This window comes from Petromyzon marinus, chromosome 23, assembly GCF_048934315.1.
Source record: "Petromyzon marinus isolate PM22_M1 ecotype Great Lakes invasive population chromosome 23, UKy_Petmar_22M1.pri1.0, whole genome shotgun sequence".
NCBI lineage: Eukaryota > Metazoa > Chordata > Hyperoartia > Petromyzontiformes > Petromyzontidae > Petromyzon > Petromyzon marinus.
Window position 1 is genome coordinate 27,050,443 of NC_133689.1, and position 72,089 is coordinate 27,122,531.

Below are 72,089 nucleotides of genomic sequence, written 5' to 3' on the forward strand. Positions count from 1 at the left end.
GAATGAGCGACAACATTTTGACCCCAAACCGAGAGGATTCTGGGATGTTTGTGGTTTTTTGGTAACAACTCTGGAAGGAAACGTCGCAGACCCATCAAGTTGGTACTCATACTGCTCCCCTCATCGAGTGGAATCCATAGATATGAGTTGTTAAGCTATGGGATATGAAATGGACGAGCGACCAATAAAACAACATGTATTATGGGGTTGAATGCGTTTTGCTATTCACAAAATAAAACAAAAGCAGTCATGCAAATATCTGTTTTAACACAGCACAGCAAAATCAGTTGCACCATTCAATCCCGCTCGTCCAGACGGGGAGAATTAAATCACATTTATTCGATGCGACGTTTCTTATGGGATTTAATGAGCGACAACATTTTGACCCCAAACCGAGAGGATTCTGGGATGTTTGTGGTTTTTTTGTAATAACTATGGAAGGAAACGTCGCAGACCCATCAAGGTGGTACTCGTACTGCTCGCCTCATCGAGAGGAATCCAAAGATATGAGTGCTTAAGCTATGGGATATGAAATGGACGAGCGACCAATAAAACAACATGTATTATGGGGTTGAATGCTTTTTGCTATTCACAAAATAAAACCAAAGTAGTAATGCAAATATCTGATTTAACACAGCACAGCAAAATCAGTTGCACCATTCAATTCTGCTCGTCCAGACGGGGAGAATTCAATCACATTTTTTCGATGCGACGTTTCTTATGGGATTGAATGAGCGACAACATTTTGACCCCAAACCGAGAGGATTCTGGGATGTTTGTGGTTTTTTTGTAATAACTCTGGAAGGAAACGTCGCAGACCCATCAAGGTGGTACGCGTACTGCTCGCCTCATCGAGAGGAATCCAAAGATATGAGTGGTTAAGCTATGGGATATGAAATGGACGAGCGACCAATAAAACAACTTTTATTATGGGGTTGAATGCTTTTTGATATTCACAAAATAAAACAAATGCAGTCATGCAAATATCTGTTTTAACACAGCACAGCAAAAATCAGTTACACCATTCAATTCCGCTCGTCCAGACGGGGAGAATTCAATCACATTTATTCGATGCGACGTTTCTTATGGGATTTAATGAGCGACAACATTTTGACCCCAAACCGAGAGGATTCTGGGATGTTTGTGGTGTTTTTGTAATAACTCTGGAAGGAAACGTCGCAGACCCATCAAGGTGGTACTCGTACTGCTCGCCTCATCGAGAGGAATCCAAAGATATGAGTGCTTAAGCTATGGCATATGAAATGGACGAGCGACCAATAAAACAACATGTATTATGGGGTTGAATGCTTTTTGCTATTCACAAAATTAAACCAAAGCAGTAATGTAAATATCTGATTTAACACAGCACAGCAAAATCAGTTGCACCATTCAATTCTGCTCGTCCAGACGGGGAGAATTCAATCACATTTTTTCGATGCGACGTTTCTTATGGGATTGAATGAGCGACAACATTTTGACCCCAAACCGAGAGGATTCTGGGATGTTTGTGGTTTTTTGGTAACAACTCTGGAAGGAAACGTCGCAGACCCATCAAGTTGGTACTCATACTGCTCCCCTCATCGAGTGGAATCCATAGATATGAGTTGTTAAGCTATGGGATATGAAATGGACGAGCGACCAATAAAACAACATGTATTATGGGGTTGAATGCGTTTTGCTATTCACAAAATAAAACAAAAGCAGTCATGCAAATATCTGTTTTAACACAGCACAGCAAAATCAGTTGCACCATTCAATCCCGCTCGTCCAGACGGGGAGAATTAAATCACATTTATTCGATGCGACGTTTCTTATGGGATTTAATGAGCGACAACATTTTGACCCCAAACCGAGAGGATTCTGGGATGTTTGTGGTTTTTTTGTAATAACTATGGAAGGAAACGTCGCAGACCCATCAAGGTGGTACTCGTACTGCTCGCCTCATCGAGAGGAATCCAAAGATATGAGTGCTTAAGCTATGGGATATGAAATGGACGAGCGACCAATAAAACAACATGTATTATGGGGTTGAATGCTTTTTGCTATTCACAAAATAAAACCAAAGTAGTAATGCAAATATCTGATTTAACACAGCACAGCAAAAATCAGTTACACCATTCAATTCTGCTCGTCCAGACGGGGAGAATTCAATCACATTTTTTCGATGCGACGTTTCTTATGGGATTGAATGAGCGACAACATTTTGACCCCAAACCGAGAGGATTCTGGGATGTTTGTGGTTTTTTGGTAACAACTCTGGAAGGAAACGTCGCAGACCCATCAAGTTGGTACTCATACTGCTCCCCTCATCGAGTGGAATCCATAGATATGAGTTGTTAAGCTATGGGATATGAAATGGACGAGCGACCAATAAAACAACATGTATTATGGGGTTGAATGCGTTTTGCTATTCACAAAATAAAACAAAAGCAGTCATGCAAATATCTGTTTTAACACAGCACAGCAAAATCAGTTGCACCATTCAATCCCGCTCGTCCAGACGGGGAGAATTAAATCACATTTATTCGATGCGACGTTTCTTATGGGATTTAATGAGCGACAACATTTTGACCCCAAACCGAGAGGATTCTGGGATGTTTGTGGTTTTTTTGTAATAACTATGGAAGGAAACGTCGCAGACCCATCAAGGTGGTACTCGTACTGCTCGCCTCATCGAGAGGAATCCAAAGATATGAGTGCTTAAGCTATGGGATATGAAATGGACGAGCGACCAATAAAACAACATGTATTATGGGGTTGAATGCTTTTTGCTATTCACAAAATAAAACCAAAGTAGTAATGCAAATATCTGATTTAACACAGCACAGCAAAATCAGTTGCACCATTCAATTCTGCTCGTCCAGACGGGGAGAATTCAATCACATTTTTTCGATGCGACGTTTCTTATGGGATTGAATGAGCGACAACATTTTGACCCCAAACCGAGAGGATTCTGGGATGTTTGTGGTTTTTTTGTAATAACTCTGGAAGGAAACGTCGCAGACCCATCAAGGTGGTACTCGTACTGCTCGCCTCATCGAGAGGAATCCAAAGATATGAGTGTTTAAGCTATGGGATATGAAATGGACGAGCGACCAATAAAACAACATGTATTATGGGGTTGAATGCTTTTTGCTATTCACAAAATAAAACCAAATCAGTAATGCAAATATCTGATTTAACATAGCACAGCAAAATCAGTTGCACCATTCAATTCTGCTCGTCCAGACGGGGAGAATTCAATCACATTTATTCGATGCGACGTTTCTTATGGGATTGAATGAGCGACAACATTTTGACCCCAAACCGAGAGGATTCTGGGATGTTTGTGGTTTTTTTGTAATAACTATGGAAGGAAACGTCGCAGACCCATCAAGGTGGTACTCGTACTGCTCGCCTCATCGAGAGGAATCCAAAGATATGAGTGCTTAAGCTATGGGATATGAAATGGACGAGCGACCAATAAAACAACATGTATTATGGGGTTGAATGCTTTTTGCTATTCACAAAATAAAACCAAAGTAGTAATGCAAATATCTGATTTAACACAGCACAGCAAAAATCAGTTACACCATTCAATTCTGCTCGTCCAGACGGGGAGAATTCAATCACATTTTTTCGATGCGACGTTTCTTATGGGATTGAATGAGCGACAACATTTTGACCCCAAACCGAGAGGATTCTGGGATGTTTGTGGTTTTTTGGTAACAACTCTGGAAGGAAACGTCGCAGACCCATCAAGTTGGTACTCATACTGCTCCCCTCATCGAGTGGAATCCATAGATATGAGTTGTTAAGCTATGGGATATGAAATGGACGAGCGACCAATAAAACAACATGTATTATGGGGTTGAATGCGTTTTGCTATTCACAAAATAAAACAAAAGCAGTCATGCAAATATCTGTTTTAACACAGCACAGCAAAATCAGTTGCACCATTCAATCCCGCTCGTCCAGACGGGGAGAATTAAATCACATTTATTCGATGCGACGTTTCTTATGGGATTTAATGAGCGACAACATTTTGACCCCAAACCGAGAGGATTCTGGGATGTTTGTGGTTTTTTTGTAATAACTATGGAAGGAAACGTCGCAGACCCATCAAGGTGGTACTCGTACTGCTCGCCTCATCGAGAGGAATCCAAAGATATGAGTGCTTAAGCTATGGGATATGAAATGGACGAGCGACCAATAAAACAACATGTATTATGGGGTTGAATGCTTTTTGCTATTCACAAAATAAAACCAAAGTAGTAATGCAAATATCTGATTTAACACAGCACAGCAAAATCAGTTGCACCATTCAATTCTGCTCGTCCAGACGGGGAGAATTCAATCACATTTTTTCGATGCGACGTTTCTTATGGGATTGAATGAGCGACAACATTTTGACCCCAAACCGAGAGGATTCTGGGATGTTTGTGGTTTTTTTGTAATAACTCTGGAAGGAAACGTCGCAGACCCATCAAGGTGGTACTCGTACTGCTCGCCTCATGGAGAGGAATCCAAAGATATGAGTGTTTAAGCTATGGGATATGAAATGGACGAGCGACCAATAAAACAACATGTATTATGGGGTTGAATGCTTTTTGCTATTCACAAAATAAAACCAAATCAGTAATGCAAATATCTGATTTAACATAGCACAGCAAAATCAGTTGCACCATTCAATTCTGCTCGTCCAGACGGGGAGAATTCAATCACATTTATTCGATGCGACGTTTCTTATGGGATTGAATGAGCGACAACATTTTGACCCCAAACCGAGAGGATTCTGGGATGTTTGTGGTTTTTTGGTAACAACTCTGGAAGGAAACGTCGCAGACCCATCAAGGTGTTACTCGTACTGCTCGCCTCATCGAGTGGAATCCAAAGATATGAGTGGTTAAGCTATGCGATATGAAATGGACGAGCGACCAATAAAACAACATGTATTATGGGGTTGAATGCGTTTTGCTATTCACAAAATAAAACAAAAGCAGTCATGCAAATATCTGCTTTAACACAGCACAGCAAAATCAGTTGCACCATTCAATCCCGCTCGTCCAGACGGGGAGAATTCAATCACATTTATTCGATGCGACGTTTCTTATGGGATTTAATGAGCGACAACATTTTGACCCCAAACCGAGAGGATTCTGGGATGTTTGTGGTTTTTTGGTAACAACTCTGGAAGGAAACGTCGCAGACCCATCAAGTTGGTACTCATACTGCTCCCCTCATCGAGTGGAATCCATAGATATGAGTTGTTAAGCTATGGGATATGAAATGGACGAGCGACCAATAAAACAACATGTATTATGGGGTTGAATGCTTTTTGCTATTCACAAAATAAAACCAAATCAGTAATGCAAATATCTGATTTAACATAGCACAGCAAAATCAGTTGCACCATTCAATTCTGCTCGTCCAGACGGGGAGAATTCAATCACATTTATTCGATGCGACGTTTCTTATGGGATTGAATGAGCGACAACATTTTGACCCCAAACCGAGAGGATTCTGGGATGTTTGTGGTTTTTTGGTAACAACTCTGGAAGGAAACGTCGCAGACCCATCAAGGTGTTACTCGTACTGCTCGCCTCATCGAGTGGAATCCAAAGATATGAGTGGTTAAGCTATGCGATATGAAATGGACGAGCGACCAATAAAACAACATGTATTATGGGGTTGAATGCGTTTTGCTATTCACAAAATAAAACAAAAGCAGTCATGCAAATATCTGCTTTAACACAGCACAGCAAAATCAGTTGCACCATTCAATCCCGCTCGTCCAGACGGGGAGAATTCAATCACATTTATTCGATGCGACGTTTCTTATGGGAATTAATGAGCGACAACATTTTGACCCCAAACCGAGAGGATTCTGGGATGTTTGTGGTTTTTTGGTAACAACTCTGGAAGGAAACGTCGCAGACCCATCAAGTTGGTACTCATACTGCTCCCCTCATCGAGTGGAATCCATAGATATGAGTTGTTAAGCTATGGGATATGAAATGGACGAGCGACCAATAAAACAACATGTATTATGGGGTTGAATGCGTTTTGCTATTCACAAAATAAAACAAAAGCAGTCATGCAAATATCTGTTTTAACACAGCACAGCAAAATCAGTTGCACCATTCAATCCCGCTCGTCCAGACGGGGAGAATTAAATCACATTTATTCGATGCGACGTTTCTTATGGGATTTAATGAGCGACAACATTTTGACCCCAAACCGAGAGGATTCTGGGATGTTTGTGGTTTTTTTGTAATAACTATGGAAGGAAACGTCGCAGACCCATCAAGGTGGTACTCGTACTGCTCGCCTCATCGAGAGGAATCCAAAGATATGAGTGCTTAAGCTATGGGATATGAAATGGACGAGCGACCAATAAAACAACATGTATTATGGGGTTGAATGCTTTTTGCTATTCACAAAATAAAACCAAAGTAGTAATGCAAATATCTGATTTAACACAGCACAGCAAAATCAGTTGCACCATTCAATTCTGCTCGTCCAGACGGGGAGAAATCAATCACATTTTTTCGATGCGACGTTTCTTATGGGATTGAATGAGCGACAACATTTTGACCCCAAACCGAGAGGATTCTGGGATGTTTGTGGTTTTTTTGTAATAACTCTGGAAGGAAACGTCGCAGACCCATCAAGGTGGTACTCGTACTGCTCGCCTCATCGAGTGGAATCCAAAGATATGAGTGGTTAAGCTATGCGATATGAAATGGACGAGCGACCAATAAAACAACATGTATTATGGGGTTGAATGCGTTTTGCTATTCACAAAATAAAACAAAAGCAGTCATGCAAATATCTGCTTTAACACAGCACAGCAAAATCAGTTGCACCATTCAATCCCGCTCGTCCAGACGGGGAGAATTCAATCACATTTATTCGATGCGACGTTTCTTATGGGATTTAATGAGCGACAACATTTTGACCCCAAACCGAGAGGATTCTGGGATGTTTGTGGTGTTTTTGTAATAACTCTGGAAGGAAACGTCGCAGACCCATCAAGGTGGTACTCGTACTGCTCGCCTCATCGAGAGGAATCCAAAGATATGAGTGCTTAAGCTATGGGATATGAAATGGACGAGCGACCAATAAAACAACATGTATTATGGGGTTGAATGCTTTTTGCTATTCACAAAATTAAACCAAAGCAGTAATGTAAATATCTGATTTAACACAGCACAGCAAAATCAGTTGCACCATTCAATTCTGCTCGTCCAGACGGGGAGAATTCAATCACATTTTTTCGATGCGACGTTTCTTATGGGATTGAATGAGCGACAACATTTTGACCCCAAACCGAGAGGATTCTGGGATGTTTGTGGTTTTTTGGTAACAACTCTGGAAGGAAACGTCGCAGACCCATCAAGTTGGTACTCATACTGCTCCCCTCATCGAGTGGAATCCATAGATATGAGTTGTTAAGCTATGGGATATGAAATGGACGAGCGACCAATAAAACGACATGTATTATGGGGTTGAATGCGTTTTGCTATTCACAAAATAAAACAAAAGCAGTCATGCAAATATCTGTTTTAACACAGCACAGCAAAATCAGTTGCACCATTCAATCCCGCTCGTCCAGACGGGGAGAATTAAATCACATTCATTCGATGCGACGTTTCTTATGGGATTTAATGAGCGACAACATTTTGACCCCAAACCGAGAGGATTCTGGGATGTTTGTGGTTTTTTTGTAATAACTATGGAAGGAAACGTCGCAGACCCATCAAGGTGGTACTCGTACTGCTCGCCTCATCGAGAGGAATCCAAAGATATGAGTGCTTAAGCTATGGGATATGAAATGGACGAGCGACCAATAAAACAACATGTATTATGGGGTTGAATGCTTTTTGCTATTCACAAAATAAAACCAAAGTAGTAATGCAAATATCTGATTTAACACAGCACAGCAAAATCAGTTGCACCATTCAATTCTGCTCGTCCAGACGGGGAGAATTCAATCACATTTTTTCGATGCGACGTTTCTTATGGGATTGAATGAGCGACAACATTTTGACCCCAAACCGAGAGGATTCTGGGATGTTTGTGGTTTTTTTGTAATAACTCTGGAAGGAAACGTCGCAGACCCATCAAGGTGGTACTCGTACTGCTCGCCTCATCGAGAGGAATCCAAAGATATGAGTGGTTAAGCTATGGGATATGAAATGGACGAGCGACCAATAAAAAAACATGTATTTTGGGGTTGAATGCTTTTTGCTATTCACAAAATAAAACCAAATCAGTAATGCAAATATCTGATTTAACATAGCACAGCAAAATCAGTTGCACCATTCAATTCTGCTCGTCCAGACGGGGAGAATTCAATCACATTTATTCGATGCGACGTGTCTTATGGGATTGAATGAGCGACAACATTTTGACCCCAAACCGAGAGGATTCTGGGATGTTTGTGGTTTTTTGGTAACAACTCTGGAAGGAAACGTCGCAGACCCATCAAGGTGTTATTCGTACTGCTCGCCTCATCGAGTGGAATCCAAAGATATGAGTGGTTAAGCTATGCGATATGAAATGGACGAGCGACCAATAAAACAACATGTATTATGGGGTTGAATGCGTTTTGCTATTCACAAAATAAAACAAAAGCAGTCATGCAAATATCTGCTTTAACACAGCACAGCAAAATCAGTTGCACCATTCAATCCCGCTCGTCCAGACGGGGAGAATTCAATCACATTTATTCGATGCGACGTTTCTTATGGGATTTAATGAGCGACAACATTTTGACCCCAAACCGAGAGGATTCTGGGATGTTTGTGGTGTTTTTGTAATAACTCTGGAAGGAAACGTCGCAGACCCATCAAGGTGGTACTCGTACTGCTCGCCTCATCGAGAGGAATCCAAAGATATGAGTGCTTAAGCTATGGGATATGAAATGGACGAGCGACCAATAAAACAACATGTATTATGGGGTTGAATGCTTTTTGCTATTCACAAAATTAAACCAAAGCAGTAATGTAAATATCTGATTTAACACAGCAGAGCAAAATCAGTTGCACCATTCAATTCTGCTCGTCCAGACGGGGAGAATTCAATCACATTTTTTCGATGCGACGTTTCTTATGGGATTGAATGAGCGACAACATTTTGACCCCAAACCGAGAGGATTCTGGGATGTTTGTGGTTTTTTGGTAATAACTCTGGAAGGAAACGTCGCAGACCCATCAAGTTGGTACTCATACTGCTCCCCTCATCGAGTGGAATCCATAGATATGAGTTGTTAAGCTATGGGATATGAAATGGACGAGCGACCAATAAAACGACATGTATTATGGGGTTGAATGCGTTTTGCTATTCACAAAATAAAACAAAAGCAGTCATGCAAATATCTGTTTTAACACAGCACAGCAAAATCAGTTGCGCCATTCAATCCCGCTCGTCCAGACGGGGAGAATTAAATCACATTTATTCGATGCGACGTTTCTTATGGGATTTAATGAGCGACAACATTTTGACCCCAAACCGAGAGGATTCTGGGATGTTTGTGGTTTTTTTGTAATAACTATGGAAGGAAACGTCGCAGACCCATCAAGGTGGTACTCGTACTGCTCGCCTCATCGAGAGGAATCCAAAGATATGAGTGCTTAAGCTATGGGATATGAAATGGACGAGCGACCAATAAAACAACATGTATTATGGGGTTGAATGCTTTTTGCTATTCACAAAATTAAACCAAAGCAATAATGTAAATATCTGATTTAACACAGCACAGCAAAATCAGTTGCACCATTCAATTCTGCTCGTCCAGACGGGGAGAATTCAATCACATTTTTTCGATGCGACGTTTCTTATGGGATTGAATGAGCGACAACATTTTGACCCCAAACCGAGAGGATTCTGGGATGTTTGTGGTTTTTTGGTAACAACTCTGGAAGGAAACGTCGCAGACCCATCAAGTTGGTACTCATACTGCTCCCCTCATCGAGTGGAATCCATAGATATGAGTTGTTAAGCTATGGGATATGAAATGGACGAGCGACCAATAAAACGACATGTATTATGGGGTTGAATGCGTTTTGCTATTCACAAAATAAAACACAAGCAGTCATGCAAATATCTGTTTTAACACAGCACAGCAAAATCAGTTGCACCATTCAATCCCGCTCGTCCAGACGGGGAGAATTAAATCACATTTATTCGATGCGACGTTTCTTATGGGATTTAATGAGCGACAACATTTTGACCCCAAACCGAGAGGATTCTGGGATGTTTGTGGTTTTTTTGTAATAACTATGGAAGGAAACGTCGCAGACCCATCAAGGTGGTACTCGTACTGCTCGCCTCATCGAGAGGAATCCAAAGATATGAGTGCTTAAGCTATGGGATATGAAATGGACGAGCGACCAATAAAACAACATGTATTATGGGGTTGAATGCTTTTTGCTATTCACAAAATAAAACCAAAGTAGTAATGCAAATATCTGATTTAACACAGCACAGCAAAATCAGTTGCACCATTCAATTCTGCTCGTCCAGACGGGGAGAATTCAATCACATTTTTTCGATGCGACGTTTCTTATGGGATTGAATGAGCGACAACATTTTGACCCCAAACCGAGAGGATTCTGGGATGTTTGTGGTTTTTTGGTAATAACTCTGGAAGGAAACGTCGCAGACCCATCAAGGTGGTACTCGTACTGCTCGCCTCATCGAGAGGAATCCAAAGATATGAGTGGTTAAGCTATGGGATATGAAATGGACGAGCGACCAATAAAAAAACATGTATTTTGGGGTTGAATGCTTTTTGCTATTCACAAAATAAAACAAATGCAGTCATGCAAATATCTGTTTTAACACAGCACAGCAAAAATCAGTTACACCATTCAATTCCGCTCGTCCAGACGGGGAGAATTCAATCACATTTATTCGATGCGACGTTTCTTATGGGATTTAATGAGCGACAACATTTTGACCCCAAACCGAGAGGATTCTGGGATGTTTGTGGTTTATTTGTAATAACTCTGGAAGGAAACGTCGCAGACCCATCAAGGTGATACTCGTACTGCTCGCCTCATCGAGAGGAATCCAAAGATATGAGTGTTTAAGCTATGGGATATGAAATGGACGAGCGACCAATAAAACAACATGTATTATGGGGTTGAATGCTTTTTGCTATTCACAAAATAAAACCAAATCAGTAATGCAAATATCTGATTTAACATAGCACAGCAAAATCAGTTGCACCATTCAATTCTGCTCGTCCAGACGGGGAGAATTCAATCACATTTATTCGATGCGACGTTTCTTATGGGATTGAATGAGCGACAACATTTTGACCCCAAACCGAGAGGATTCTGGGATGTTTGTGGTTTTTTTGTAATAACTCTGGAAGGAAACGTCGCAGACCCATCAAGGTGGTACGCGTACTGCTCGCCTCATCGAGAGGAATCCAAACATATGAGTGCTTAAGCTATGGGATATGAATTGGACGAGCGACCAATAAAACAACATGTATTATGGGGTTGAATGCTTTTTGCTATTCACAAAATAAAACCAAAGCAGTAATGCAAATATCTGATTTAACACAGCACAGCAAAATCAGTTGCACCATTCAATTCTGCTCGTCCAGACGGGGAGAATTCAATCACATTTTTTCGATGCGACGTTTCTTATGGGATTGAATGAGCGACAACATTTTGACCCCAAACCGAGAGGATTCTGGGATGTTTGTGGTTTTTTGGTAACAACTCTGGAAGGAAACGTCGCAGACCCATCAAGGTGTTACTCGTACTGCTCGCCTCATCGAGTGGAATCCAAAGATATGAGTGGTTAAGCTATGCGATATGAAATGGACGAGCGACCAATAAAACAACATGTATTATGGGGTTGAATGCGTTTTGCTATTCACAAAATAAAACAAAAGCAGTCATGCAAATATCTGCTTTAACACAGCACAGCAAAATCAGTTGCACCATTCAATCCTGCTCGTCCAGACGGGGAGAATTCAATCACATTTATTCGATGCGACGTTTCTTATGGGATTTAATGAGCGACAACATTTTGACCCCAAACCGAGAGGATTCTGGGATGTTTGTGGTTTTTTTGTAATAACTCTGGAAGGAAACGTCGCAGATCCATCAAGGTGGTACGCGTACTGCTCGCCTCATCGAGAGGAATCCAAAGATATGAGTGGTTAAGCTATGGGATATGAAATGGTCGAGCGACCAATAAAACAACTTTTATTATGGGGTTGAATGCTTTTTGCTATTCACAAAATAAAACAAATGCAGTCATGCAAATATCTGTTTTAACACAGCACAGCAAAAATCAGTTACACCATTCAATTCCGCTCGTCCAGACGGGGAGAATTCAATCACATTTATTCGATGCGACGTTTCTTATGGGATTTAATGAGCGACAACATTTTGACCCCAAACCGAGAGGATTCTGGGATGTTTGTGGTGTTTTTGTAATAACTCTGGAAGGAAACGTCGCAGACCCATCAAGGTGGTACTCGTACTGCTCGCCTCATCGAGAGGAATCCAAAGATATGAGTGCTTAAGCTATGGGATATGAAATGGACGAGCGACCAATAAAACAACATGTATTATGGGGTTGAATGCTTTTTGCTATTCACAAAATAAAACCAAAGCAGTAATGTAAATATCTGATTTAACACAGCACAGCAAAATCAGTTGCACCATTCAATTCTGCTCGTCCAGACGGGGAGAATTCAATCACATTTTTTCGATGCGACGTTTCTTATGGGATTTAATGAGCGACAACATTTTGACCCCAAACCGAGAGGATTCTGGGATGTTTGTGGTTTTTTGGTAACAACTCTGGAAGGAAACGTCGCAGACCCATCAAGTTGGTACTCATACTGCTCGCCTCATCGAGTGGAATCCACAGATATGAGTGGTTAAGCTATGGGATATGAAATGGACGAGCGACCAATAAAACAACATGTATTATGGGGTTGAATGCGTTTTGCTATTCACAAAATAAAACAAAAGCAGTCATGCAAATATCTGTTTTAACACAGCACAGCAAAATCAGTTGCACCATTCAATCCCGCTCGTCCAGACGGGGAGAATTCAATCACATTTATTCGATGCGACGTTTCTTATGGGATTTAATGAGCGACAACATTTTGACCCCAAACCGAGAGGATTCTGGGATGTTTGTGGTTTTTTGTAATAACTATGGAAGGAAACGTCGCAGACCCATCAAGGTGGTACTCGTACTGCTCGCCTCATCGAGAGGAATCCAAAGATATGAGTGCTTAAGCTATGGGATATGAAATGGACGAGCGACCAATAAAACAACATGTATTATGGGGTTGAATGCTTTTTGCTATTCACAAAATAAAACCAAATCAGTAATGCAAATATCTGATTTAACATAGCACAGCAAAATCAGTTGCACCATTCAATTCTGCTCGTCCAGACGGGGAGAATTCAATCACATTTATTCGATGCGACGTTTCTTATGGGATTGAATGAGCGACAACATTTTGACCCCAAACCGAGAGGATTCTGGGATGTTTGTGGTTTTTTTGTAATAACTCTGGAAGGAAACGTCGCAGACCCATCAAGGTGGTACGCGTACTGCTCGCCTCATCGAGAGGAATCCAAACATATGAGTGCTTAAGCTATGGGATATGAATTGGACGAGCGACCAATAAAACAACATGTATTATGGGGTTGAATGCTTTTTGCTATTCACAAAATAAAACCAAAGCAGTAATGCAAATATCTGATTTAACACAGCACAGCAAAATCAGTTGCACCATTCAATTCTGCTCGTCCAGACGGGGAGAATTCAATCACATTTTTTCGATGCGACGTTTCTTATGGGATTGAATGAGCGACAACATTTTGACCCCAAACCGAGAGGATTCTGGGATGTTTGTGGTTTTTTGGTAACAACTCTGGAAGGAAACGTCGCAGACCCATCAAGGTGTTACTCGTACTGCTCGCCTCATCGAGTGGAATCCAAAGATATGAGTGGTTAAGCTATGCGATATGAAATGGACGAGCGACCAATAAAACAACATGTATTATGGGGTTGAATGCGTTTTGCTATTCACAAAATAAAACAAAAGCAGTCATGCAAATATCTGCTTTAACACAGCACAGCAAAATCAGTTGCACCATTCAATCCTGCTCGTCCAGACGGGGAGAATTCAATCACATTTATTCGATGCGACGTTTCTTATGGGATTTAATGAGCGACAACATTTTGACCCCAAACCGAGAGGATTCTGGGATGTTTGTGGTTTTTTTGTAATAACTCTGGAAGGAAACGTCGCAGATCCATCAAGGTGGTACGCGTACTGCTCGCCTCATCGAGAGGAATCCAAAGATATGAGTGGTTAAGCTATGGGATATGAAATGGTCGAGCGACCAATAAAACAACTTTTATTATGGGGTTGAATGCTTTTTGCTATTCACAAAATAAAACAAATGCAGTCATGCAAATATCTGTTTTAACACAGCACAGCAAAAATCAGTTACACCATTCAATTCCGCTCGTCCAGACGGGGAGAATTCAATCACATTTATTCGATGCGACGTTTCTTATGGGATTTAATGAGCGACAACATTTTGACCCCAAACCGAGAGGATTCTGGGATGTTTGTGGTGTTTTTGTAATAACTCTGGAAGGAAACGTCGCAGACCCATCAAGGTGGTACTCGTACTGCTCGCCTCATCGAGAGGAATCCAAAGATATGAGTGCTTAAGCTATGGGATATGAAATGGACGAGCGACCAATAAAACAACATGTATTATGGGGTTGAATGCTTTTTGCTATTCACAAAATAAAACCAAAGCAGTAATGTAAATATCTGATTTAACACAGCACAGCAAAATCAGTTGCACCATTCAATTCTGCTCGTCCAGACGGGGAGAATTCAATCACATTTTTTCGATGCGACGTTTCTTATGGGATTTAATGAGCGACAACATTTTGACCCCAAACCGAGAGGATTCTGGGATGTTTGTGGTTTTTTGGTAACAACTCTGGAAGGAAACGTCGCAGACCCATCAAGTTGGTACTCATACTGCTCGCCTCATCGAGTGGAATCCACAGATATGAGTGGTTAAGCTATGGGATATGAAATGGACGAGCGACCAATAAAACAACATGTATTATGGGGTTGAATGCGTTTTGCTATTCACAAAATAAAACAAAAGCAGTCATGCAAATATCTGTTTTAACACAGCACAGCAAAATCAGTTGCACCATTCAATCCCGCTCGTCCAGACGGGGAGAATTCAATCACATTTATTCGATGCGACGTTTCTTATGGGATTTAATGAGCGACAACATTTTGACCCCAAACCGAGAGGATTCTGGGATGTTTGTGGTTTTTTGTAATAACTATGGAAGGAAACGTCGCAGACCCATCAAGGTGGTACTCGTACTGCTCGCCTCATCGAGAGGAATCCAAAGATATGAGTGCTTAAGCTATGGGATATGAAATGGACGAGCGACCAATAAAACAACATGTATTATGGGGTTGAATGCTTTTTGCTATTCACAAAATAAAACCAAAGCAGTAATGCAAATATCTGATTTAACACAGCACAGCAAAATCAGTTGCACCATTCAATTCTGCTCGTCCAGACGGGGAGAATTCAATCACATTTTTTCGATGCGACGTTTCTTATGGGATTTAATGAGCGACAACATTTTGACCCCAAACCGAGAGGATTCTGGGATGTTTGTGGTTTTTTGGTAACAACTCTGGAAGGAAACGTCGCAGACCCATCAAGTTGGTACTCATACTGCTCGCCTCATCGAGTGGAATCCACAGATATGAGTGGTTAAGCTATGGGATATGAAATGGACGAGCGACCAATAAAACAACATGTATTATGGGGTTGAATGCGTTTTGCTATTCACAAAATAAAACAAAAGCAGTCATGCAAATATCTGTTTTAACACAGCACAGCAAAATCAGTTGCACCATTCAATCCCGCTCGTCCAGACGGGGAGAATTCAATCACATTTATTCGATGCGACGTTTCTTATGGGATTTAATGAGCGACAACATTTTGACCCCAAACCGAGAGGATTCTGGGATGTTTGTGGTTTTTTGTAATAACTATGGAAGGAAACGTCGCAGACCCATCAAGGTGGTACTCGTACTGCTCGCCTCATCGAGAGGAATCCAAAGATATGAGTGCTTAAGCTATGGGATATGAAATGGACGAGCGACCAATAAAACAACATGTATTATGGGGTTGAATGCTTTTTGCTATTCACAAAATAAAACCAAAGCAGTAATGCAAATATCTGATTTAACACAGCACAGCAAAATCAGTTGCACCATTCAATTCTGCTCGTCCAGACGGGGAGAATTCAATCACATTTTTTCGATGCGACGTTTCTTATGGGATTGAATGAGCGACAACATTTTGACCCCAAACCGAGAGGATTCTGGGATGTTTGTGGTTTTTTGGTAACAACTCTGGAAGGAAACGTCGCAGACCCATCAAGGTGGTACTCGTACTGCTCGCCTCATCGAGTGGAATCCAAAGATATGAGTGGTTAAGCTATGGGATATGAAATGGACGAGCGACCAATAAAACAACATGTATTATGGGGTTGAATGCGTTTTGCTATTCACAAAATAAAACAAAAGCAGTCATGCAAATATCTGTTTTAACACAGCACAGCAAAATCAGTTGCACCATTCAATCCCGCTCTTCCAGACGGGGAGAATTCAATGACATTCATTCGATGCGACGTTTCTTATGGGATTTAATGAGCGACAACATTTTGACCCCAAACCGAGAGGATTCTGGGATGTTTGTGGTTTTTTTGTAATAACTCTGGAAGGAAACGTCGCAGACCCATCAAGGTGGTACTCGTACTGCTCGCCTCTTCGAGCGGAATCCAAAGATATGAGTGCTTAAGCTATGGGATATGAAATGGACGAGCGACCAATAAAACAACATGTATTATGGGGTTGAATGCTTTTTGCTATTCACAAAATAAAACCAAAGCAGTAATGCAAATATCTGATTTAACACAGCACAGCAAAATCAGTTGCACCATTCAATTCTGCTCGTCCAGACGGGGAGAATTCAATCACATTTTTTCGATGCGACGTTTCTTATGGGATTGAATGAGCGACAACATTTTGACCCCAAACCGAGAGGATTCTGGGATGTTTGTGGTTTTTTGGTAACAACTCTGGAAGGAAACGTCGCAGACCCATCAAGGTGGTACTCGTACTGCTCGCCTCATCGAGTGGAATCCAAAGATATGAGTGGTTAAGCTATGGGATATGAAATGGACGAGCGACCAATAAAACAACATGTATTATGGGGTTGAATGCGTTTTGCTATTCACAAAATAAAACAAAAGCAGTCATGCAAATATCTGTTTTAACACAGCACAGCAAAATCAGTTGCACCATTCAATCCCGCTCTTCCAGACGGGGAGAATTCAATGACATTCATTCGATGCGACGTTTCTTATGGGATTTAATGAGCGACAACATTTTGACCCCAAACCGAGAGGATTCTGGGATGTTTGTGGTTTTTTTGTAATAACTCTGGAAGGAAACGTCGCAGACCCATCAAGGTGTTACTCGTACTGCTCGCCTCATCGAGTGGAATCCAAAGATATGAGTGGTTAAGCTATGCGATATGAAATGGACGAGCGACCAATAAAACAACATGTATTATGGGGTTGAATGCGTTTTGCTATTCACAAAATAAAACAAAAGCAGTCATGCAAATATCTGCTTTAACACAGCACAGCAAAATCAGTTGCACCATTCAATCCTGCTCGTCCAGACGGGGAGAATTCAATCACATTTATTCGATGCGACGTTTCTTATGGGATTTAATGAGCGACAACATTTTGACCCCAAACCGAGAGGATTCTGGGATGTTTGTGGTTTTTTTGTAATAACTCTGGAAGGAAACGTCGCAGATCCATCAAGGTGGTACGCGTACTGCTCGCCTCATCGAGAGGAATCCAAAGATATGAGTGGTTAAGCTATGGGATATGAAATGGTCGAGCGACCAATAAAACAACTTTTATTATGGGGTTGAATGCTTTTTGCTATTCACAAAATAAAACAAATGCAGTCATGCAAATATCTGTTTTAACACAGCACAGCAAAAATCAGTTACACCATTCAATTCCGCTCGTCCAGACGGGGAGAATTCAATCACATTTATTCGATGCGACGTTTCTTATGGGATTTAATGAGCGACAACATTTTGACCCCAAACCGAGAGGATTCTGGGATGTTTGTGGTGTTTTTGTAATAACTCTGGAAGGAAACGTCGCAGACCCATCAAGGTGGTACTCGTACTGCTCGCCTCATCGAGAGGAATCCAAAGATATGAGTGCTTAAGCTATGGGATATGAAATGGACGAGCGACCAATAAAACAACATGTATTATGGGGTTGAATGCTTTTTGCTATTCACAAAATAAAACCAAAGCAGTAATGTAAATATCTGATTTAACACAGCACAGCAAAATCAGTTGCACCATTCAATTCTGCTCGTCCAGACGGGGAGAATTCAATCACATTTTTTCGATGCGACGTTTCTTATGGGATTTAATGAGCGACAACATTTTGACCCCAAACCGAGAGGATTCTGGGATGTTTGTGGTTTTTTGGTAACAACTCTGGAAGGAAACGTCGCAGACCCATCAAGTTGGTACTCATACTGCTCGCCTCATCGAGTGGAATCCACAGATATGAGTGGTTAAGCTATGGGATATGAAATGGACGAGCGACCAATAAAACAACATGTATTATGGGGTTGAATGCGTTTTGCTATTCACAAAATAAAACAAAAGCAGTCATGCAAATATCTGTTTTAACACAGCACAGCAAAATCAGTTGCACCATTCAATCCCGCTCGTCCAGACGGGGAGAATTCAATCACATTTATTCGATGCGACGTTTCTTATGGGATTTAATGAGCGACAACATTTTGACCCCAAACCGAGAGGATTCTGGGATGTTTGTGGTTTTTTGTAATAACTATGGAAGGAAACGTCGCAGACCCATCAAGGTGGTACTCGTACTGCTCGCCTCATCGAGAGGAATCCAAAGATATGAGTGCTTAAGCTATGGGATATGAAATGGACGAGCGACCAATAAAACAACATGTATTATGGGGTTGAATGCTTTTTGCTATTCACAAAATAAAACCAAAGCAGTAATGCAAATATCTGATTTAACACAGCACAGCAAAATCAGTTGCACCATTCAATTCTGCTCGTCCAGACGGGGAGAATTCAATCACATTTTTTCGATGCGACGTTTCTTATGGGATTTAATGAGCGACAACATTTTGACCCCAAACCGAGAGGATTCTGGGATGTTTGTGGTTTTTTGGTAACAACTCTGGAAGGAAACGTCGCAGACCCATCAAGTTGGTACTCATACTGCTCGCCTCATCGAGTGGAATCCACAGATATGAGTGGTTAAGCTATGGGATATGAAATGGACGAGCGACCAATAAAACAACATGTATTATGGGGTTGAATGCGTTTTGCTATTCACAAAATAAAACAAAAGCAGTCATGCAAATATCTGTTTTAACACAGCACAGCAAAATCAGTTGCACCATTCAATCCCGCTCGTCCAGACGGGGAGAATTCACTCACATTTATTCGATGCGACGTTTCTTATGGGATTTAATGAGCGACAACATTTTGACCCCAAACCGAGAGGATTCTGGGATGTTTGTGGTTTTTTGTAATAACTATGGAAGGAAACGTCGCAGACCCATCAAGTTGGTACTCGTACTGCTCGCCTCATCGAGAGGAATCCAAAGATATGAGTGCTTAAGCTATGGGATATGAAATGGACGAGCGACCAATAAAACAACATGTATTATGGGGTTGAATGCTTTTTGCTATTCACAAAATAAAACCAAAGCAGTAATGCAAATATCTGATTTAACACAGCACAGCAAAATCAGTTGCACCATTCAATTCTGCTCGTCCAGACGGGGAGAATTCAATCACATTTTTTCGATGCGACGTTTCTTATGGGATTGAATGAGCGACAACATTTTGACCCCAAACCGAGAGGATTCTGGGATGTTTGTGGTTTTTTGGTAACAACTCTGGAAGGAAACGTCGCAGACCCATCAAGGTGGTACTCGTACTGCTCGCCTCATCGAGTGGAATCCAAAGATATGAGTGGTTAAGCTATGGGATATGAAATGGACGAGCGACCAATAAAACAACATGTATTATGGGGTTGAATGCGTTTTGCTATTCACAAAATAAAACAAAAGCAGTCATGCAAATATCTGTTTTAACACAGCACAGCAAAATCAGTTGCACCATTCAATCCCGCTCTTCCAGACGGGGAGAATTCAATGACATTCATTCGATGCGACGTTTCTTATGGGATTTAATGAGCGACAACATTTTGACCCCAAACCGAGAGGATTCTGGGATGTTTGTGGTTTTTTTGTAATAACTCTGGAAGGAAACGTCGCAGACCCATCAAGGTGGTACTCGTACTGCTCGCCTCTTCGAGCGGAATCCAAAGATATGAGTGCTTAAGCTATGGGATATGAAATGGACGAGCGACCAATAAAACAACATGTATTATGGGGTTGAATGCTTTTTGCTATTCACAAAATAAAACCAAAGCAGTAATGCAAATATCTGATTTAACACAGCACAGCAAAATCAGTTGCACCATTCAATTCTGCTCGTCCAGACGGGGAGAATTCAATCACATTTTTTCGATGCGACGTTTCTTATGGGATTGAATGAGCGACAACATTTTGACCCCAAACCGAGAGGATTCTGGGATGTTTGTGGTTTTTTGGTAACAACTCTGGAAGGAAACGTCGCAGACCCATCAAGGTGGTACTCGTACTGCTCGCCTCATCGAGTGGAATCCAAAGATATGAGTGGTTAAGCTATGGGATATGAAATGGACGAGCGACCAATAAAACAACATGTATTATGGGGTTGAATGCGTTTTGCTATTCACAAAATAAAACAAAAGCAGTCATGCAAATATCTGTTTTAACACAGCACAGCAAAATCAGTTGCACCATTCAATCCCGCTCTTCCAGACGGGGAGAATTCAATGACATTCATTCGATGCGACGTTTCTTATGGGATTTAATGAGCGACAACATTTTGACCCCAAACCGAGAGGATTCTGGGATGTTTGTGGTTTTTTTGTAATAACTCTGGAAGGAAACGTCGCAGACCCATCAAGGTGGTACTCGTACTGCTCGCCTCTTCGAGCGGAATCCATAGATATGAGTGGTTAAGCTATGGGATATGAAATGGACGAGCGACCAATAAAACAACATGTATTATGGGGTTGAATGCTTTTTGCTATTCACAAAATAAAACAAATGCAGTCATGCAAATATCTGTTTTAACACAGCACAGCAAAAATCAGTTACACCATTCAATTCCGCTCGTCCAGACGGGGAGAATTCAATCACATTTATTCGATGCGACGTTTCTTATGGGATTTAATGAGCGACAACATTTTGACCCCAAACCGAGAGGATTCTGGGATGTTTGTGGTTTTTTTGTAACAACTCTGGAAGGAAACGTCGCAGACCCATCAAGGTGGTACTCGTACTGCTCGACTCATCGAGTGGAATCCAAAGATATGAGTGGTTAAGCTATGGGATATGAAATGGACGAGCGACCAATAAAACAACATGTATTATGGGGTTGAATGTTTTTTGCTATTCACAATTTAATCGCCTCTACGGGGAGGTTTTTCACATAACTTTAAGATCCTTCAACAAACTCCGGGATAAGAAAGCTCAGCTGATCGAGTTTCTCACCTTCCTGAAGAGATGCCGCGACTCTGGGGTAATACCAATCGCATTTACACTCACCTCTGCTACTGTAACTTCTTCTAATGCGAAACGAATTCTTTTCAAAACTAGCTTAGCTCTTATCTCAGAAAAAATCTGACTTATACGCACAGAACTAGATCAGTTAGACAAGACACTCTACAAATCACACTTATCATTGACGGCAATAATGTCCACATCGGATTGGGAACATGTAGACAATATGACTGCCTCTTCAGCTGCTACTATGTCGACCAAATGTAAGGAAAACCTGATTTCCAAATTTAACCTCCTCTTCAACAAAAGACCGGACCCACACACCAAAAAGTTAGACGTTAATAAAGTCGTAATTAATCGCAGTAACAGTTCTATTTCCGATGGTCTGAAATCCGTTTTAGCTAAAGGTCTAAACTTTGCAGTCACACCTAAACACATACCAGTTAATGATATAATTGCCCAAGTAGACGTTGCTCTCAGGGGCCTGGGTCACATCGCTGCAGACGTAGCAAGATCTGAAATCGCTGCAACCCTCAAAAACGCTAAGATGCCAGCTAGCAACCTCAGCAAAGATGAGCGTTTTGAATTATATAAATTAAAAAAGAAGAATGATATTGTAGTTCTCTCAGCTGACAAAGGCAATGCTACTGTCATCATGGATAAAATAGAATACAACAACAAAATTAAAGAATTACTCGACGATGGTAGTTATACAAAAATAAAAAGAGATCCCACCAACAGCCTCGTGACACAAACCAACAAAATAATTTCTGATTCAACCGCATTAATTGATCAATCTAAACAGTTTTCGTTGAAACCTTCTGCTGCCAGGCCACCAAGATTATACGGCTTACCAAAAATACATAAAGTTGATACACCTCTTCGTCCCATAGTCTCTACTATCAGCTCCCCCACCTACAAACTAGCTCGTTTTTTGTCTGAAATCCTGCGTCCTTTCACTGGAAAGACCACCTCTGCGGTACAAAATTCTACTCACCTGGTATCAACAATCAAGGGTATTTCCCTGTCCCCAGACGACCTGCTTGTCAGTTTTGATGTAGTTTCCTTATTCACCAAGGTTCCTGTACCTGACACCATTGCAATCATTGAAGACTTGGTTCATCAAGGACTAAACACTGAGGTACCCCCCCTGGTGAGACACTGTTTAACCAATACATACTTCACTTGGAATGGAACTTTCTACAAACAAACTGAGGGCACCCCAATGGGCTCCCCCCTTTCTCCAGTTATAGCTAACATTTTCATGGAGAAATTTGAGACTGACGCCATCCAGACTGCCACTCTGCGCCCAACCTTATGGAAGAGGTACGTGGATGACACTTTTGTTATCTGGCCACATGGCCGGCCTGCTCTAGACCAATTCTTCGACCACATCAATTCCATACACCCAGCCATGAGATTTACCATGGAAGTCGAAATAGATGGCAAGATACCTTTTTTGGATGTCCTAATTAAAAAGAGACCTGATGGTTCAATGAGCCACTCTGTCTACAGGAAAGCTACCCATACGGATGCTTATCTGAAACCGGATTCCCACCACCATCCATCACAGAAGAATTCTCTCATCAAGACTCTGTATCATAGAGCCCAATGCATATCCGACCAGGAACACATAAGCAGTGAACTCAAGCACGTACACCAAGCTCTTAGGGCTAATGGTTACTCCGACTATACAATCCGCAAAGCTATCACTCAAACCATGAAGAAGAACCCTCTTGAGGAGCCTTTCAAAACCATCACTTTACCCTACATTGCTGGGATCACAAAAAAGATCTCCAAAATCTTGAATAAACACAATATCCAGGTCCGTTTCAACACATTACATAAAATCCGTGATCTGGTTCCGTCTGTAAAAGATGTGATTCCGGACATACAATACCCTGGTGTCTACAAACTAAGTTGCCTCTGTGGTAGTAGTTACATTGGAGAAACCAAACGCCATATCTCGGACCGCATTCGTGAACATAAAACAGACCTTAAACACGGTAGGACCAACACCTCGGCCATAGCAGATCATTGTTCTAATTCAGTAGGCTCACATGCCATTGATTTTCCAAGACGGAGGTTCTTTGTAAGCCATCTGGCTTCCATGAGAGATTCGTTCATGAGGCTATCCACATATACAAGCACAGAGACAATTTCAACCGAGAAGATGGATTCTATCTTAGCAATCATTGGAAAGATTTGATAAATCATTTCAGTTCTTGATTGATTGTTCACGCTTACAGTGGCTTTCAGACAGCATACATAAAAACAAATTTCGTCTCCCCCCTCCTCTTTTCAAAAAATAGATGGACTAGTCCTGGGCAAACTGCCAATCGTTGCGCGTGACGCAAACGTTATTTTTTTATATATAAATAAAGAAATATGCCGTTTTCTAAATAAATTTATGCAAACCGACACACCTGATGATGACCGTTTGAGTTATGGTCGAAACGTCGTGAGAATTTTTTTTTTATTGTTTTATATATATTTTGTTATTTTGTTGTTTCTCTTCAACGTGACTTTACCGAAAAAACTAAGAATATGAATTACTGCAGTCACGAAAGCTTTAAATCAAAATTTAATCGCCTCTACGGGGAGGGTTTTCACATAACTTTAAGATCCTTCAACAAACTCCGGGATAAGAAAGCTCAGCTGATCGAGTTTCTCACCTTCCTGAAGAGATGCCGCGACTCTGGGGTAATACCAATCGCATTTACACTCACCTCTGCTACTGTAACTTCTTCTAATGCGAAACGAATTCTTTTCAAAACTAGCTTAGCTCTTATCTCAGAAAAAATCTGACTTATACGCACAGAACTAGATCAGTTAGACAAGACACTCTACAAATCACACTTATCATTGACGGCAATAATGTCCACATCGGATTGGGAACATGTAGACAATATGACTGCCTCTTCAGCTGCTACTATGTCGACCAAATGTAAGGAAAACCTGATTTCCAAATTTAACCTCCTCTTCAACAAAAGACCGGACCCACACACCAAAAAGTTAGACGTTAATAAAGTCGTAATTAATCGCAGTAACAGTTCTATTTCCGATGGTCTGAAATCCGTTTTAGCTAAAGGTCTAAACTTTGCAGTCACACCTAAACACATACCAGTTAATGATATAATTGCCCAAGTAGACGTTGCTCTCAGGGGCCTGGGTCACATCGCTGCAGACGTAGCAAGATCTGAAATCGCTGCAACCCTCAAAAACGCTAAGATGCCAGCTAGCAACCTCAGCAAAGATGAGCGTTTTGAATTATATAAATTAAAAAAGAGGAATGATATTGTAGTTCTCTCAGCTGACAAAGGCAATGCTACTGTCATCATGGATAAAATAGAATACAACAACAAAATTAAAGAATTACTCGACGATGGTAGTTATACAAAAATAAAAAGAGATCCCACCAACAGCCTCGTGACACAAACCAACAAAATAATTTCTGATTCAACCGCATTAATTGATCAATCTAAACAGTTTTCGTTGAAACCTTCTGCTGCCAGGCCACCAAGATTATACGGCTTACCAAAAATACATAAAGTTGATACACCTCTTCGTCACATAGTCTCTACTATCAGCTCCCCCACCTACAAACTAGCTCGTTTTTTGTCTGAAATCCTGCGTCCTTTCACTGGAAAGACCACCTCTGCGGTACAAAATTCTACTCACCTGGTATCAACAATCAAGGGTATTTCCCTGTCCCCAGACGACCTGCTTGTCAGTTTTGATGTAGTTTCCTTATTCACCAAGGTTCCTGTACCTGACACCATTGCAATCATTGAAGACTTGGTTCATCAAGGACTAAACACTGAGGTACCCCCCCTGGTGAGACACTGTTTAACCAATACATACTTCACTTGGAATGGAACTTTCTACAAACAAACTGAGGGCACCCCAATGGGCTCCCCCCTTTCTCCAGTTATAGCTAACATTTTCATGGAGAAATTTGAGACTGACGCCATCCAGACTGCCACTCTGCGCCCAACCTTATGGAAGAGGTACGTGGATGACACTTTTGTCATCTGGGCACATGGCCGGCCTGCTCTAGACCAATTCTTCGACCACATCAATTCCATACACCCAGCCATGAGATTTACCATGAAAGTCGAAATAGATGGCAAGATACCTTTTTTGGATGTCCTAATTAAAAAGAGACCTGATGGTTCAATGAGCCACTCTGTCTACAGGAAAGCTACCCATACGGATGCTTATCTGAAACCGGATTCCCACCACCATCCATCACAGAAGAATTCTCTCATCAAGACTCTGTATCATAGAGCCCAATGCATATCCGACCAGGAACACATAAGCAGTGAACTCAAGCACGTACACCAAGCTCTTAGGGCTAATGGTTACTCCGACTATACAATCCGCAAAGCTATCACTCAAACCATGAAGAAGAACCCTCTTGAGGAGCCTTTCAAAACCATCACTTTACCCTACATTGCTGGGATCACAAAAAAGATCTCCAAAATCTTGAATAAACACAAGATCCAGGTCCGTTTCAACACATTACATAAAATCCGTGATCTGGTTCCGTCTGTAAAAGATGTGATTCCGGACATACAATACCCTGGTGTCTACAAACTAAGTTGCCTCTGTGGTAGTAGTTACATTGGAGAAACCAAACGCCATATCTCGGACCGCATTCGTGAACATAAAGCAGACCTTAAACACGGTAGGACCAACACCTCGGCCATAGCAGATCATTGTTCTAATTCAGTAGGCTCACATGCCATTGACTTTTCCAAGACGGAGGTTCTTTGTAAGCCATCTGGCTTCCATGAGAGATTCGTTCTTGAGGCTATCCACATATACAAGCACAGAGACAATTTCAACCGAGAAGATGGATTCTATCTTAGCAATCATTGGAAAGATTTGATAAATCATTTCAGTTCTTGATTGATTGTTCACGCTTACAGTGGCTTTCAGACAGCATACATAAAAACAAATTTCGTCTCCCCCCTCCTCTTTTCAAAAAATAGATGGACTAGTCCTGGGCAAACTGCCAATCGTTGCGCGTGACGCAAACGTTATTTTTATATATATATCTATATAAATAAATATGCCGTTTTAAAAATAAATTTATGCAAACCGACACACCTGATGATGACCGTTTGAGTTATGGTCGAAACGTCGTGAGAATTTTTTTTTATTGTTTTATATATATTTTGTTATTTTGTTATTTCTCTTCAACGTGACTTTACCGAAAAAACTAAGAATATAAAAACAAAAGCAGTCATGCAAATATCTGTTTTAACACAGCACAGCAAAATCAGTTGCACCATTCAATCCCGCTCGTCCATACGGGAAGAATTCAATCACATTTATTCGATGCGACGTTTCTTATGGGATTTAATGAGCGACAACATTTTGACCCCAAACCGAGAGGATTCTGGGATGTTTGTGGTTTTTTTGTAATAACTCTGGAAGGAAACGTCCCAGACCCATCAAGGTGGTACTCGTACTGCTCGCCTCATAGAGAGGAATCCAAAGATATGAGTGCTTAAGCTATGGGATATGAAATGGACGAGCGACCAATAAAACAACATGTATTATGGGGTTGAATGCTTTTTGCTATTCACAAAATAAAACCAAAGCAGTAATGCAAATATCTGATTTAACACAGCACAGCAAAATCAGTTGCACCATTCAATTCTGCTCGTCCAGACGGGGAGAATTCAATCACATTTTTTCGATGCGACGTTTCTTATGGGATTGAATGAGCGACAACATTTTGACCCCAAACCGAGAGGATTCTGAGATGTTTGTGGTTTTTTGGTAACAACTCTGGAAGGAAACGTCGCAGACCTATCAAGGTGGTACTCGTACTGCTCGCCTCATCGAGTGGAATCCAAAGATATGAGTGGTTAAGCTATGCGATATGAAATGGACGAGCGACCAATAAAACAACATGTATTATGTGGTTGAATGCTTTTTGCTATTCACAAAATAAAACAAAAGCAGTCATGCAAATATCTGCTTTAACACAGCACAGCAAAATCAGTTGCACCATTCAATGCCGCTCGTCCAGACGGGGAGAATTCAATCACATTTATTCGATGCGACGTTTCTTATGGGATTTAATGAGCGACAACATTTTGACCCCAAACCGAGAGGATTCTGGGATGTTTGTGGTTTTTTTGTAATAACTCTGGAAGGAAACGTCGCAGCCCCATCAAGGTGGTACTCGTACTGCTCGCCTCATCGAGAGGAATCCAAAGATATGAGTGCTTAAGCTATGGGATATGAAATGGACGAGCGACCAATAAAACAACTTTTATTATGGGGTTGAATGCTTTTTGCTATTCACAAAATAAAACAAATGCAGTCATGCAAATATCTGTTTTAACACAGCACAGCAAAAATCAGTTACACCATTCAATTCCGCTCGTCCAGACGGGGAGAATTCAATCACATTTATTCGATGCGACGTTTCTTATGGGATTTAATGAGCGACAACATTTTGACCCCAAACCGAGAGGATTCTGGGATGTTTGTGGTGTTTTTGTAATAACTCTGGAAGTAAACGTCGCAGACCCATCAAGGTGATACTCGTACTGCTCGACTCATCGAGAGGAATCCAAATATATGAGTGCTTAAGCTATGGGATATGAAATGGACGAGCGACCAATAAAACAACATGTATTATGGGGTTGAATGCTTTTTGCTATTCACAAAATAAAACCAAAGCAGTAATGCAAATATCTGATTTAACACAGCACAGCAAAATCAGTTGCACCATTCAATTCTGCTCGTCCAGACGGGGAGAATTCAATCACATTTTTTCGATGCGACGTTTCTTATGGGATTGAATGAGCGACAACATTTTGACCCCAAACCGAGAGGATTCTGGGATGTTTGTGGTTTTTTGGTAACAACTCTGGAAGGAAACGTCGCAGACCCATCAAGGTGGTACTCGTACTGCTCGCCTCATCGAGAGGAATCCAAACATATGAGTGCTTAAGCTATGGGATATGAATTGGACGAGCGACCAATAAAACAACATGTATTATGGGGTTGAATGCTTTTTGCTATTCACAAAATAAAACCAAAGCAGTCATGCAAATATCTGTTTTAACACAGCACAGCAAAATCAGTTGCACCATTCAATCCCGCTCGTCCAGACGGGGAGAATTCAATCACATTTATTCGATGCGACGTTTCTTATGGGATTTAATGAGCGACAACATTTTGACCCCAAACCGAGAGGATTCTGGGATGTTTGTGGTTTTTTTGTAATAACTCTGGAAGGAAACGTCCCAGACCCATCAAGGTGGTACTCGTACTGCTCGCCTCATAGAGAGGAATCCAAAGATATGAGTGCTTAAGCTATGGGATATGAAATGGACGAGCGACCAATAAAACAACATGTATTATGGGGTTGAATGCTTTTTGCTATTCACAAAATAAAACCAAAGCAGTAATGCAAATATCTGATTTAACACAGCACAGCAAAATCAGTTGCACCATTCAATTCTGCTCGTCCAGACGGGGAGAATTCAATCACATTTTTTCGATGCGACGTTTCTTATGGGATTGAATGAGCGACAACATTTTGACCCCAAACCGAGAGGATTCTGGGATGTTTGTGGTTTTTTGGTAACAACTCTGGAAGGAAACGTCGCAGACCTATCAAGGTGGTACTCGTACTGCTCGCCTCATCGAGTGGAATCCAAAGATATGAGTGGTTAAGCTATGCGATATGAAATGGACGAGCGACCAATAAAACAACATGTATTATGTGGTTGAATGCTTTTTGCTATTCACAAAATAAAACAAAAGCAGTCATGCAAATATCTGCTTTAACACAGCACAGCAAAATCAGTTGCACCATTCAATCCCGCTCGTCCAGACGGGGAGAATTCAATCACATTTATTCGATGCGACGTTTCTTATGGGATTTAATGAGCGACAACATTTTGACCCCAAACCGAGAGGATTCTGGGATGTTTGTGGTTTTTTTGTAATAACTCTGGAAGGAAACGTCCCAGACCCATCAAGGTGGTACTCGTACTGCTCGCCTCATAGAGAGGAATCCAAAGATATGAGTGCTTAAGCTATGGGATATGAAATGGACGAGCGACCAATAAAACAACATGTATTATGGGGTTGAATGCTTTTTGCTATTCACAAAATAAAACCAAAGCAGTAATGCAAATATCTGATTTAACACAGCACAGCAAAATCAGTTGCACCATTCAATTCTGCTCGTCCAGACGGGGAGAATTCAATCACATTTTTTCGATGCGACGTTTCTTATGGGATTGAATGAGCGACAACATTTTGACCCCAAACCGAGAGGATTCTGGGATGTTTGTGGTTTTTTGGTAACAACTCTGGAAGGAAACGTCGCAGACCTATCAAGGTGGTACTCGTACTGCTCGCCTCATCGAGTGGAATCCAAAGATATGAGTGGTTAAGCTATGCGATATGAAATGGACGAGCGACCAATAAAACAACATGTATTATGTGGTTGAATGCTTTTTGCTATTCACAAAATAAAACAAAAGCAGTCATGCAAATATCTGCTTTAACACAGCACAGCAAAATCAGTTGCACCATTCAATCCCGCTCGTCCAGACGGGGAGAATTCAATCACATTTATTCGATGCGACGTTTCTTATGGGATTTAATGAGCGACAACATTTTGACCCCAAACCGAGAGGATTCTGGGATGTTTGTGGTTTTTTTGTAATAACTCTGGAAGGAAACGTCCCAGACCCATCAAGGTGGTACTCGTACTGCTCGCCTCATAGAGAGGAATCCAAAGATATGAGTGCTTAAGCTATGGGATATGAAATGGACGAGCGACCAATAAAACAACATGTATTATGGGGTTGAATGCTTTTTGCTATTCACAAAATAAAACCAAAGCAGTAATGCAAATATCTGATTTAACACAGCACAGCAAAATCAGTTGCACCATTCAATTCTGCTCGTCCAGACGGGGAGAATTCAATCACATTTTTTCGATGCGACGTTTCTTATGGGATTGAATGAGCGACAACATTTTGACCCCAAACCGAGAGGATTCTGAGATGTTTGTGGTTTTTTGGTAACAACTCTGGAAGGAAACGTCGCAGACCTATCAAGGTGGTACTCGTACTGCTCGCCTCATCGAGTGGAATCCAAAGATATGAGTGGTTAAGCTATGCGATATGAAATGGACGAGCGACCAATAAAACAACATGTATTATGTGGTTGAATGCTTTTTGCTATTCACAAAATAAAACAAAAGCAGTCATGCAAATATCTGCTTTAACACAGCACAGCAAAATCAGTTGCACCATTCAATGCCGCTCGTCCAGACGGGGAGAATTCAATCACATTTATTCGATGCGACGTTTCTTATGGGATTTAATGAGCGACAACATTTTGACCCCAAACCGAGAGGATTCTGGGATGTTTGTGGTTTTTTTGTAATAACTCTGGAAGGAAACGTCGCAGCCCCATCAAGGTGGTACTCGTACTGCTCGCCTCATCGAGAGGAATCCAAAGATATGAGTGCTTAAGCTATGGGATATGAAATGGACGAGCGACCAATAAAACAACTTTTATTATGGGGTTGAATGCTTTTTGCTATTCACAAAATAAAACAAATGCAGTCATGCAAATATCTGTTTTAACACAGCACAGCAAAAATCAGTTACACCATTCAATTCCGCTCGTCCAGACGGGGAGAATTCAATCACATTTATTCGATGCGACGTTTCTTATGGGATTTAATGAGCGACAACATTTTGACCCCAAACCGAGAGGATTCTGGGATGTTTGTGGTGTTTTTGTAATAACTCTGGAAGTAAACGTCGCAGACCCATCAAGGTGATACTCGTACTGCTCGACTCATCGAGAGGAATCCAAATATATGAGTGCTTAAGCTATGGGATATGAAATGGACGAGCGACCAATAAAACAACATGTATTATGGGGTTGAATGCTTTTTGCTATTCACAAAATAAAACCAAAGCAGTCATGCAAATATCTGTTTTAACACAGCACAGCAAAATCAGTTGCACCATTCAATCCCGCTCGTCCAGACGGGGAGAATTCAATCACATTTATTCGATGCGACGTTTCTTATGGGATTTAATGAGCGACAACATTTTGACCCCAAACCGAGAGGATTCTGGGATGTTTGTGGTTTTTTTGTAATAACTCTGGAAGGAAACGTCCCAGACCCATCAAGGTGGTACTCGTACTGCTCGCCTCATAGAGAGGAATCCAAAGATATGAGTGCTTAAGCTATGGGATATGAAATGGACGAGCGACCAATAAAACAACATGTATTATGGGGTTGAATGCTTTTTGCTATTCACAAAATAAAACCAAAGCAGTAATGCAAATATCTGATTTAACACAGCACAGCAAAATCAGTTGCACCATTCAATTCTGCTCGTCCAGACGGGGAGAATTCAATCACATTTTTTCGATGCGACGTTTCTTATGGGATTGAATGAGCGACAACATTTTGACCCCAAACCGAGAGGATTCTGGGATGTTTGTGGTTTTTTGGTAACAACTCTGGAAGGAAACGTCGCAGACCTATCAAGGTGGTACTCGTACTGCTCGCCTCATCGAGTGGAATCCAAAGATATGAGTGGTTAAGCTATGCGATATGAAATGGACGAGCGACCAATAAAACAACATGTATTATGTGGTTGAATGCTTTTTGCTATTCACAAAATAAAACAAAAGCAGTCATGCAAATATCTGCTTTAACACAGCACAGCAAAATCAGTTGCACCATTCAATCCCGCTCGTCCAGACGGGGAGAATTCAATCACATTTATTCGATGCGACGTTTCTTATGGGATTTAATGAGCGACAACATTTTGACCCCAAACCGAGAGGATTCTGGGATGTTTGTGGTTTTTTTGTAATAACTCTGGAAGGAAACGTCGCAGCCCCATCAAGGTGGTACTCGTACTGCTCGCCTCATCGAGAGGAATCCAAAGATATGAGTGCTTAAGCTATGGGATATGAAATGGACGAGCGACCAATAAAACAACTTTTATTATGGGGTTGAATGCTTTTTGCTATTCACAAAATAAAACAAATGCAGTCATGCAAATATCTGTTTTAACACAGCACAGCAAAAATCAGTTACACCATTCAATTCCGCTCGTCCAGACGGGGAGAATTCAATCACATTTATTCGATGCGACGTTTCTTATGGGATTTAATGAGCGACAACATTTTGACCCCAAACCGAGAGGATTCTGGGATGTTTGTGGTGTTTTTGTAATAACTCTGGAAGTAAACGTCGCAGACCCATCAAGGTGATACTCGTACTGCTCGACTCATCGAGAGGAATCCAAAGATATGAGTGCTTAAGCTATGGGATATGAAATGGACGAGCGAACAATAAAACAACATGTATTATGGGGTTGAATGCTTTTTGCTATTCACAAAATAAAACCAAAGCAGTAATGCAAATATCTGATTTAACACAGCGCAGCAAAATCAGTTGCACCATTCAATTCTGCTCGTCCAGACGGGGAGAATTCAATCACATTTTTTCGATGCGACGTTTCTTATGGGATTGAATGAGCGACAACATTTTGACCCCAAACCGAGAGGATTCTGGGATGTTTGTGGTTTTTTGGTAACAACTCTGTAAGGAAACGTCGCAGACCCATCAAGGTGGTACTCGTACTGCTCGCCTCATCGAGAGGAATCCAAACATATGAGTGCTTAAGCTATGGGATATGAATTGGACGAGCGACCAATAAAACAACATGTATTATGGGGTTGAATGCTTTTTGCTATTCACAAAATAAAACCAAAGCAGTCATGCAAATATCTGTTTTAACACAGCACAGCAAAATCAGTTGCACCATTCAATCCCGCTCGTCCAGACGGGGAGAATTCAATCACATTTATTCGATGCGACGTTTCTTATGGGATTTAATGAGCGACAACATTTTGACCCCAAACCGAGAGGATTCTGGGATGTTTGTGGTTTTTTTGTAATAACTCTGGAAGGAAACGTCCCAGACCCATCAAGGTGGTACTCGTACTGCTCGCCTCATAGAGAGGAATCCAAAGATATGAGTGCTTAAGCTATGGGATATGAAATGGACGAGCGACCAATAAAACAACATGTATTATGGGGTTGAATGCTTTTTGCTATTCACAAAATAAAACCAAAGCAGTAATGCAAATATCTGATTTAACACAGCACAGCAAAATCAGTTGCACCATTCAATTCTGCTCGTCCAGACGGGGAGAATTCAATCACATTTTTTCGATGCGACGTTTCTTATGGGATTGAATGAGCGACAACATTTTGACCCCAAACCGAGAGGATTCTGGGATGTTTGTGGTTTTTTGGTAACAACTCTGGAAGGAAACGTCGCAGACCTATCAAGGTGGTACTCGTACTGCTCGCCTCATCGAGTGGAATCCAAAGATATGAGTGGTTAAGCTATGCGATATGAAATGGACGAGCGACCAATAAAACAACTTTTATTATGGGGTTGAATGCTTTTTGCTATTCACAAAATAAAACAAATGCAGTCATGCAAATATCTGTTTTAACACAGCACAGCAAAAATCAGTTACACCATTCAATTCCGCTCGTCCAGACGGGGAGAATTCAATCACATTTATTCGATGCGACGTTTCTTATGGGATTTAATGAGCGACAACATTTTGACCCCAAACCGAGAGGATTCTGGGATGTTTGTGGTGTTTTTGTAATAACTCTGGAAGTAAACGTCGCAGACCCATCAAGGTGATACTCGTACTGCTCGACTCATCGAGAGGAATCCAAAGATATGAGTGCTTAAGCTATGGGATATGAAATGGACGAGCGACCAATAAAACAACATGTATTATGGGGTTGAATGCTTTTTGCTATTCACAAAATAAAACCAAAGCAGTAATGCAAATATCTGATTTAACACAGCACAGCAAAATCAGTTGCACCATTCAATTCTGCTCGTCCAGACGGGGAGAATTCAATCACATTTTTTCGATGCGACGTTTCTTATGGGATTGAATGAGCGACAACATTTTGACCCCAAACCGAGAGGATTCTGGGATGTTTGTGGTTTTTTGGTAACAACTCTGGAAGGAAACGTCGCAGACCCATCAAGGTGGTACTCGTACTGCTCGCCTCATCGAGAGGAATCCAAACATATGAGTGCTTAAGCTATGGGATATGAATTGGACGAGCGACCAATAAAACAACATGTATTATGGGGTTGAATGCTTTTTGCTATTCACAAAATAAAACCAAAGCAGTCATGCAAATATCTGTTTTAACACAGCACAGCAAAATCAGTTGCACCATTCAATCCCGCTCGTCCAGACGGGGAGAATTCAATCACATTTATTCGATGCGACGTTTCTTATGGGATTTAATGAGCGACAACATTTTGACCCCAAACCGAGAGGATTCTGGGATGTTTGTGGTTTTTTTGTAATAACTCTGGAAGGAAACGTCCCAGACCCATCAAGGTGGTACTCGTACTGCTCGCCTCATAGAGAGGAATCCAAAGATATGAGTGCTTAAGCTATGGGATATGAAATGGACGAGCGACCAATAAAACAACATGTATTATGGGGTTGAATGCTTTTTGCTATTCACAAAATAAAACCAAAGCAGTAATGCAAATATCTGATTTAACACAGCACAGCAAAATCAGTTGCACCATTCAATCCCGCTCGTCCAGACGGGGAGAATTCAATCACATTTATTCGATGCGACGTTTCTTATGGGATTTAATGAGCGACAACATTTTGACCCCAAACCGAGAGGATTCTGGGATGTTTGTGGTTTTTTTTGTAATAACTCTGGAAGGAAACGTCGCAGCCCCATCAAGGTGGTACTCGTACTGCTCGCCTCATCGAGAGGAATCCAAAGATATGAGTGCTTAAGCTATGGGATATGAAATGGACGAGCGACCAATAAAACAACTTTTATTATGGGGTTGAATGCTTTTTGCTATTCACAAAATAAAACAAATGCAGTCATGCAAATATCTGTTTTAACACAGCACAGCAAAAATCAGTTACACCATTCAATTCCGCTCGTCCAGACGGGGAGAATTCAATCACATTTATTCGATGCGACGTTTCTTATGGGATTTAATGAGCGACAACATTTTGACCCCAAACCGAGAGGATTCTGGGATGTTTGTGGTTTTTTTGTAATAACTCTGGAAGGAAACGTCCCAGACCCATCAAGGTGGTACTCGTACTGCTCGCCTCATAGAGAGGAATCCAAAGATATGAGTGCTTAAGCTATGGGATATGAAATGGACGAGCGACCAATAAAACAACATGTATTATGGGGTTGAATGCTTTTTGCTATTCACAAAATAAAACCAAAGCAGTAATGCAAATATCTGATTTAACACAGCACAGCAAAATCAGTTGCACCATTCAATTCTGCTCGTCCAGACGGGGAGAATTCAATCACATTTTTTCGATGCGACGTTTCTTATGGGATTGAATGAGCGACAACATTTTGACCCCAAACCGAGAGGATTCTGGGATGTTTGTGGTTTTTTGGTAACAACTCTGGAAGGAAACGTCGCAGACCTATCAAGGTGGTACTCTTACTGCTCGCCTCATCGAGTGGAATCCAAAGATATGAGTGGTTAAGCTATGCGATATGAAATGGACGAGCGACCAATAAAACAACATGTATTATGTGGTTGAATGCTTTTTGCTATTCACAAAATAAAACAAAAGCAGTCATGCAAATATCTGCTTTAACACAGCACAGCAAAATCAGTTGCACCATTCAATCCCGCTCGTCCAGACGGGGAGAATTCAATCACATTTATTCGATGCGACGTTTCTTATGGGATTTAATGAGCGACAACATTTTGACCCCAAACCGAGAGGATTCTGGGATGTTTGTGGTTTTTTTGTAATAACTCTGGAAGGAAACGTCGCAGCCCCATCAAGGTGGTACTCGTACTGCTCGCCTCATCGAGAGGAATCCAAAGATATGAGTGCTTAAGCTATGGGATATGAAATGGACGAGCGACCAATAAAACAACTTTTATTATGGGGTTGAATGCTTTTTGCTATTCACAAAATAAAACAAATGCAGTCATGCAAATATCTGTTTTAACACAGCACAGCAAAAATCAGTTACACCATTCAATTCCGCTCGTCCAGACGGGGAGAATTCAATCACATTTATTCGATGCGACGTTTCTTATGGGATTTAATGAGCGACAACATTTTGACCCCAAACCGAGAGGATTCTGGGATGTTTGTGGTGTTTTTGTAATAACTCTGGAAGTAAACGTCGCAGACCCATCAAGGTGATACTCGTACTGCTCGACTCATCGAGAGGAATCCAAAGATATGAGTGCTTAAGCTATGGGATATGAAATGGACGAGCGACCAATAAAACAACATGTATTATGGGGTTGAATGCTTTTTGCTATTCACAAAATAAAACCAAAGCAGTAATGCAAATATCTGATTTAACACAGCACAGCAAAATCAGTTGCACCATTCAATTCTGCTCGTCCAGACGGGGAGAATTCAATCACATTTTTTCGATGCGACGTTTCTTATGGGATTGAATGAGCGACAACATTTTGACCCCAAACCGAGAGGATTCTGGGATGTTTGTGGTTTTTTGGTAACAACTCTGGAAGGTAACGTCGCAGACCCATCAAGGTGGTACTCGTACTGCTCGCCTCATCGAGAGGAATCCAAACATATGAGTGCTTAAGCTATGGGATATGAATTGGACGAGCGACCAATAAAACAACATGTATTATGGGGTTGAATGCTTTTTGCTATTCACAAAATAAAACCAAAGCAGTCATGCAAATATCTGTTTTAACACAGCACAGCAAAATCAGTTGCACCATTCAATCCGGCTCGTCCAGACGGGGAGAATTCAATCACATTTATTCGATGCGACGTTTCTTATGGGATTTAATGAGCGACAACATTTTGACCCCAAACCGAGAGGATTCTGGGATGTTTGTGGTTTTTTTGTAATAACTCTGGAAGGAAACGCCCCAGACCCATCAAGGTGGTACTCGTACTGCTCGCCTCATAGAGAGGAATCCAAAGATATGAGTGCTTAAGCTAAGGGATATGAAATGGACGAGCGACCAATAAAACAACATGTATTATGGGGTTGAATGCTTTTTGCTATTCACAAAATAAAACCAAAGCAGTAATGCAAATATCTGATTTAACACAGCACAGCAAAATCAGTTGCACCATTCAATTCTGCTCGTCCAGACGGGGAGAATTCAATCACATTTTTTCGATGCGACGTTTCTTATGGGATTGAATGAGCGACAACATTTTGACCCCAAACCGAGAGGATTCTGGGATGTTTGTGGTTTTTTGGTAACAACTCTGGAAGGAAACGTCGCAGACCTATCAAGGTGGTACTCGTACTGCTCGCCTCATCGAGTGGAATCCAAAGATATGAGTGGTTAAGCTATGCGATATGAAATGGACGAGCGACCAATAAAACAACATGTATTATGTGGTTGAATGCTTTTTGCTATTCACAAAATAAAACAAAAGCAGTCATGCAAATATCTGCTTTAACACAGCACAGCAAAATCAGTTGCACCATTCAATCCCGCTCGTCCAGACGGGGAGAATTCAATCACATTTATTCGATGCGACGTTTCTTATGGGATTTAATGAGCGACAACATTTTGACCCCAAACCGAGAGGATTCTGGGATGTTTGTGGTTTTTTTGTAATAACTCTGGAAGGAAACGTCGCAGCCCCATCAAGGTGGTACTCGTACTGCTCGGCTCATCGAGAGGAATCCAAAGATATGAGTGCTTAAGCTATGGGATATGAAATGGACGAGCGACCAATAAAACAACTTTTATTATGGGGTTGAATGCTTTTTGCTATTCACAAAATAAAACAAATGCAGTCATGCAAATATCTGTTTTAACACAGCACAGCAAAAATCAGTTACACCATTCAATTCCGCTCGTCCAGACGGGGAGAATTCAATCACATTTATTCGATGCGACGTTTCTTATGGGATTTAATGAGCGACAACATTTTGACCCCAAACCGAGAGGATTCTGGGATGTTTGTGGTGTTTTTGTAATAACTCTGGAAGTAAACGTCGCAGACCCATCAAGGTGATACTCGTACTGCTCGACTCATCGAGAGGAATCCAAAGATATGAGTGCTTAAGCTATGGGATATGAAATGGACGAGCGACCAATAAAACAACATGTATTATGGGGTTGAATGCTTTTTGCTATTCACAAAATAAAACCAAAGCAGTAATGCAAATATCTGATTTAACACAGCACAGCAAAATCAGTTGCACCATTCAATTCTGCTCGTCCAGACGGGGAGAATTCAATCACATTTTTTCGATGCGACGTTTCTTATGGGATTGAATGAGCGACAACATTTTGACCCCAAACCGAGAGGATTCTGGGATGTTTGTGGTTTTTTGGTAACAACTCTGGAAGGAAACGTCGCAGACCCATCAAGGTGGTACTCGTACTGCTCGCCTCATCGAGAGGAATCCAAACATATGAGTGCTTAAGCTATGGGATATGAATTGGACGAGCGACCAATAAAACAACATGTATTATGGGGTTGAATGCTTTTTGCTATTCACAAAATAAAACCAAAGCAGTCATGCAAATATCTGCTTTAACACAGCACAGCAAAATCAGTTGCACCATTCAATCCCGCTCGTCCAGACGGGGAGAATTCAATCACATTTATTCGATGCGACGTTTCTTATGGGATTTAATGAGCGACAACATTTTGACCCCAAACCGAGAGGATTCTGGGATGTTTGTGGTTTTTTTGTAATAACTCTGGAAGGAAACGTCGCAGCCCCATCAAGGTGGTACTCGTACTGCTCGCCTCATCGAGAGGAATCCAAAGATATGAGTGCTTAAGCTATGGGATATGAAATGGACGAGCGACCAATAAAACAACTTTTATTATGGGGTTGAATGCTTTTTGCTATTCACAAAATAAAACAAATGCAGTCATGCAAATATCTGTTTTAACACAGCACAGCAAAAATCAGTTACACCATTCAATTCCGCTCGTCCAGACGGGGAGAATTCAATCACATTTATTCGATGCGACATTTCTTATGGGATTTAATGAGCGACAACATTTTGACCCCAAACCGAGAGGATTCTGGGATGTTTGTGGTGTTTTTGTAATAACTCTGGAAGTAAACGTCGCAGACCCATCAAGGTGATACTCGTACTGCTCGACTCATCGAGAGGAATCCAAAGATATGAGTGCTTAAGCTATGGGATATGAAATGGACGAGCGACCAATAAAACAACATGTATTATGGGGTTGAATGCTTTTTGCTATTCACAAAATAAAACCAAAGCAGTAATGCAAATATCTGATTTAACACAGCACAGCAAAATCAGTTGCACCATTCAATTCTGCTCGTCCAGACGGGGAGAATTCAATCACATTTTTTCGATGCGACGTTTCTTATGGGATTGAATGAGCGACAACATTTTGACCCCAAACCGAGAGGATTCTGGGATGTTTGTGGTTTTTTGGTAACAACTCTGGAAGGAAACGTCGCAGACCTATCAAGGTGGTACTCGTACTGCTCGCCTCATCGAGTGGAATCCAAAGATATGAGTGGTTAAGCTATGCGATATGAAATGGACGAGCGACCAATAAAACAACATGTATTATGTGGTTGAATGCTTTTTGCTATTCACAAAATAAAACAAAAGCAGTCATGCAAATATCTGCTTTAACACAGCACAGCAAAATCAGTTGCACCATTCAATCCCGCTCGTCCAGACGGGGAGAATTCAATCACATTTATTCGATGCGACGTTTCTTATGGGATTTAATGAGCGACAACATTTTGACCCCAAACCGAGAGTATTCTGGGATGTTTGTGGTTTTTTTGTAATAACTCTGGAAGGAAACGTCGCAGCCCCATCAAGGTGGTACTCGTACTGCTCGCCTCATCGAGAGGAATCCAAAGATATGAGTGCTTAAGCTATGGGATATGAAATGGACGAGCGACCAATAAAACAACATGTATTATGGGGTTGAATGCTTTTTGCTATTCACAAAATAAAACCAAAGCAGTAATGCAAATATCTGATTTAACACAGCACAGCAAAATCAGTTGCACCATTCAATTCTGCTCGTCCAGACGGGGAGAATTCAATCACATTTTTTCGATGCGACGTTTCTTATGGGATTGAATGAGCGAAAACATTTTGACCCCAAACCGAGAGGATTCTGGGATGTTTGTGGTTTTTTGGTAACAACTCTGGAAGGAAACGTCGCAGACCCATCAAGGTGGTACTCGTACTGCTCGCCTCATCGAGAGGAATCCAAACATATGAGTGCTTAAGCTATGGGATATGAATTGGACGAGCGACCAATAAAACAACATGTATTATGGGGTTGAATGCTTTTTGCTATTCACAAAATAAAACCAAAGCAGTCATGCAAATATCTGTTTTAACACAGCACAGCAAAATCAGTTGCACCATTCAATCCCGCTCGTCCAGACGGGGAGAATTCAATCACATTTATTCGATGCGACGTTTCTTATGGGATTTAATGAGCGACAACATTTTGACCCCAAACCGAGAGGATTCTGGGATGTTTGTGGTTTTTTTGTAATAACTCTGGAAGGAAACGTCCCAGACCCATCAAGGTGGTACTCGTACTGCTCGCCTCATAGAGAGGAATCCAAAGATATGAGTGCTTAAGCTATGGGATATGAAATGGACGAGCGACCAATAAAACAACATGTATTATGGGGTTGAATGCTTTTTGCTATTCACAAAATAAAACCAAAGCAGTAATGCAAATATCTGATTTAACACAGCACAGCAAAATCAGTTGCACCATTCAATTCTGCTCGTCCAGACGGGGAGAATTCAATCACATTTTTTCGATGCGACGTTTCTTATGGGATTGAATGAGCGACAACATTTTGACCCCAAACCGAGAGGATTCTGGGATGTTTGTGGTTTTTTGGTAACAACTCTGGAAGGAAACGTCGCAGACCTATCAAGGTGGTACTCGTACTGCTCGCCTCATCGAGTGGAATCCAAAGATATGAGTGGTTAAGCTATGCGATATGAAATGGACGAGCGACCAATAAAACAACATGTATTATGTGGTTGAATGCTTTTTGCTATTCACAAAATAAAACAAAAGCAGTCATGCAAATATCTGCTTTAACACAGCACAGCAAAATCAGTTGCACCATTCAATCCCGCTCGTCCAGACGGGGAGAATTCAATCACATTTATTCGATGCGACGTTTCTTATGGGATTTAATGAGCGACAACATTTTGACCCCAAACCGAGAGGATTCTGGGATGTTTGTGGTTTTTTTGTAATAACTCTGGAAGGAAACGTCGCAGCCCCATCAAGGTGGTACTCGTACTGCTCGCCTCATCGAGAGGAATCCAAAGATATGAGTGCTTAAGCTATGGGATATGAAATGGACGAGCGACCAATAAAACAACTTTTATTATGGGGTTGAATGCTTTTTGCTATTCACAAAATAAAACAAATGCAGTCATGCAAATATCTGTTTTAACACAGCACAGCAAAAATCAGTTACACCATTCAATTCCGCTCGTCCAGACGGGGAGAATTCAATCACATTTATTCGATGCGACGTTTCTTATGGGATTTAATGAGCGACAACATTTTGACCCCAAACCGAGAGGATTCTGGGATGTTTGTGGTGTTTTTGTAATAACTCTGGAAGTAAACGTCGCAGACCCATCAAGGTGATACTCGTACTGCTCGACTCATCGAGAGGAATCCAAAGATATGAGTGCTTAAGCTATGGGATATGAAATGGACGAGCGACCAATAAAACAACATGTATTATGGGGTTGAATGCTTTTTGCTATTCACAAAATAAAACCAAAGCAGTAATGCAAATATCTGATTTAACACAGCACAGCAAAATCAGTTGCACCATTCAATTCTGCTCGTCCAGACGGGGAGAATTCAATCACATTTTTTCGATGCGACGTTTCTTATGGGATTGAATGAGCGACAACATTTTGACCCCAAACCGAGAGGATTCTGGGATGTTTGTGGTTTTTTGGTAACAACTCTGGAAGGAAACGTCGCAGACCCATCAAGGTGGTACTCGTACTGCTCGCCTCATCGAGAGGAATCCAAACATATGAGTGCTTAAGCTATGGGATATGAATTGGACGAGCGACCAATAAAACAACATGTATTATGGGGTTGAATGCTTTTTGCTATTCACAAAATAAAACCAAAGCAGTAATGCAAATATCTGATTTTACACAGCACAGCAAAATCAGTTGCACCATTCAATTCTGCTCGTCCAGACGGGGAGAATTCAATCACATTTTTTCGATGCGACGTTTCTTATGGGATTTAATGAGCGACAACATTTTGACCCCAAACCGAGAGGATTCTGGGATGTTTGTGGTTTTTTTGTAATAACTCTGGAAGGAAACGTCCCAGACCCATCAAGGTGGTACTCGTACTGCTCGCCTCATAGAGAGGAATCCAAAGATATGAGTGCTTAAGCTATGGGATATGAAATGGACGAGCGACCAATAAAACAACATGTATTATGGGGTTGAATGCTTTTTGCTATTCACAAAATAAAACCAAAGCAGTAATGCAAATATCTGATTTAACACAGCACAGCAAAATCAGTTGCACCATTCAATTCTGCTCGTCCAGACGGGGAGAATTCAATCATATTTTTTCGATGCGACGTTTCTTATGGGATTGAATGAGCGACAACATTTTGAACCCAAACCGAGAGGATTTTGGGATGTTTGTGGTTTTTTGGTAACAACTCTGGAAGGAAACGTCCCAGACACATCAAGGTGGTACTCATACTGCTCGCCTCATCGAGTGGAATCCAAAGATATGAGTGGTTAAGCTATGCGATATGAAATGGACGAGCGACCAATAAAACAACATGTATTATGTGGTTGAATGCGTTTTGCTATTCACAAAATAAAACAAAAGCAGTCATGCAAATATCTGCTTTAACACAGCACAGCAAAATCAGTTGCACCATTCAATCCCGCTCGTCCAGACGGGGAGAATTCAATCACATTTATTCGATGCGACGTTTCTTATGGGATTTAATGAGCGACAACATTTTGACCCTAAACCGAGAGGATTCTGGGATGTTTGTGGTTTTTTTGTAATAACTCTGGAAGGAAACGTCGCAGACCCATCAAGGTGGTACTCGTACTGCTCGCCTCATCGAGAGGAATCCAAAGATATGAGTGCTTAAGCTATGGGATATGAAATGGACGAGCGACCAATAAAACAACATGTATTATGGGGTTGAATGCTTTTTGCTATTCACAAAATAAAACCAAAGCAGTCATGCAAATATCTGTTTTAACACAGCACAGCAAAAATCAGTTACACCATTCAATTCCGCTCGTCCAGACGGGGAGAATTCAATCACATTTTTTCGATGCGACGTTTCTTATGGGATTGAATGAGCGACAACATTTTGACCCCAAACCGAGAGGATTCTGGGATGTTTGTGGTTTTTTGGTAACAACTCTGGAAGGAAACGTCGCAGACCCATAAAAGTGGTACTCGTACTGCTCGACTCATCGAGAGGAATCCAAAGATATGAGTGCTTAAGCTATGGGATATGAAATGGACGAGCGACCAATAAAACAACATGTATTATGGGGTTGAATGCTTTTTGCTATTCACAAAATAAAACCAAAGCAGTAATGCAAATATCTGATTTAACACAGCACAGCAAAATCAGTTGCACCATTCAATTCTGCTCGTCCAGACGGGGAGAATTCAATCACATTTTTTCGATGCGACGTTTCTTATGGGATTGAATGAGCGACAACATTTTGACCCCAAACCGAGAGGATTCTGGGATGTTTGTGGTTTTTTGGTAACAACTCTGGAAGGAAACGTCGCAGACCCATCAAGGTGGTACTCGTACTGCTCGCCTCATCGAGAGGAATCCAAACATATGAGTGCTTAAGCTATGGGATATGAATTGGACGAGCGACCAATAAAACAACATGTATTATGGGGTTGAATGCTTTTTGCTATTCACAAAATAAAACCAAAGCAGTAATGCAAATATCTGATTTAACACAGCACAGCAAAATCAGTTGCACCATTCAATTCTGCTCGTCCAGACGGGGAGAATTCAATCACATTTTTTCGATGCGACGTTTCTTATGGGATTTAATGAGCGACAACATTTTGACCCCAAACCGAGAGGATTCTGGGATGTTTGTGGTTTTTTTGTAATAACTCTGGAAGGAAACGTCCCAGACCCATCAAGGTGGTACTCGTACTGCTCGCCTCATAGAGAGGAATCCAAAGATATGAGTGCTTAAGCTATGGGATATGAAATGGACGAGCGACCAATAAAACAACATGTATTATGGGGTTGAATGCTTTTTGCTATTCACAAAATAAAACCAAAGCAGTAATGCAAATATCTGATTTAACACAGCACAGCAAAATCAGTTGCACCATTCAATTCTGCTCGTCCAGACGGGGAGAATTCAATCATATTTTTTCGATGCGACGTTTCTTATGGGATTGAATGAGCGACAACATTTTGAACCCAAACCGAGAGGATTTTGGGATGTTTGTGGTTTTTTGGTAACAACTCTGGAAGGAAACGTCCCAGACACATCAAGGTGGTACTCATACTGCTCGCCTCATCGAGTGGAATCCAAAGATATGAGTGGTTAAGCTATGCGATATGAAATGGACGAGCGACCAATAAAACAACATGTATTATGTGGTTGAATGCGTTTTGCTATTCACAAAATAAAACAAAAGCAGTCATGCAAATATCTGCTTTAACACAGCACAGCAAAATCAGTTGCACCATTCAATCCCGCTCGTCCAGACGGGGAGAATTCAATCACATTTATTCGATGCGACGTTTCTTATGGGATTTAATGAGCGACAACATTTTGACCCCAAACCCGGAGGATTCTGGGATGTTTGTGGTTTTTTTGTAATAACTCTGGAAGGAAACGTCGCAGACCCATCAAGGTGGTACTCGTATTGCTCGCCTCATCGAGTGGAATCCAAAGATATGAGTGCTTAAGCTATGGGATATGAAATGGACGAGCGACCAATAAAACAACATGTATTATGGGGTTGAATGCTTTTTGCTATTCACAAAATAAAACCAAAGCAGTAATGCAAATATCTGATTTAACACAGCACAGCAAAATCAGTTGCACCATTCAATTCTGCTCGTCCAGACGGGGAGAATTCAATCACATTTTTTCAATGCGACGTTTCTTATGGGATTGAATGAGCGACAACATTTTGACCCCAAACCGAGAGGATTCTGGGATGTTTGTGGTTTTTTTGTAATAACTCTGGAAGGAAACGTCGCAGACCCATCAAGGTGGTACTCGTACTGCTCGCCTCATCGAGAGGAATCCAAAGATATGAGTGGTTAAGCTATGGGATATGAAATGGACGAGCGATCAATAAAACAACTTTTATTATGGGGTTGAATGCTTTTTGCTATTCACAAAATAAAACAAATGCAGTCATGCAAATATCTGTTTTAACACAGCACAGCAAAAATCAGTTACACCATTCAATTCCGCTCGTCCAGACGGGGAGAATTCAATCACATTTATTCGATGCGACGTTTCTTATGGGATTTAATGAGCGACAACATTTTGACCCCAAACCGAGAGGATTCTGGGATGTTTGTGGTGTTTTTGTAATAACTCTGGAAGGAAACGTCGCAGACCCATCAAGGTGGTACTCGTACTGCTCGCCTCATCGAGAGGAATCCAAAGATATGAGTGCTTAAGCTATGGGATATGAAATGGACGAGCGACCAATAAAACAACATGTTTTATGAGGTTGAATGCTTTTTGCTATTCACAAAATAAAACCAAAGCAGTAATGCAAATATCTGATTTAATACAGCACAGCAAAATCAGTTGCACCATTCAATTCTGCTCGTCCAGACGGGGAGAATTCAATCACATTTTTTCGATGCGACGTTTCTTATGGGATTGAATGAGCGACAACATTTTGACCCCAAACCGAGAGGATTTTGGGATGTTTGTGGTTTTTTGGTAACAACTCTGGAAGGAAACGTCGCAGACCCATCAAGGTGGTACTCATACTGCTCGCCTCATCGAGTGGAATCCAAAGATATGAGTGGTTAAGCTATGGGATATGAAATGGACGAGCGACCAATAAAACAACATGTATTATGGGGTTGAATGCGTTTTGCTATTCACAAAATAAAACAAAAGCAGTCATGCAAATATCTGTTTTAACACAGCACAGCAAAATCAGTTGCACCATTCAATCCCGCTCGTCCAGACGGGGAGAATTCAATCATATTTATTCGATGCGACGTTTCTTATGGGATTTAATGAGCGACAACATTTTGACCCCAAACCGAGAGGATTCTGGGATGTTTGTGGTTTTTTTGTAATAACTCTGGAAGGAAACGTCGCAGACACATCAAGGTGGTACTCGTACTGCTCGCCTCATCGAGTGGAATCCAAAGATATGAGTGCTTAAGCTATGGGATATGAAATGGACGAGCGACCAATAAAACAACATGTATTATTGGGTTGAATGCTTTTTGCTATTCACAAAATCAAACCAAAGCAGTAATGCAAATATCTGATTTAACACAGCACAGCAAAATCAGTTGCACCATTCAATTCTGCTCGTCCAGACGGGGAGAATTCAATCACATTTTTTCGATGCGACGTTTCTTATGGGGTTGAATGAGCGACAACATTTTGACCCCAAACCGAGAGGATTCTGGGATGTTTGTGGTTTTTTGGTAACAACTCTGGAAGGAAACGTCGCAGACCCATCAAGGTGGTACTCGTACTGCTCGCCTCATCGAGTGGAATCCAAAGATATGAGTGGTTAAGCTATGCGATATGAAATGGACGAGCGACCAATAAAACAACATGTATTATGGGGTTGAATGCGTTTTGCTATTCACAAAATAAAACAAAAGCAGTCATGCAAATATCTGTTTTAACACATCACAGCAAAATCAGTTGCACCATTCAATCCCGCTCGTCCAGACGGGGAGAATTCAATCACATTTATTCGATGCGACTTTTCTTATGGGATTTAATGAGCGACAACATTTTGACCCCAAACCGGGAGGATTCTGGGATGTTTGTGGTTTTTTTGTAATAACTCTGGAAGGAAACGTCGCAGACCCATCAAGGTGGTACTCGTACTGCTCGCCTCATCGAGTGGAATCCAAAGATATGAGTGCTTAAGCTATGGGATATGAAATGGACGAGCGACCAATAAAACAACATGTATTATGGGGTTGAATGCTTTTTGCTATTCACAAAATAAAACCAAAGCAGTAATGCAAATATCTGATTTAACACAGCACAGCAAAATCAGTTGCACCATTCAATTCTGCTCGTCCAGACGGGGAGAATTCAATCACATTTTTTCGATGCGACGTTTCTTATGGGATTGAATGAGCGACAACATTTTGACCCCAAACCGAGAGGATTCTGGGATGTTTGTGGTTTTTTGGTAACAACTCTGGAAGGAAACGTCGCAGACCCATCAAGGTGGTACTCGTACTGCTCGCCTCATCGAGTGGAATCCAAAGATATGAGTGGTTAAGCTATGCGATATGAAATGGACGAGCGACCAATAAAACAACATGTATTATGGGGTTGAATGCGTTTTGCTATTCACAAAATAAAACAAAAGCAGTCATGCAAATATCTGTTTTAACACAGCACAGCAAAATCAGTTGCACCATTCAATCCCGCTCGTCCAGACGGGGAGAATTCAATCACATTTATTCGATGCGACGTTTCTTATGGGATTTAATGAGCGACAACATTTTGACCCCAAACCGGGAGGATTCTGGGATGTTTGTGGTTTTTTTGTAATAACTCTGGAAGGAAACGTCGCAGACCCATCAAGGTGGTACTCGTACTGCTCGCCTCATCGAGTGGAATCCAAAGATATGAGTGCTTAAGCTATGGGATATGAAATGGACGAGCGACCAATAAAACAACATGTATTATGGGGTTGAATGCTTTTTGCTATTCACAAAATAAAACCAAAGCAGTAATGCAAATATCTGATTTAACACAGCACAGCAAAATCAGTTGCACCATTCAATTCTGCTCGTCCAGACGGGGAGAATTCAATCACATTTTTTCGATGCGACGTTTCTTATGGGATTGAATGAGCGACAACATTTTGACCCCAAACCGAGAGGATTCTGGGATGTTTGTGGTTTTTTGGTAACAACTCTGGAAGGAAACGTCGCAGACCCATCAAGGTGGTACTCGTACTGCTCGCCTCATCGAGTGGAATCCAAAGATATGAGTGGTTAAGCTATGCGATATGAAATGGACGAGCGACCAATAAAACAACATGTATTATGGGGTTGAATGCGTTTTGCTATTCACAAAATAAAACAAAAGCAGTCATGCAAATATCTGTTTTAACACAGCACAGCAAAATCAGTTGCACCATTCAATCCCGCTCGTCCAGACGGGGAGAATTCAATCACATTTATTCGATGCGACGTTTCTTATGGGATTAAATGAGCGACAACATTTTGACCCCAAACCGGGAGGATTCTGGGATGTTTGTGGTTTTTTTGTAATAACTCTGGAAGGAAACGTCGCAGACCCATCAAGGTGGTACTCGTACTGCTCGCCTCATCGAGTGGAATCCAAAGATATGAGTGCTTAAGCTATGGGATATGAAATGGACGAGCGACCAATAAAACAACATGTATTATGGGGTTGAATGCTTTTTGCTATTCACAAAATAAAACCAAAGCAGTAATGCAAATATCTGATTTAACACAGCACAGCAAAATCAGTTGCACCATTCAATTCTGCTCGTCCAGACGGGGAGAATTCAATCACATTTTTTTGATGCGACGTTTCTTATGGGATTTAATGAACGACAACATTTTGACCCCAAACCGAGAGGATTCTGGGATGTTTGTGGTTTTTTTGTAATAACTCTGGAAGGAAACGTCGCAGACCCATCAAGGTGGTACTCGTACTGCTCGCCTCATCGAGTGGAATCCAAAGATATGAGTGGTTAAGCTATGCGATATGAAATGGACGAGCGACCAATGAAACAACATGTATTATGGGGTTGAATGTGTTTTGCTATTCACAAAATAAAACAAAAGCAGTGATGCAAATATCTGCTTTAACACAGCACAGCAAAATCAGTTGCACCATTCAATCCCGCTCGTCCAGACGGGGAGAATTCAATCACATTTATTCGATGCGACGTTTCTTATGGGATTTAATGAGCGACAACATTTTGACCCCAAACCGAGAGGATTCTGGGATGTTTGTGGTTTTTTTGTAATAACTCTGGAAGGAAACGTCGCAGACCCATCAAGGTGGTACTCGTACTGCTCGCCTCATCGAGAGGAATCCAAAGATATGAGTGCTTAAGCTATGGGATATGAAATGGACGAGCGACCAATAAAAAAACATGTATTATGGGGTTGAATGCTTTTTGCTATTCACAAAATAAAACCAAAGCAGTAATGCAAATATCTGATTTAACGCAGCACAGCAAAATCAGTTGCACCATTCAATTCTGCTCGTCCAGACGGGGAGAATTCAATCACATTTTTTCGATGCGACGTTTCTTATGGGATTGAATGAGCGACAACATTTTGACCCCAAACCGAGAGGATTCTGGGATGTTTGTGGTTTTTTGGTAACAACTCTGGAAGGAAACGTCGCAGACCCATCAAGGTGGTACTCGTACTGCTCGCCTCATCGAGTGGAATCCAAAGATATGAGTGGTTAAGCTATGCGATATGAAATGGACGAGCGACCAATAAAACAACATGTATTATGGGGTTGAATGCGTTTTGCTATTCACAAAATAAAACAAAAGCAGTCATGCAAATATCTGTTTTAACACAGCACAGCAAAATCAGTTGCACCATTCAATCCCGCTCGTCCAGACGGGGAGAATTCAATCACATTTATTCGATGCGACGTTTCTTATGGGATTTAATGAGCGACAACATTTTGACCCCAAACCGGGAGGATTCTGGGATGTTTGTGGTTTTTTTGTAATAACTCTGGAAGGAAACGTCGCAGACCCATCAAGGTGGTACTCGTACTGCTCGCCTCATCGAGTGGAATCCAAAGATATGAGTGCTTAAGCTATGGGATATGAAATGGACGAGCGACCAATAAAACAACATGTATTATGGGGTTGAATGCTTTTTGCTATTCACAAAATAAAACCAAAGCAGTAATGCAAATATCTGATTTAACACAGCACAGCAAAATCAGTTGCACCATTCAATTCTGCTCGTCCAGACGGGGAGAATTCAATCACATTTTTTCGATGCGACGTTTCTTATGGGATTGAATGAGCGACAACATTTTGACCCCAAACCGAGAGGATTCTGGGATGTTTGTGGTTTTTTTGTAATAACTCTGGAAGGAAACGTCGCAGACCCATCAAGGTGGTACTCGTACTGCTCGCCTCATCGAGAGGAATCCAAAGATATGAGTGCTTAAGCTATGGGATATGAAATGGACGAGCGACCAATAAAACAACATGTATTATGGGGTTGAATGCTTTTTGCTATTCACAAAATAAAACCAAAGCAGTAATGCAAATATCTGATTTAACACAGCACAGCAAAATCAGTTGCACCATTCAATTCTGCTCGTCCAGACGGGGAGAATTCAATCACATTTTTTCGATGCGACGTTTCTTATGGGATTGAATGAGCGACAACATTTTGACCCCAAACCGAGAGGATTCTGGGATGTTTGTGGTTTTTTGGTAACAACTCTGGAAGGAAACGTCGCAGACCCATCAAGGTGGTACTCGTACTGCTCGCCTCATCGAGTGGAATCCAAAGATATGAGTGGTTAAGCTATGCGATATGAAATGGACGAGCGACCAATAAAACAACATGTATTATGTGGTTGAATGCGTTTTGCTATTCACAAAATAAAACAAAAGCAGTCATGCAAATATCTGTTTTAACACAGCACAGCAAAATCAGTTGCACCATTCAATCCCGCTCGTCCAGACGGGGAGAATTCAATCACATTTATTCGATGCGACGTTTCTTATGGGATTTAATGAGCGACAACATTTTGACCCCAAACCGGGAGGATTCTGGGATGTTTGTGGTTTTTTTGTAATAACTCTGGAAGGAAACGTCGCAGACCCATCAAGGTGGTACTCGTACTGCTCGCCTCATCGAGTGGAATCCAAAGATATGAGTGCTTAAGCTATGGGATATGAAATGGACGAGCGACCAATAAAACAACATGTATTATGGGGTTGAATGCTTTTTGCTATTCACAAAATAAAACCAAAGCAGTAATGCAAATATCTGATTTAACACAGCACAGCAAAATCAGTTGCACCATTCAATTCTGCTCGTCCAGACGGGGAGAATTCAATCACATTTTTTCGATGCGACGTTTCTTATGGGATTGAATGAGCGACAACATTTTGACCCCAAACCGAGAGGATTCTGGGATGTTTGTGGTTTTTTGGTAACAACTCTGGAAGGAAACGTCGCAGACCCATCAAGGTGGTACTCGTACTGCTCGCCTCATCGAGTGGAATCCAAAGATATGAGTGGTTAAGCTATGAGATATGAAATGGACGAGCGACCAATAAAACAACATGTATTATGTGGTTGAATGCGTTTTGCTATTCACAAAATAAAACAAAAGCAGTCATGCAAATATCTGTTTTAACACAGCACAGCAAAATCAGTTGCACCATTCAATCCCGCTCGTCCAGACGGGGAGAATTCAATCACATTTATTCGATGCGACGTTTCTTATGGGATTTAATGAGCGACAACATTTTGACCCCAAACCGGGAGGATTCTGGGATGTTTGTGGTTTTTTTGTAATAACTCTGGAAGGAAACGTCGCAGACCCATCAAGGTGGTACTCGTACTGCTCGCCTCATCGAGTGGAATCCAAAGATATGAGTGCTTAAGCTATGGGATATGAAATGGACCAGCGACCAATAAAACAACATGTATTATGGGGTTGAATGCTTTTTGCTATTCACAAAATAAAACCAAAGCAGTAATGCAAATATCTGATTTAACACAGCACAGCAAAATCAGTTGCACCATTCAATTCTGCTCATCCAGACGGGGAGAATTCAATCACATTTTTTCGATGCGACGTTTCTTATGGGATTGAATGAGCGACAACATTTTGACCCCAAACCGAGAGGATTCTGGGATGTTTGTGGTTTTTTGGTAACAACTCTGGAAGGAAACGTCGCAGACCCATCAAGGTGGTACTCGTACTGCTCGCCTCATCGAGTGGAATCCAAAGATATGAGTGGTTAAGCTATGAGATATGAAATGGACGAGCGACCAATAAAACAACATGTATTATGGGGTTGAATGCGTTTTGCTATTCACAAAATAAAACCAAAGCAGTAATGCAAATATCTGATTTAACACAGCACAGCAAAATCAGTTGCACCATTCAATTCTGCTCGTCCAGACGGGGAGAATTCAATCACATTTTTTCGATGCGACGTTTCTTATGGGATTGAATGAGCGACAACATTTTGACCCCAAACCGAGAGGATTCTGGGATGTTTGTGGTGTTTTTGTAATAACTCTGGAAGGAAACGTCGCAGACCCATCAAGGTGGTACTCGTACTGCTCGCCTCATCGAAAGGAATCCAAAGATATGAGTGCTTAAGCTATGGGATATGAAATGGACGAGCGACCAATAAAACAACATGTTTTATGAGGTTGAATGCTTTTTGCTATTCACAAAATAAAACCAAAGCAGTAATGCAAATATCTGATTTAACACAGCACAGCAAAATCAGTTGCACCATTCAATTCTGCTCGTCCAGACGGGGAGAATTCAATCACATTTTTTCGATGCGACGTTTCTTATGGGATTGAATGAGCGACAACATTTTGACCCCAAACCGAGAGGATTTTGGGATGTTTGTGGTTTTTTGGTAACAACTCTGGAAGGAAACGTCGCAGACACATCAAGGTGGTACTCATACTGCTCGCCTCATCGAGTGGAATCCAAAGATATGAGTGGTGAAGCTATGGGATATGAAATGGACGAGCGACCAATAAAACAACATGTATTATGGGGTTGAATGCTTTTTGCTATTCACAAAATAAAACCAAAGCAGTAATGCAATTATCTGATTTAACACAGCACAGCAAAATCAGTTTCACCATTCAATTCTGCTCGTCCAGACGGGGAGAATTCAATCACATTTTTTCGATGCGACGTTTCTTATGGGATTGAATGAGCGACAACATTTTGACCCCAAACCGAGAGGATTCTGGGATGTTTGTGGTTTTTTGGTAACAACTCTGGAAGGAAACGTCGCAGACCCATCAAGGTGGTACTCGTACTGCTCGCCTCATCAAGTGGAATCCAAAGATATGAGTGGTTAAGCTATGCGATATGAAATGGACGAGCGACCAATAAAACAACATGTATTATGGGGTTGAATGCGTTTTGCTATTCACAAAATAAAACAAAAGCAGTCATGCAAATATCTGTTTTAACACAGCACAGCAAAATCAGTTGCACCATTCAATCCCGCTCGTCCAGACGGGGAGAATTCAATCACATTTATTCGATGCGACGTTTCTTATGGGATTTAATGAGCGACAACATTTTGACCCCAAACCGGGAGGATTCTGGGATGTTTGTGGTTTTTTTGTAATAACTCTGGAAGGAAACGTCGCAGACCCATCAAGGTGGTACTCGTACTGCTCGCCTCATCGAGTGGAATCCAAAGATATGAGTGCTTAAGCTATGGGATATGAAATGGACGAGCGACCAATAAAACAACATGTATTATGGGGTTGAATGCTTTTTGCTATTCACAAAATAAAACCAAAGCAGTAATGCAAATATCTGATTTAACACAGCACAGCAAAATCAGTTGCACCATTCAATTCTACTCGTCCAGACGGGGAGAATTCAATCACATTTTTTCGATGCGACGTTTCTTATGGGATTGAATCAGCGACAACATTTTGACCCCAAACCGAGAGGATTCTGGGATGTTTGTGGTTTTTTGGTAACAACTCTGGAAGGAAACGTCGCAGACCCATCAAGGTGGTACTCGTACTGCTCGCCTCATCGAGTGGAATCCAAAGATATGAGTGGTTAAGCTATGAGATATGAAATGGACGAGCGACCAATAAAACAACATGTATTATGGGGTTGAATGCGTTTTGCTATTCACAAAATAAAACAAAAGCAATCATGCAAATATCTGTTTTAACACAGCACAGCAAAATCAGTTGCACCATTCAATCCCGCTCGTCCAGACGGGGAGAATTCAATCACATTTATTCGATGCGACGTTTCTTATGGGATTTAATGAGCGACAACATTTTGACCCCAAACCCGGAGGATTCTGGGATGTTTGTGGTTTTTTTGTAATAACTCTGGAAGGAAACGTCGCAGACCCATCAAGGTGGTACTCGTATTGCTCGCCTCATCGAGTGGAATCCAAAGATATGAGTGCTTAAGCTATGGGATATGAAATGGACGAGCGACCAATAAAACAACATGTATTATGGGGTTGAATGCTTTTTGCTATTCACAAAATAAAACCAAAGCAGTAATGCAAATATCTGATTTAACACAGCACAGCAAAATCAGTTGCACCATTCAATTCTGCTCGTCCAGACGGGGAGAATTCAATCACATTTTTTCAATGCGACGTTTCTTATGGGATTGAATGAGCGACAACATTTTGACCCCAAACCGAGAGGATTCTGGGATGTTTGTGGTTTTTTTGTAATAACTCTGGAAGGAAACGTCGCAGACCCATCAAGGTGGTACTCGTACTGCTCGCCTCATCGAGAGGAATCCAAAGATATGAGTGGTTAAGCTATGGGATATGAAATGGACGAGCGATCAATAAAACAACTTTTATTATGGGGTTGAATGCTTTTTGCTATTCACAAAATAAAACAAATGCAGTCATGCAAATATCTGTTTTAACACAGCACAGCAAAAATCAGTTACACCATTCAATTCCGCTCGTCCAGACGGGGAGAATTCAATCACATTTATTCGATGCGACGTTTCTTATGGGATTTAATGAGCGACAACATTTTGACCCCAAACCGAGAGGATTCTGGGATGTTTGTGGTGTTTTTGTAATAACTCTGGAAGGAAACGTCGCAGACCCATCAAGGTGGTACTCGTACTGCTCGCCTCATCGAGAGGAATCCAAAGATATGAGTGCTTAAGCTATGGGATATGAAATGGACGAGCGACCAATAAAACAACATGTTTTATGAGGTTGAATGCTTTTTGCTATTCACAAAATAAAACCAAAGCAGTAATGCAAATATCTGATTTAATACAGCACAGCAAAATCAGTTGCACCATTCAATTCTGCTCGTCCAGACGGGGAGAATTCAATCACATTTTTTCGATGCGACGTTTCTTATGGGATTGAATGAGCGACAACATTTTGACCCCAAACCGAGAGGATTTTGGGATGTTTGTGGTTTTTTGGTAACAACTCTGGAAGGAAACGTCGCAGACCCATCAAGGTGGTACTCATACTGCTCGCCTCATCGAGTGGAATCCAAAGATATGAGTGGTTAAGCTATGGGATATGAAATGGACGAGCGACCAATAAAACAACATGTATTATGGGGTTGAATGCGTTTTGCTATTCACAAAATAAAACAAAAGCAGTCATGCAAATATCTGTTTTAACACAGCACAGCAAAATCAGTTGCACCATTCAATCCCGCTCGTCCAGACGGGGAGAATTCAATCATATTTATTCGATGCGACGTTTCTTATGGGATTTAATGAGCGACAACATTTTGACCCCAAACCGAGAGGATTCTGGGATGTTTGTGGTTTTTTTGTAATAACTCTGGAAGGAAACGTCGCAGACACATCAAGGTGGTACTCGTACTGCTCGCCTCATCGAGTGGAATCCAAAGATATGAGTGCTTAAGCTATGGGATATGAAATGGACGAGCGACCAATAAAACAACATGTATTATTGGGTTGAATGCTTTTTGCTATTCACAAAATCAAACCAAAGCAGTAATGCAAATATCTGATTTAACACAGCACAGCAAAATCAGTTGCACCATTCAATTCTGCTCGTCCAGACGGGGAGAATTCAATCACATTTTTTCGATGCGACGTTTCTTATGGGGTTGAATGAGCGACAACATTTTGACCCCAAACCGAGAGGATTCTGGGATGTTTGTGGTTTTTTGGTAACAACTCTGGAAGGAAACGTCGCAGACCCATCAAGGTGGTACTCGTACTGCTCGCCTCATCGAGTGGAATCCAAAGATATGAGTGGTTAAGCTATGCGATATGAAATGGACGAGCGACCAATAAAACAACATGTATTATGGGGTTGAATGCGTTTTGCTATTCACAAAATAAAACAAAAGCAGTCATGCAAATATCTGTTTTAACACATCACAGCAAAATCAGTTGCACCATTCAATCCCGCTCGTCCAGACGGGGAGAATTCAATCACATTTATTCGATGCGACTTTTCTTATGGGATTTAATGAGCGACAACATTTTGACCCCAAACCGGGAGGATTCTGGGATGTTTGTGGTTTTTTTGTAATAACTCTGGAAGGAAACGTCGCAGACCCATCAAGGTGGTACTCGTACTGCTCGCCTCATCGAGTGGAATCCAAAGATATGAGTGCTTAAGCTATGGGATATGAAATGGACGAGCGACCAATAAAACAACATGTATTATGGGGTTGAATGCTTTTTGCTATTCACAAAATAAAACCAAAGCAGTAATGCAAATATCTGATTTAACACAGCACAGCAAAATCAGTTGCACCATTCAATTCTGCTCGTCCAGACGGGGAGAATTCAATCACATTTTTTCGATGCGACGTTTCTTATGGGATTGAATGAGCGACAACATTTTGACCCCAAACCGAGAGGATTCTGGGATGTTTGTGGTTTTTTGGTAACAACTCTGGAAGGAAACGTCGCAGACCCATCAAGGTGGTACTCGTACTGCTCGCCTCATCGAGTGGAATCCAAAGATATGAGTGGTTAAGCTATGCGATATGAAATGGACGAGCGACCAATAAAACAACATGTATTATGGGGTTGAATGCGTTTTGCTATTCACAAAATAAAACAAAAGCAGTCATGCAAATATCTGTTTTAACACAGCACAGCAAAATCAGTTGCACCATTCAATCCCGCTCGTCCAGACGGGGAGAATTCAATCACATTTATTCGATGCGACGTTTCTTATGGGATTTAATGAGCGACAACATTTTGACCCCAAACCGGGAGGATTCTGGGATGTTTGTGGTTTTTTTGTAATAACTCTGGAAGGAAACGTCGCAGACCCATCAAGGTGGTACTCGTACTGCTCGCCTCATCGAGTGGAATCCAAAGATATGAGTGCTTAAGCTATGGGATATGAAATGGACGAGCGACCAATAAAACAACATGTATTATGGGGTTGAATGCTTTTTGCTATTCACAAAATAAAACCAAAGCAGTAATGCAAATATCTGATTTAACACAGCACAGCAAAATCAGTTGCACCATTCAATTCTGCTCGTCCAGACGGGGAGAATTCAATCACATTTTTTCGATGCGACGTTTCTTATGGGATTGAATGAGCGACAACATTTTGACCCCAAACCGAGAGGATTCTGGGATGTTTGTGGTTTTTTGGTAACAACTCTGGAAGGAAACGTCGCAGACCCATCAAGGTGGTACTCGTACTGCTCGCCTCATCGAGTGGAATCCAAAGATATGAGTGGTTAAGCTATGCGATATGAAATGGACGAGCGACCAATAAAACAACATGTATTATGGGGTTGAATGCGTTTTGCTATTCACAAAATAAAACAAAAGCAGTCATGCAAATATCTGTTTTAACACAGCACAGCAAAATCAGTTGCACCATTCAATCCCGCTCGTCCAGACGGGGAGAATTCAATCACATTTATTCGATGCGACGTTTCTTATGGGATTAAATGAGCGACAACATTTTGACCCCAAACCGGGAGGATTCTGGGATGTTTGTGGTTTTTTTGTAATAACTCTGGAAGGAAACGTCGCAGACCCATCAAGGTGGTACTCGTACTGCTCGCCTCATCGAGTGGAATCCAAAGATATGAGTGCTTAAGCTATGGGATATGAAATGGACGAGCGACCAATAAAACAACATGTATTATGGGGTTGAATGCTTTTTGCTATTCACAAAATAAAACCAAAGCAGTAATGCAAATATCTGATTTAACACAGCACAGCAAAATCAGTTGCACCATTCAATTCTGCTCGTCCAGACGGGGAGAATTCAATCACATTTTTTTGATGCGACGTTTCTTATGGGATTTAATGAACGACAACATTTTGACCCCAAACCGAGAGGATTCTGGGATGTTTGTGGTTTTTTTGTAATAACTCTGGAAGGAAACGTCGCAGACCCATCAAGGTGGTACTCGTACTGCTCGCCTCATCGAGTGGAATCCAAAGATATGAGTGGTTAAGCTATGCGATATGAAATGGACGAGCGACCAATGAAACAACATGTATTATGGGGTTGAATGTGTTTTGCTATTCACAAAATAAAACAAAAGCAGTGATGCAAATATCTGCTTTAACACAGCACAGCAAAATCAGTTGCACCATTCAATCCCGCTCGTCCAGACGGGGAGAATTCAATCACATTTATTCGATGCGACGTTTCTTATGGGATTTAATGAGCGACAACATTTTGACCCCAAACCGAGAGGATTCTGGGATGTTTGTGGTTTTTTTGTAATAACTCTGGAAGGAAACGTCGCAGACCCATCAAGGTGGTACTCGTACTGCTCGCCTCATCGAGAGGAATCCAAAGATATGAGTGCTTAAGCTATGGGATATGAAATGGACGAGCGACCAATAAAACAACTTTTATTATGGGGTTGAATGCTTTTTGCTATTCACAAAATAAAACAAATGCAGTCATGCAAATATCTGTTTTAACACAGCACAGCAAAAATCAGTTACACCATTCAATTCCGCTCGTCCAGACGGGGAGAATTCAATCACATTTATTCGATGCGACGTTTCTTATGGGATTTAATGAGCGACAACATTTTGACCCCAAACCGAGAGGATTCTGGGATGTTTGTGGTGTTTTTGTAATAACTCTGGAAGGAAACGTCGCAGACCCATCAAGGTGGTACTCGTACTGCTCGCCTCATCGAGAGGAATCCAAAGATATGAGTGCTTAAGCTATGGGATATGAAATGGACGAGCGACCAATAAAACAACATGTATTATGGGGTTGAATGCTTTTTGCTATTCACAAAATAAAACCAAAGCAGTAATGCAAATATCTGATTTAACACAGCACAGCAAAATCAGTTGCACCATTCAATTCTGCTCGTCCAGACGGGGAGAATACAATCACGTTTTTTCGATGCGACGTTTCTTATGGGATTGAATGAGCGACAACATTTTGACCCCAAACCGAGAGGATTTTGGGATGTTTGTGGTTTTTTGGTAACAACTCTGGAAGGAAACGTCGCAGACCCATCAAGGTGGTACTCATACTGCTCGCCTCATCGAGTGGAATCCAAAGATATGAGTGGTTAAGCTATGGGATATGAAATGGACGAGCGACCAATAAAACAACATGTATTATGGGGTTGAATGCGTTTTGCTATTCACAAAATAAAACAAAAGCAGTCATGCAAATATCTGTTTTAACACAGCACAGCAAAATCAGTTGCACCATTCAATCCCGCTCGTCCAGACGGGGAGAATTCAATCATATTTATTCGATGCGACGTTTCTTATGGGATTTAATGAGCGACAACATTTTGACCCCAAACCGGGAGGATTCTGGGATGTTTGTGGTTTTTTTGTAATAACTCTGGAAGGAAACGTCGCAGACCCATCAAGGTGGTACTCTTACTGCTCGCCTCATCGAGTGGAATCCAAAGATATGAGTGCTTAAGCTATGGGATATGAAATGGACGAGCGACCAATAAAACAACATGTATTATGGGGTTGAATGCTTTTTGCTATTCACAAAATAAAACCAAAGCAGTAATGCAAATATCTGATTTAACACAGCACAGCAAAATCAGTTGCACCATTCAATTCTGCTCGTCCAGACGGGGAGAATTCAATCACATTTTTTCGATGCGACGTTTCTTATGGGATTGAATGAGCGACAACATTTTGACCCCAAACCGAGAGGATTCTGGGATGTTTGTGGTTTTTTGGTAACAACTCTGGAAGGAAACGTCGCAGACCCATCAAGGTGGTACTCGTACTGCTCGCCTCATCGAGTGGAATCCAAAGATATGAGTGGTTAAGCTATGCGATATGAAATGGACGAGCGACCAATAAAACAACATGTATTATGGGGTTGAATGCGTTTTGCTATTCACAAAATAAAACAAAAGCAGTCATGCAAATATCTGTTTTAACACAGCACAGCAAAATCAGTTGCACCATTCAATCCCGCTCGTCCAGACGGGGAGAATTCAATCACATTTATTCGATGCGACGTTTCTTATGGGATTAAATGAGCGACAACATTTTGACCCCAAACCGGGAGGATTCTGGGATGTTTGTGGTTTTTTTGTAATAACTCTGGAAGGAAACGTCGCAGACCCATCAAGGTGGTACTCGTACTGCTCGCCTCATCGAGTGGAATCCAAAGATATGAGTGCTTAAGCTATGGGATATGAAATGGACGAGCGACCAATAAAACAACATGTATTATGGGGTTGAATGCTTTTTGCTATTCACAAAATAAAACCAAAGCAGTAATGCAAATATCTGATTTAACACAGCACAGCAAAATCAGTTGCACCATTCAATTCTGCTCGTCCAGACGGGGAGAATTCAATCACATTTTTTCGATGCGACGTTTCTTATGGGATTTAATGAACGACAACATTTTGACCCCAAACCGAGAGGATTCTGGGATGTTTGTGGTTTTTTTGTAATAACTCTGGAAGGAAACGTCGCAGACCCATCAAGGTGGTACTCGTACTGCTCGCCTCATCGATTGGAATCCAAAGATATGAGTGGTTAAGCTATGCGATATGAAATGGACGAGCGACCAATAAAACAACATGTATTATGGGGTTGAATGTGTTTTGCTATTCACAAAATAAAACAAAAGCAGTCATGCAAATATCTGCTTTAACACAGCACGGCAAAATCAGTTGCACCATTCAATCCCGCTCGTCCAGACGGGGAGAATTCAATCACATTTATTCGATGCGACGTTTCTTATGGGATTTAATGAGCGACAACATTTTGACCCCAAACCGAGAGGATTCTGGGATGTTTGTGGTTTTTTTGTAATAACTCTGGAAGGAAACGTCGCAGACCCATCAAGGTGGTACTCGTACTGCTCGCCTCATCGAGAGGAATCCAAAGATATGAGTGCTTAAGCTATGGGATATGAAATGGACGAGCGACCAATAAAACAACTTTTATTATGGGGTTGAATGCTTTTTGCTATTCACAAAATAAAACAAATGCAGTCATGCAAATATCTGTTTTAACACAGCACAGCAAAAATCAGTTACACCATTCAATTCCGCTCGTCCAGACGGGGAGAATTCAATCACATTTATTCGATGCGACGTTTCTTATGGGATTTAATGAGCGACAACATTTTGACCCCAAACCGAGAGGATTCTGGGATGTTTGTGGTGTTTTTGTAATAACTCTGGAAGGAAACGTCGCAGACCCATCAAGGTGGTACTCGTACTGCTCGCCTCATCGAGAGGAATCCAAAGATATGAGTGCTTAAGCTATGGGATATGAAATGGACGAGCGACCAATAAAACAACATGTATTATGGGGTTGAATGCTTTTTGTTATTCACAAAATAAAACCGAAGCAGTAATGCAAATATCTGATTTAACACAGCACAGCAAAATCAGTTGCACCATTCAATTCTGCTCGTCCAGACGGGGAGAATACAATCACGTTTTTTCGATGCGACGTTTCTTATGGGATTGAATGAGCGACAACATTTTGACCCCAAACCGAGAGGATTTTGGGATGTTTGTGGTTTTTTGGTAACAACTCTGGAAGGAAACGTCGCAGACCCATCAAGGTGGTACTCATACTGCTCGCCTCATCGAGTGGAATCCAAAGATATGAGTGGTTAAGCTATGGGATATGAAATGGACGAGCGACCAATAAAACAACATGTATTATGGGGTTGAATGCGTTTTGCTATTCACAAAATAAAACAAAAGCAGTCATGCAAATATCTGTTTTAACACAGCACAGCAAAATCAGTTGCACCATTCAATCCCGCTCGTCCAGACGGGGAGAATTCAATCATATTTATTCGATGCGACGTTTCTTATGGGATTTAATGAGCGACAACATTTTGACCCCAAACCGGGAGGATTCTGGGATGTTTGTGGTTTTTTGTAATAACTCTGGAAGGAAACGTCGCAGACCCATCAAGGTGGTACTCGTACTGCTCGCCTCATCGAGTGGAATCCAAAGATATGAGTGCTTAAGCTATGGGATATGAAATGGACGAGCGACCAATAAAACAACATGTATTATGGGGTTGAATGCTTTTTGCTATTCACAAAATAAAACCAAAGCAGTAATGCAAATATCTGATTTAACACAGCACAGCAAAATCAGTTGCACCATTCAATTCTGCTCGTCCAGACGGGGAGAATTCAATCACATTTTTTCGATGCGACGTTTCTTATGGGATTGAATGAGCGACAACATTTTGACCCCAAACCGAGAGGATTCTGGGATGTTTGTGGTTTTTTGGTAACAACTCTGGAAGGAAACGTCGCAGACCCATCAAGGTGGTACTCATACTGCTCGCCTCATCGAGAGAAATCCAAAGATATGAGTGGTTAAGCTATGGGATATGAAATGGACGAGCGACCAATAAAACAACATGTATTATGGGGTTGAATGCTTTTTGCTATTCACAAAATAAAACCGAAGCAGTAATGCAAATATCTGATTTAACACAGCACAGCAAAATCAGTTGCACCATTCAATTCTGCTCGTCCAGACGGGGAGAATACAATCACGTTTTTTCGATGCGACGTTTCTTATGGGATTGAATGAGCGACAACATTTTGACCCCAAACCGAGAGGATTTTGGGATGTTTGTGGTTTTTTGGTAACAACTCTGGAAGGAAACGTCGCAGACCCATCAAGGTGGTACTCATACTGCTCGCCTCATCGAGTGGAATCCAAAGATATGAGTGGTTAAGCTATGGGATATGAAATGGACGAGCGACCAATAAAACAACATGTATTATGGGGTTGAATGCGTTTTGCTATTCACAAAATAAAACAAAAGCAGTCATGCAAATATCTGTTTTAACACAGCACAGCAAAATCAGTTGCACCATTCAATCCCGCTCGTCCAGACGGGGAGAATTCAATCATATTTATTCGATGCGACGTTTCTTATGGGATTTAATGAGCGACAACATTTTGACCCCAAACCGGGAGGATTCTGGGATGTTTGTGGTTTTTTGTAATAACTCTGGAAGGAAACGTCGCAGACCCATCAAGGTGGTACTCGTACTGCTCGCCTCATCGAGTGGAATCCAAAGATATGAGTGCTTAAGCTATGGGATATGAAATGGACGAGCGACCAATAAAACAACATGTATTATGGGGTTGAATGCTTTTTGCTATTCACAAAATAAAACCAAAGCAGTAATGCAAATATCTGATTTAACACAGCACAGCAAAATCAGTTGCACCATTCAATTCTGCTCGTCCAGACGGGGAGAATTCAATCACATTTTTTCGATGCGACGTTTCTTATGGGATTGAATGAGCGACAACATTTTGACCCCAAACCGAGAGGATTCTGGGATGTTTGTGGTTTTTTGGTAACAACTCTGGAAGGAAACGTCGCAGACCCATCAAGGTGGTGCTCGTACTGCTCGCCTCATCGAGTGGAATCCAAAGATATGAGTGGTTAAGCTAGGCGATATGAAATGGACGAGCGACCAATAAAACAACATGTATTATGGGGTTGAATGCGTTTTGCTATTCACAAAATAAAACAAAAGCAGTCATGCAAATATCTGTTTTAACACAGCACAGCAAAATCAGTTGCACCATTCAATCCCGCTCGTCCAGACGGGGAGAATTCAATCACATTTATTCGATGCGACGTTTCTTATGGGATTAAATGAGCGACAACATTTTGACCCCAAACCGGGAGGATTCTGGGATGTTTGTGGTTTTTTTGTAATAACTCTGGAAGGAAACGTCGCAGACCCATCAAGGTGGTACTCGTACTGCTCGCCTCATCGAGTGGAATCCAAAGATATGAGTGCTTAAGCTATGGGATATGAAATGGACGAGCGACCAATAAAACAACATGTATTATGGGGTTGAATGCTTTTTGCTATTCACAAAATAAAACCAAAGCAGTAATGCAAATATCTGATTTAACACAGCACAGCAAAATCAGTTGCACCATTCAATTCTGCTCGTCCAGACGGGGAGAATTCAATCACATTTTTTCAATGCGACGTTTCTTATGGGATTGAATGAGCGACAACATTTTGACCCCAAACCGAGAGGATTCTGGGATGTTTGTGGTTTTTTGGTAACAACTCTGGAAGGAAACGTCGCAGACCCATCAAGGTGGTACTCGTACTGCTCGCCTCATCGAGTGGAATCCAAAGATATGAGTGGTTAAGCTATGCGATATGAAATGGACGAGCGACCAATAAAACAACATGTATTATGGGGTTGAATGCGTTTTGCTATTCACAAAATAAAACAAAAGCAGTCATGCAAATATCTGTTTTAACACAGCACAGCAAAATCAGTTGCACCATTCAATCCCGCTCGTCCAGACGGGGAGAATTCAATCACATTTATTCGATGCGACGTTTCTTATGGGATTAAATGAGCGACAACATTTTGACCCCAAACCGGGAGGATTCTGGGATGTTTGTGGTTTTTTTGTAATAACTCTGGAAGGAAACGTCGCAGACCCATCAAGGTGGTACTCGTACTGCTCGCCTCATCGAGTGGAATCCAAAGATATGAGTGCTTAAGCTATGGGATATGAAATGGACGAGCGACCAATAAAACAACATGTATTATGGGGTTGAATGCTTTTTGCTATTCACAAAATAAAACCAAAGCAGTAATGCAAATATCTGATTTAACACAGCACAGCAAAATCAGTTGCACCATTCAATTCTGCTCGTCCAGACGGGGAGAATTCAATCATATTTTTTCGATGCGACGTTTCTTATGGGATTTAATGAACGACAACATTTTGACCCCAAACCGAGAGGATTCTGGGATGTTTGTGGTTTTTTTGTAATAACTCTGGAAGGAAACGTCGCAGACCCATCAAGGTGGTACTCGTACTGCTCGCCTCATCGAGTGGAATCCAAAGATATGAGTGCTTAAGCTATGGGATATGAAATGGACGAGCGACCAATAAAACAACATGTATTATGGGGTTGAATGCTTTTTGCTATTCACAAAATAAAACCAAAGCAGTAATGCAAATATCTGATTTAACACAGCACAGCAAAATCAGTTGCACCATTCAATTCTGCTCGTCCAGACGGGGAGAATTCAATCATATTTTTTCGATGCGACGTTTCTTATGGGATTTAATGAACGACAACATTTTGACCCCAAACCGAGAGGATTCTGGGATGTTTGTGGTTTTTTTGTAATAACTCTGGAAGGAAACGTCGCAGACCCATCAAGGTGGTACTCGTACTGCTCGCCTCATCGAGTGGAATCCAAAGATATGAGTGGTTAAGCTATGCGATATGAAATGGACGAGCGACCAATAAAACAACATGTATTATGGGGTTGAATGTGTTTTGCTATTCACAAAATAAAACAAAAGCAGTCATGGAAATATCTGCTTTAACACAGCACAGCAAAATCAGTTGCACCATTCAATCCCGCTCGTCCAGACGGGGAGAATTCAATCACATTTATTCGATGCGACGTTTCTTATGGGATTTAATGAGCGACAACATTTTGACCCCAAACCGGGAGGATTCTGGGATGTTTGTGGTTTTTTTGTAATAACTCTGGGAGGAAACGTCGCAGACCCATCAAGGTGGTACTCGTACTGCTCGCCTCATCGAGAGGAATCCAAAGATATGAGTGCTTAAGCTATGGGATATGAAATGGACGAGCGACCAATAAAACAACTTTTATTATGGGGTTGAATGCTTTTTGCTATTCACAAAATAAAACAAATGCAGTCATGCAAATATCTGTTTTAACACAGCACAGCAAAAATCAGTTACACCATTCAATTCCGCTCGTCCAGACGGGGAGAATTCAATCACATTTATTCGATGCGACGTTTCTTATGGGATTTAATGAGCGACAACATTTTGACCCCAAACCGAGAGGATTCTGGGATGTTTGTGGTGTTTTTGTAATAACTCTGGAAGGAAACGTCGCAGACCCATCAAGGTGGTACTCGTACTGCTCGCCTCATCGAGAGGAATCCAAAGATATGAGTGCTTAAGCTATGGGATATGAAATGGACGAGCGACCAATAAAACAACATGTATTATGGGGTTGAATGCTTTTTGCTATTCACAAAATAAAACCAAAGCAGTAATGCAAATATCTGATTTAACACAGCACAGCAAAATCAGTTGCACCATTCAATTCTGCTCGTCCAGACGGGGAGAATACAATCACGTTTTTTCGATGCGACGTTTCTTATGGGATTGAATGAGCGACAACATTTTGACCCCAAACCGAGAGGATTTTGGGATGTTTGTGGTTTTTTGGTAACAACTCTGGAAGGAAACGTCGCAGACCCATCAAGGTGGTACTCATACTGCTCGCCTCATCGAGTGGAATCCAAAGATATGAGTGGTTAAGCTATGGGATATGAAATGGACGAGCGACCAATAAAACAACATGTATTATGGGGTTGAATGCGTTTTGCTATTCACAAAATAAAACAAAAGCAGTCATGCAAATATCTGTTTTAACACAGCACAGCAAAATCAGTTGCACCATTCAATCCCGCTCGTCCAGACGGGGAGAATTCAATCATATTTATTCGATGCGACGTTTCTTATGGGATTTAATGAGCGACAACATTTTGACCCCAAACCGAGAGGATTCTGGGATGTTTGTGGTTTTTTGGTAACAACTCTGGAAGGAAACGTCGCAGACCCATCAAGGTGGTACTCGTACTGCTCGCCTCATCGAGTGGAATCCAAAGATATGAGTGGTTAAGCTATGCGATATGAAATGGACGAGCGACCAATAAAACAACATGTATTATGGGGTTGAATGCGTTTTGCTATTCACAAAATAAAACAAAGCAGTCATGCAAATATCTGTTTTAACACAGCACAGCAAAATCAGTTGCACCATTCAATCCCGCTCGTCCAGACGGGGAGAATTCAATCACATTTATTCGATGCGACGTTTCTTATGGGATTAAATGAGCGACAACATTTTGACCCCAAACCGGGAGGATTCTGGGATGTTTGTGGTTTTTTTGTAATAACTCTGGAAGGAAACGTCGCAGACCCATCAAGGTGGTACTCGTACTGCTCGCCTCATCGAGTGGAATCCAAAGATATGAGTGCTTAAGCTATGGGATATGAAATGGACGAGCGACCAATAAAACAACATGTATTATGGGGTTGAATGCTTTTTGCTATTCACAAAATAAAACCAAAGCAGTAATGCAAATATCTGATTTAACACAGCACAGCAAAATCAGTTGCACCATTCAATTCTGCTCGTCCAGACGGGGAGAATTCAATCATATTTTTTCGATACGACGTTTCTTATGGGATTTAATGAACGACAACATTTTGACCCCAAACCGAGAGGATTCTGGGATGTTTGTGGTTTTTTTGTAATAACTCTGGAAGGAAACGTCGCAGACCCATCAAGGTGGTACTCGTACTGCTCGCCTCATCGAGTGGAATCCAAAGATATGAGTGCTTAAGCTATGGGATATGAAATGGACGAGCGACCAATAAAACAACATGTATTATGGGGTTGAATGCTTTTTGCTATTCACAAAATAAAACCAAAGCAGTAATGCAAATATCTGATTTAACACAGCACAGCAAAATCAGTTGCACCATTCAATTCTGCTCGTCCAGACGGGGAGAATTCAATCATATTTTTTCGATGCGACGTTTCTTATGGGATTTAATGAACGACAACATTTTGACCCCAAACCGAGAGGATTCTGGGATGTTTGTGGTTTTTTTGTAATAACTCTGGAAGGAAACGTCGCAGACCCATCAAGGTGGTACTCGTACTGCTCGCCTCATCGAGTGGAATCCAAAGATATGAGTGGTTAAGCTATGCGATATGAAATGGACGAGCGACCAATAAAACAACATGTATTATGGGGTTGAATGTGTTTTGCTATTCACAAAATAAAACAAAAGCAGTCATGGAAATATCTGCTTTAACACAGCACAGCAAAATCAGTTGCACCATTCAATCCCGCTCGTCCAGACGGGGAGAATTCAATCACATTTATTCGATGCGACGTTTCTTATGGGATTTAATGAGCGACAACATTTTGACCCCAAACCGAGAGGATTCTGGGATGTTTGTGGTTTTTTTGTAATAACTCTGGAAGGAAACGTCGCAGACCCATCAAGGTGGTACTCGTACTGCTCGCCTCATCGAGAGGAATCCAAAGATATGAGTGCTTAAGCTATGGGATATGAAATGGACGAGCGACCAATAAAACAACTTTTATTATGGGGTTGAATGCTTTTTGCTATTCACAAAATAAAACAAATGCAGTCATGCAAATATCTGTTTTAACACAGCACAGCAAAAATCAGTTACACCATTCAATTCCGCTCGTCCAGACGGGGAGAATTCAATCACATTTATTCGATGCGACGTTTCTTATGGGATTTAATGAGCGACAACATTTTGACCCCAAACCGAGAGGATTCTGGGATGTTTGTGGTGTTTTTGTAATAACTCTGGAAGGAAACGTCGCAGACCCATCAAGGTGGTACTCGTACTGCTCGCCTCATCGAGAGGAATCCAAAGATATGAGTGCTTAAGCTATGGGATATGAAATGGACGAGCGACCAATAAAACAACATGTATTATGGGGTTGAATGCTTTTTGCTATTCACAAAATAAAACCAAAGCAGTAATGCAAATATCTGATTTAACACAGCACAGCAAAATCAGTTGCACCATTCAATTCTGCTCGTCCAGACGGGGAGAATACAATCACGTTTTTTCGATGCGACGTTTCTTATGGGATTGAATGAGCGACAACATTTTGACCCCAAACCGAGAGGATTTTGGGATGTTTGTGGTTTTTTGGTAACAACTCTGGAAGGAAACGTCGCAGACCCATCAAGGTGGTACTCATACTGCTCGCCTCATCGAGTGGAATCCAAAGATATGAGTGGTTAAGCTATGCGATATGAAATGGACGAGCGACCAATAAAACAACATGTAATATGGGGTTGAATGCTTTTTGCTATTCACAAAATAAAACAAAAGCAGTCATGCAAATATCTGTTTTAACACAGCACAGCAAAATCAGTTGCACCATTCAATCCCGCTCGTCCAGACGGGGAGAATTCAATCACATTTATTCGATGCGACGTTTCTTATGGGATTTAATGAGCGACAACATTTTGACCCCAAACCGGGAGGATTCTGGGAAGTTTGTGGTTTTTTGGTAATAACTCTGGAAGGAAACGTCGCAGACCCATCAAGGTGGTACTCGTACTGCTCGCCTCATCGAGAGGAATCCAAAGATATGAGTGGTTAAGCTATGGGATATAAAATGGACGAGCAACCAATCAAACAACATGTTGTTGTATATGTGGGTGTGTGAAAATTGATGAAAAATAATTAAAATTAAATGAAATTCGAAATTTGCATTATGAATCCAAAATTATGTTAATTCGTGTAATTATGCGTATAACTATGCTAATTAGAGAGGTAATAGTATTAATTTATACGAGTGGGTGTAGTTGTGTTCATGATAGCCTTTATGATAATCAGGCCCCGCCTCGTTGACGAGGTGGGGTTATCAATCAGGATAACGCAATCAATCGTGTGCAGTTACGCTAGTGTCAATTCGGCCTCGTTGTCTAACTTCGTATTATTGATCAGCATAATACAATGATTCTCGCTTTAACACTCTCCGAGTGTTCATATTTTAGGTCCCAAGTTCATATCATTTGCTTTAAAGTTTAATGAGTGTGGATTGGTGTCTTTATAGTTTAGGTTCCCATGTTCATATCGTTCGCTTTAGTTTAATGAGTGTGTATTGGTGTGTTTATAGTTTAGGTTCCCGAGTTCCTATCTCGTCGCAGGATACAGATCTTATGCAAAAATTTCAGGAAAGAATCACACGACCACTTCTGTATTAATCAATTTATTTTCTAATTAAACCTTAACTATAATATGTATGTGAACTCTCAATCTCGGAACTTCAACACAGTATCCACACGGTATCAAGACAGTATCATCAACGACTGTACGATTTCACTTTGATAACACATGGACCCCGCATAAAGCGATTGCTGTTAGTGAGAGAGAGAGTCAGGACATACAAATACTATGCTACACAAAAGCTTATACATTATAATATGAACGATCATTATGCTTGAAATGGTCAGCACATTATCACAGGCGATTGATTAACATGCAACGGTATTCATATAAAAAGACAATCAAACAGTTATTATTTCCAAAGGCATAAATGTAACAACAGATCCACCGGACAGACTATAAGATTACCGAAATGGCTTAGTGTGAGGGTATGCGGCGGAACATGTTATCTCACGGGAGATTAATTAATTACTTAATTCGTGAATAAGATTGTATGATCAGAAAATCGGTTTAGCACGATTCCTCCCCGGGAGCGTAGCTCCGTGGCGAAGGTGCCAAGGGTTAATTAGTATTGATGGATCGGTTGGTAACTTATGCGATTAGAAGCACAGTCCAAAACAAAATATTAAAGAGGGAAATTATGAATATACTTATAAACGACGGACTGTTGTCACACGGTTGATGCTTCCACAGTCAGATGGTTCACGGACTTGAGTGTTCGCTTCTGGTTAAGGACCCGTGTAGGTTTGAGTGATATGAATTGTTTTGAATAGTCAGTGTTTGAAATTAATTATTTGTGTTGCCATACGCTGAAGTTGGCATCGCTTGTAGGAGAAGTAGCCTCGCTCCCTTTAGAG